Raw genomic sequence first — 68,718 nt, 5'->3', positions numbered from 1 at the left:
AAAATACAATAAATAAAAATATATAATTATATATACATATTTATGTTTATATAATATATAAAAATATAAATATACATATTTATAATATATACATGTATGTGCACACATATACAAACATATATATATACATATATATGGTCTATGAATCTAAACTTTTATATACAAATACCTAGAAAGTGTTTGGAAGAATACACAAGTTTATAGCAATAATTATTTTTAGAAAGGGACTAGTCAAAGGGAACTATTCCATTTTTCTAAATTACTTTATTTTTTATGAATAAAAATATTCATATATTGCTTCTGTGACTGAGATTAATAATAAAAAGAATAGTTATTAAACATACTCCCCCCCTTTCCCCCCAATACAAGCCAAATGTCCTGAAAGAAATTTGAATTTTCAAGGAAGTTTTCAGGTAAAGTAGAACTCATTCTATTGAAATCTGGTATAAAGCCATATTTAGATTAAGTTATTGTGATAAAATATTAAAAATGGGACACTTTTCTCAGTTTTGGCTGAGGCAATAAATATCCAGAATAAAATGACGTGTTGGACGTATTTTTATATTCCAAAGTGAGGCACTGAGCCAAATATACAAGAATTGCAAAGGAAATGATAAAAAAAAAAAAACGTTTATCAACCTATTGCCCATATTTCTCAAGATTATAAATGTTTTAAAACTGGAGTAAAAGAGTAGAAATTAGAGATCATTTCTTTAAAAAGAACTGGCAGTAAGCTGTGTGTCAGACCACTACCATCATTCTCCATTTCCACTCCCTAAATGAAAGTTTAAAGCAGACCACATTCCAGCCTATAATGTGTCTTCTGGCACTTGAGAGATACAGTGGATTTATGTTTGAATCACACTTGAAAATTTGAAAGAATGACATATGGCTGAAGCAGTCTAGTGCCAACAGAGTAGAGGGCCAAAGTTTGGGAAGTATTATATTTGTACTTCCTTCTACATATATAAAAAATTCATGTATATGACCAAATGGAGACAGAGCACATGTAAGAGTTTGCAGGCTTCCAGCCAGGACTTTTATGAAGAGAATTAATTGGAGGGACTACGGAACCCCAATAAAGAGTCTTTTAAGGACACTATCCTTAGACCCCAGAAAAGCACACAGCAAAGGAGTAACTGAAGACAGTCAGCTGGAAAGTGTATCATCAGTGTCAAAGAAATGCAGATGAGAGATTCCCTAGTGACAGGATGTCTCTAAAGGACCCACAAAGCATCCTATGCCTCCTTCCAAAGTTAGAAATCCTTTATGTTGCTTACAATAATTCATTCAAAGCCTTTATTGTTCCTTCCTTTTCTTCCCTCCCTGCTTTGACTTTGGCAGAGCAGAGGCAGCCTAGTCAGAGGAGGAGAGGAGACATGCAGCATGGGGGAATAGAGAAGACAACAGTAAGCCCTTTCACTCTGCAGCTTCCAAATCTACATTACCTCTCAGAAGAGGGGAAAAGTCTTAACTTTAAGTGAAGTTAGGAGCTTCAATTATAATGCTGGGATGGCCATATTAATTACTGGACTAAGATAGTTTGGGAGACTATTTAAGAGAGAGCAGATAAGCCTTTCTGAAGTTTCACCACTTCCCAAAATAGCTACACAGAATGAGTTTTAAGGGCATTGTAGGAAAAAGATCAAGCTGCTGTTTAATTGCACCCTACTAGTTCTGCTCTTCAAACATATCAGTTATAGCATAATTAAATATTAAACATCAGTGAGGCAACTGAATGCAATTCTGACAGCCTTTAGCATTAAAAATTTTGCTTATATATTGTACAGGTATAGTGGCTAATATATTCTGTGTTTGCTCTCTTCATTATCAGGTTCACGTATTTAATGCAGAAGTCACCTGGAGTCATCTGATACCCTGAGGTCTAAATAATTTTAGATAATATAGCCATGATCTACGTCACATTGCTAGTTAGAGGAGTTATTTGAAAGAGATTTGTTGGATTTCAAAACCCCCACCAGGCTTAGGAAATGTAGCTATGCAAGTAAACATTGTCCAAAAATTTGTCAGACTTGGAAAACCTGAGAGACAAGTAAAGTCCCATTACCAGTCATTATGATGTCTAAAACCTGGAACCTGTACACAAGGCCATCAACCATGGAATCAGTCATAACAACTAAATATCATCAAAGTAATAACAGTCATTGACTTGGAGAGTCGTTATAAAAGCATTCATAAACTAAAAAGTGTATTCAAGAATTTGACAGACTCACAGATATAGAGAACAAACTAGTGGTTACCAGTGGGGAGAGGGAATGGGAGAGGGGCAAGATAGGGGTACGGGGATTAAGTGGTACAAACTATTATGTATAAAATAAATAAGGGACTTCCCTGGTGGTGCAGTGGTTAAGAATCTGCCTGCCTGCCACGGGTTCCATCCCTGGTCTGGGAAGACCCCACATGCTGCAGAGCAACTAAGCCTGTGCTCCACAATTACTGAGCCTGCACTCTAGAGCCTGTGAGCCACAACTACTGAGCCCACATGCCACAACTACTGAAGCTGGCATGCTCCAGGGCCTGCATGCTGCAACTCCTGAGCCCACGTGCTGCAACTACTGAAGCCCACATGCCTAGAGCCCATGCTCTGCAACAAGAGAAGCTACCACAGTGAGAAGCCAGAGCACCACAAGGAAAAGTAGCCCCCACTTGCTGCAACTAGAGAAAGCCCGCGTGCAGCAACAAAGACCCAACACAGCCAAAAATAAAAATTTTTAAATAAATCAATTAATTAATTAAATAAGGTACAAGGATATATTGTACAACACAGGGAATATAGCCAATATTTTATAGTAACTATAAATGCAGTATAACATTTTAAAAATGGTAAATCACTACGTTGTACACCTGTAACTTTATATAATATTGTGCATCAATTATACTTCCATTTAAAAAAACCTTTTTAAAGAATTTGACAAATTGAGTGTAATTTGTGTTATGATTGTTTACAAACTAAACAAGTATGTTAACAATTTTTTTAAACCTATGACTTATGGGAATCCAAAGTTGTCTGAAAATGTTTAGAGACAGGCTAACTTTCTCATGGTCACCTTTGTCTCCAATTTCTCTTTCCATTTGCCCTAGCTCTGTCTCACATTTTATTCAGGTAGTGTGAAACAGCCCCTTCCTTGATTATTTATAATTACCTACTTACATAAAGTCGAAAGGAGCCTGAATAATGATTTTTTACCCATTACTTTTACAAAGAATCTGGGGGTCATGGCTGCGGAAGAGTGTGTAGTTAGTTTGCAGCAATTAGCAATGCCAAATTCAACATAAAGTATCTCCATTCCTAGGAAGCTCTTCAGCCATCTCTTTTTCAGGAAATTTCCATGGGTCTTTTAGCCAACTCCCTAGCTTTATACCATTGTCTTCCTCTGCTCATGTTTTCTCTTTCTCATTATCCATTGTAAACAAACTATTTACTTTATTATTCAGTACAATGGGGGCAGCTTCCTCCCATTATTCAGATTTCTGTTGGACTCCCATAGGTGAATTCTGTCATCTTTGTTTTAGAATTTGCCAAATTCGAGAATGCTCTGTCTCTCTGGGAAGTACTCTAATTTTTAAAAATTGAAGCGCAATGAAAATTTCAGAATGTCAAGAGATTAAGACCAGTGAAAGGAGACTATATATATTTTTGTTCTCTGTCCACTTCAATATCTATAGAATATACAGATATTCTTTGCAGTATTTTCAACATTCTGCCTAAAGAAGGAAGTCCTGGGCCATGGGAATGGCTTTGCTCCTTAGTGATTAGGGATACCCCAAAGGAAGAGAAGGCCTTCCTAGGGTAGAATTCTTGAACTGACAATGTACAACTTTTATAATTTCCTTTTGCCTTGTGAACACAGAGGAACAAGGAATTGCCTAATAACTTCCTGGAGCCATGCATATGAAAAAGAAAAATCAGAATTCCTACATTAAATGATTTGAATTAAATGATAATTAACTATCACTTATTTCTCCAGGGTGTAAGTTTGAAAATGTATCTAAAGACATTTAGTCTACCTTGCTTTAAGCATAATTTATTAATCTTCTCTCTTTTCAAAAGAACAAAAAATGTTCGTTGATTTACATGGCTATGCCAAGGGGTGCAAAACAGGGGATTGTCTGAGCATCTATTATAATAGGGTCAGAAAACTATGGCTATGGACAAGCTGCTTGTTTTTGTAAATGAACTTTTAATGGAATGCAGTCAGGTCCATTCATTTACATATTGCCTACTGCTACTTCTGTGCAACAACAGCAGAGTTGAGTAGTTGCGATAGAGATCCTATTGCCAGGCCCTCAAGATAAGAATAAACACTATCTGATTGATTGGCTCAAGATGGCGGAGTAGAAGGACGTGCGTTCACTCCCTCTTGTGAGACCACCGGAATCACAACTAACTCCTGAACAATCATCGACAGGAAGACACTGGAACTCACCAAAAAAGATACCTTGGGCTTCCCTGGTGGTGCAGTGGTTGGGAGTCCACCTGCCAATGCAGTGGACGCAGGTTCGTGCCCCGGTCCGGGAGGATCCCGCATGCCGCGGGGCAGCTGGGCCCGTGAGCCATGGACGCTGAGCCTGCGTGTATGGAGCCTGTGCTCCACAATGAGAGAGGCTACAACAGTGAGAGGCCCATGTATCACACACACACACACACACACAAAAAAGATACCTCACATCCAAAGACAAAGGAAAAGCCACAATGAGACAGTAGGAGGGGTGCAAACACAATAAAAGCAAATCTCATAACTGCTGGGTGGGTGACTCACAAACTGGAGAACAATTTTACCACAGAAGTCCACCCACTGGACTGAAGGTTCTGAGCTCCACGTAAGGCTTCCCAACCTGGGGGTCTGGCAATGGGAGGAGTAATTCCCAGAGAATCAGACTTTGAAGGCTAGCAGGATTTGGTTGCAGGACTTCGACAGGACTGGGGGAAACAGAGACTCCACTCTTGGAGGGCATACACAAAGTAGTGTGCACATCAGGACCCAGGGGAAGGAGCAGTGACACTATAGGAGACTGAACCAGACCTACCTGTTAGTGTGGGAGGATCTCCTGCAGAGCTGGGGGCAACCGAAGGGACAAGGACAGCAGAAGTTCTGGGAAGTACTCCTTTTCATGAGTCCTCCCAGAGTCCACCACTAGCCCCATCAAAAAGCCTGTAGGCACCAGCGCTAAGTCTCCACAGGCCGAACAACAAACAGGGAGGGAACTCAGCCCCACCCATCAGCAGACAAGCAGATTAAAGATTTACTGAGCTCTGCCCACCAGAGCAACACCCAGCTCTGCCCAGCACCAGTCCCTCCCATCAAAGCTTGCACAAGCCTCTTAGAAAGCCTCATCCACCAGAGGGCAGACAGCAGAAGCAAGAAGAACTACAAACCTGCAGCCTGTGGAACGAAAACCACATTCTCAGAAAGATAGACAAAATGAAAAGGCAGAAGACTATGGACCAGATGAAGGAATAAGATAAAACCACAGAAAAACAACTAAATGAACTGGAGATAGGCAACCTTCCAGAAAAAGAATTCAGAATAATGACAGTGAAGATGATCCAGGGCCTTGGAAAAAGAATGGAGGCAAAGATCGAGAAGATGCAAAAAATGTTTAACAAACACCTAGAAGAATTAAAGAACAAACAAACAGAGATGAACAACACAATAACTGAAGTTAACAATACACTAGAACGAATCAATAGCAGAATAACAGAGGCAGAAGAACGGATAAGTGACCTGGAAAACAGAATGGTGGAATTCACTGCTGTGGAACAGAATAAAGAAAAAAGAATGAAAAGAAAAGAAGACAGCCTAAGAGACCTCTGGGACAAAATTAAATGCAACAACATTCGCATTATAGGGGTCTCAGAAGGAGAAGAGAGAGAAAGGACCTGAGAAAATATTTGAAGAGATTATAGTTGAAAGCTTCCCTAACATGGGAAAGGAAACAGCCACCAAAGTCCAGGAAGCACAGAGAGTCCAGGCAGGATAAACCCAAAGAGAAACATGACAAGACACATAGTAATCAAGTTGACAAACATTAAAGACAAAGAAAAATTATTCAAAGCAACAAGGGAAAAATGACAAATAACATACACGGGAACTCCCATAAGGTGAACACCTGATTTCTCAGCAGAAACTCTACAAGCCAGATGGAAGTGGCACTATACATTAAAAGTAATGAAAGGGAAGAACCTACAGCTAAGATTACTCTACCTGGCAAGGATCTCATTCAGATTTGACAGAGAAATCAAAAGCTTTAGAGACAAGCAAACGCTGAGAGAATTCAGCACCACAAAACCAGCTCAACAACAAATGCTAAAGGAACTTCTCTAAGAGGGAAACACAAGAGAAGAAAAGGACCTACAATAACAAACCCAAAACAATTAAGAAAATGGTAATAGGAACATACATATTAATAATTACGTTAAATATGAATGGATTAAATGTTCCAACCAAAAGATACAGGCTCACTGAATGGATACAAAAACAAGACCCATATATATGCTGTCTACAAGAGACCCACATCAGACCTAGGGACACACACAGACTGAAAGTGAGGGGATAGAAGAAGATATTCCATGAAAATGAAAATCAAAAGAAAGCTGGAGTAGCAATACTTATATCAGATATAATAGACTTTAAAATAAAGAATGTTACAAGAGACAAAGAAGGACACTACATAATGATCAAGGCATCAATCCAAGAAGAAGATATAACAATTATAAATATATATGCACCCAACATAGGAGCACATCAATACATAAGGCAAATGCTAACAGCTATAAAAGAGGAAATTGACAGTAACACAATAATAGTGGGGGACTTTAACAGCTCACTTACACCAATGGACAGATCATCCCAACAGAAAATTAATAAGGAAACACAAACTTTAAATGACACAGTAGACCAGATAGATCAAATTGGTATTTATAGGACATTCCTTCCGAAATCAGCAGATTACACTTCCTTCTCAAGTGCACAAGGAAACTTCTCCAGGATAGACCACATCTTGGGTAACAAATCAAGCCTGGGTATATTTAAGAAAACTGAAGTCACATCAAGATCTTTTCTGACCACAACACTATGAGATTAGAAATCAATTACAGGGAAAATAAAACATAAAAAACACAAACACATGTAAGTTACATAATATGTTACTAAATAACCAAGAGCTCACTGAAGAATTCAAAGATGAAATCAAATAATATTTGGAGACATATGACAATGAAAACACGAAGTGCCAAAACCTATTGGACACAGCAAATGCAGTTCTAAGAGGGAAGTTTATGGCAATACAATCCTACCTCAAGAAACAAGAAACATCTCAAACACTCTAACCTTATACCTAAAGGAACTAGAGAAAGAAGAACAAACAAAACCCAAAGTTAGTAGAAGGAAAGAAATCATAAAGATCAGAGCAGAAATAAATGAAATAGAAACAAAGAAAACAATAGCAAAGATAAACAAAACTAAAAGCTCGTTCTTTGAGAAGATAAACAAAATTGATAAACCTTTAGCCAGACTCATCAAGAAAAAGAGGGAGAGGACTCAAATCAATAAAATTAGAAATGAAAAAGGAGAAGTTACAATGGACACTGCAGAAATACAAAGCATCATAAGAGACTACTACAAGCAACTCTATGCCAATAAAATGGACATCCTGGAAGAAATGGACAAATCCTTAGAAAGGTATAACCTTCCAAGACTGAACCAGGAGAAAAAAGAAAATATGACCTCACCAATCACAACCAATGAAACTGAAACTGTGATTAAAAATATTCCAGCAAACAAAAGTCCAGGACCAGACATCTTTACAGGTGAATTCTACCAAACATTTAGAGAAGAGGTAACACCCACCCTTCTCAAACTCTTCCACAAAATTGCAGAGGAAGGAACACTCCCAAAGTCATTCTACAGGGCCACCATCACTGTGATACCAATACCAGACAAAGATACTACAAAAAAAGAAAATTACAGACCACTATCACTGATGAATATAGATGCAAAAATCCTCAACAAAATACTAGCAAAGTGAATCCAACAGCACACTAAAAGGATCATACATAATGATCAAGTGAGATTTATCCCAGGGATGCAAAGATTCTTCAATATATGCAAATCAATCAATGTGATACACCATATTAACAAATTGAAGAATAAACACCATATGCTCCTCTCAATAGATGCAGAAAAAGCTTCTGACAAAATTCAACCCCATTTATGATCAAAACTCTCCAAACAGTGGGCATAGATGGAACCTACCTCAACATAATAAAGGCCATATATGACAAAGCCACAGCAAACATCATTCTCAATGGTGAAAAACTGAAACGATTTCCTCTAAGTTCAGGAACAAGACAAGGATGCCACTCTCGCCACTATTATTCAACACAGTTTTGGAAGTCGTAGCCGCAGCAATCAGAGAGAAAAAGAAATAAAAGAATACAAATTGGAAAAGAAGAAGTAAAACTGTCACTGTTTGCAGGTGACAGGATACTATACATAGAGAATTCTAAAGATGCCACCAGAAAACTACTGGAGCTAGTCAATGAATTTGGTAAAGTTGCATGATACAAAATGTATGCACAGAAAACTCTTTCATTCCTATACACTAACAATGAAAAATCAGAAAGAGAAATTAAGGAAACACTCCCATTTACCATTCCAACAAAAAGAATAAAATACCTAGGAATAAACCTACCTAAGGAGGTAAAAGACTTGTACTCAAAAAACTATAAGACACTGATGAAAGAAATCAAAGATGACACAAACAGATGGAGAGATATACCATGTTCTTGGATTGGAAGAATGAATATTGTGAAAATGACTATACTATCCAAAGCAATCTACAGATTCAGTGCAATCTCTATCAAATTACCAATGGCATTTTTTACAGAACTAGAACAAAAAATCTTAAAACTTGCATGGAGACACAAAAGACCCTGAATAGCCAATGCAATCTTGAGGGAAAAAAACAGAGCTGGAGGAACCAGGCTCCCTCACTTCAGACAGCTACAAAGCTACAGTAATCAAGACAATATGGTACTGGCACAAAAACAGAAATATAGATCAATGGAACAGGATAGAAAGCCCAGAGATAAACCCATGCACCTATGGTCAACTAATCTATGACAAAGGAGGCAAGGATATACAATGGAGAAAAGACAGCCTCTTCAATAAGTGGTGCTGGGAAAACTGGACAGCTACATGTAAAGGAATGAAATTAGAACACTCCCTAACACCATACACAAAAATAAACTCAAAATGGATTAAAGACCTAAATGTAAGACCAGGCACTATAAAACTCTTAGAGGTAAACATAGGAAGAACACTCTTCAACATAAATCATAGCAAGATCTTTTTTGACCCACCTCCTAGAGTAATTGAAATAAAAACAAAAATAAACAAATGGGACCTAATGAAACTTAAAAGCTTTCCCACAGCAAAGGAAACTATAAACAAGATGAAAAGACAACCCTCAGAATGGGAGAAAGTATTTGCAAACGAATCAACGGACAAAGGATTATTAATCTCCAAAATATATAAACAGCTCATGCAGCTCCATATTAAAAAAAAAAACCCAGTCAAAATCAGGCAGAAGACCTAAATAGACATTTCTCCAGAGACGACATACAGATGGCTAAGAGGCATATGAAATGCTGCTCCACATCACTAATTATTAGAGAAATGCAAATCAAAACTACAATGAGGTATCACCTCACACCAGTTAGAATGGGCATCATCAGAAAATCTACAAACAACAAATGCTGGAGAGGGTGTGGAGAAAAGGGAACCCTCTTGCACTGTTGGTGGGAATATAAGTTGTTACAGCCACTGTGAAGAACAGTATAGAGGTTCCTTCAAAAACTAAAAATAGAATTACCGCATGACCCAGCAGTCCCACTACTGGACCTATACCCAGAGAAAACCATAATTCAAGAAGTCACATGCACCCCAATGTTCATTGCAGCACTATTAACAATAGCCAGGTCGTGGAAGCAACCTAAATGCCCATCGACAGACGAATGGATAAAGAAGATGTGGTACATATATACAATGGAATATTACTCAGCCATAAAAAGGAATGAAATTGTGTCATTTGTAGAGATGTCGATGGACCTAGAGACTGTCATACAGAGTGAAGTAAGTCAGAAAGAGAAAAACAAATATTGTATATTAACGCATATATGTGGAATCTAGAAAAGTGGTACAGCTGAACCAGTTTGCAAGGCAGAAATAGAGACACAGATATAGAGAACAAACGTGGACTCCAAGAGGGGAAAGCGTGGTAGGGGAGGGGGTAGGATGAATTGGTAGATTGGGATTTACATATATACATTAATATGTATAAAATAGATAACTAATAAGAACCTGCTGTATAAAAATAAATAAATAAAATTTTAAAAAAAGAATATTTACTATCTGATCCATTAACAATAAGGTTGCCGACCTCTACTATACAATAATCTTCTTTGTTGTATAAATGACTTATGAGGATATTTTTCCCAAAGATAGTTCTTACCCTAAGCTGCCACCAGCTTTTAAAATAAAAATTTTGTTTTGTTTCACATAGATACAGAACATACAAACTTGTATCAAATAGCATTCTCAATTCTCTCTTGGTTGCCCTGCTATTTAAAACATGAGGTAAGGTCCAACAGAGCTGGGAAGTAATAAACAATGTATATAATTGTATAAATAAAAGAAGGTACTATATGGCTTATCCATTTTTCAGAGAAATGAGAAGAAAAATATTTAATCAGAGATACTCTCTGTGACAAATCTATGACATGTTAAACATGTCTCAATGTGAGATGACAAAAAATGTCATGCCAGTGAATACTCTTATTAAGATATTTCTCCCAAAGTTAATGCTAGTTTCATTGTCAGGGTTTAAATTGTTAGGACATGTTAAGAATGATCAGGTTTTTTGCAAGGAAATATAATCACATTCGGACCTAATTAGACTTAAAAGCTTTTGCACAGCCAAAGAAACCATCAACAAAATGAAAAGACCAATAAAGTGTCAATATCCAAAATATATATACAGCTCATACAACTCAACATCAAAAAAACCCCAAACAACCCAATTAAAAAATGGGCAGAAGAACTGAATAGACATTTTTCCAAAGAAGATGTACAGATGGCCAACAGGCACATGAAAAGATGCTCAACATCGCTCTTCATCAGGAAAATGCAAATTAAAACCACAGTGAGATATCACCTCATACCTGTCAGAATGGCTATCATCAAAAAGAACACAAATAACAAATGTTGGGGAGGATGTGGAAAAAGGGACCCTCATACACTGTTGGTGGTAATGTCAATCAGTGTAGCCACTGTGGAAAACAATATGGTGGTTTCTCAAAAATCTAAAAATAGAACTACCATATCACCCAGCAATTCCAATCCTGGGTATATATCTGAAGAAAATGAAAACACTAATTCAAAAAGATACATGCACCCCAATGTTCATAGCAGCATTACTGACAATTGCCAAGATATGGAAACAACCTAAGTGTCCCTCAACACATGAATGGATGAAGAAGATGTGGTGTATATATATACAATGGAATACTACTCAGCCATAAAAAAGAATGAAAATTTGCCATTTCCAACAGCATGGATGGACTTGGAGGATATTATGCCAAGTGAAATAAGTCAGACAGAGAAAGACAAATACTATATGATATCATTTATATGTGGAATCTAAAAAATAGAACAAACTAGTGAATATAACAAAAAGGAAACAGTCACAGATATAGAGAACAAACTAGAGGTTACCAGTAGGGAGAGGGGAGGGGGCAGGGGCAAGATAGAGTAGGGGATTAAGAGGTACAAACGAGGGGCTTCCCTGGTGGCACAGTGGTTGAGAGTCCGCCTGCCGATTCAGGGGACACAGGTTCATGCCCCGGTCCGGGAAGACCCCACATGCCACGGAGCGGCTGGGTCCGTGAGCCATGGCCACTGAGTCTGCGCATCCAGAGCCCGTGCTCCGCAACGGGAGAGGCCACACAGTGAGAGGCCCACATACCGCAAAAAAAAAAAAAAAAAAAAAAAGAGGTACAAACTATTGGGTATAAAATCAGCTACAAGGATATACTGTACAACAGAGGGAATATAGCCAATATTTTATAATCACTATAAATGAGTATAACGTTTTAAAAATTGTGAATCACTATGTTGTATAACTGTAACTTATATAATATTGTATAACTATATCTCAATTTTTAAAAAGTTAAAAAAAAAAAGAATCACATTCAGGCATTCAGGCAGCAGGGTTTCTCTCCCTTCAATGTGTATATGAATCACGTAGGGAACATCTCACAATGCAGATTCTGACTCAGTAGTCTGAGGTGGGACTTGCAATTGTGCATCCCTAACCTGCTCACCTCTGGACCACACTTTGAGTTGCCAAGCTCTATTACTTAGTCTTTTCTCTACTTTCCTGTGGTAACCAGTCTCTAAGATGGCTCCCAATCATCCCTACCTGCAGACTCCACCTTCTTGTGTGATCCTCTCTCACATTGTGCCAGGGTGGATCTGTACGAGAGTTTATGCATGGTATGTCACTTCCAAGATTAGTTTATAAAAAACTTCCATCGTAGGTGTATGTTTTCTCTCTTTCTCCCTCTCTCCCTCTTCCTCTCCCTCTCTCTCTCTCATTCCACCCGGGGAAAGCCAACTGCCATGCTATAAGGCAATAGAGTGGAAAGGACCATATACTGAGAAGCTGTGTTATCTGACCAGCAGCTACCGAGGACCCAAGGCCTACTAACAACTACCTGAGTGAATTTAGAACCAGATCCTTCAACTCTGGCTAAACACTGACATCCATGCAGCCCTGTCTGAGAGCTTGACTGCAAATTCATAAGAGACCCTGAGCCAGAACCACCCAGGTAAGCCACTTTCCGATTCCTGACCCTCAGAAACTATGTGATATAATACATGGTTGTGGTTTTTTCCAGCTGCTAAGTTTTGTGATAATTTGTTATACAGCAATAGGTAACTAATACCTTTAGTTAATGATTTTACAGTATCTTTTTAGAGAGTCTGCACTAATCAAGAAAGGGTAAAATGCAATTATTTATGGCTAATCAAAAAAGAAAAAACTAATACCTTATAACTACAGTGTCTTTTCACATTAATCACCATGCTTTAGTCTCACACTCATTAGAGGTAGAGATGGCAGGGTCATCAGTCCCCCTTTACAGATTTGTAATCTGGTAGATCCAGAGAAGCTTGATGTTTGTCCAATATCATATAGCAAGTCAGACAAACCTGAACTGGACCTCCACCTTTCATATTTCTCCTCCCAGGGTTCTTGTCATTAGAATCCCCTGCCTCTGCTTACCATTTCTATACAACTGTTGGTTGGTGGTCAAGTAAATAAGGAAGCTGGGAAACATTTAAGAGTTTAGCTCTAGGTTGTAATACCCAGTATAAGAATGGGAGTTGTAATGAGAGCTACAAGCTGTTACATCACTTGTGCCATTATTATTTTATCAGATACTTTATTGAACCAGATAAACTGTCATATTATGTATAGCCCAGGACCTAACTGGCAGATCTCCCACCAACTCTTTATGTATCAGTGACTTGATAAATACTGCGTTTAATTCTTTTTTCCACCTTTCTTGAGATATAATTTACATACCGCACCATATAAGTTTAAGGTGTACAGCATAATGATTTGACTTACATATATTGTGAAATGATTACCACAATAAGTTTAGTTAACATCTGTCGTCTCATATAGATACAAAAAAATAAAAGAAAAAGAAAAGCCTGTTTTTTCCTTGTGATAAAAACTCATGGATCTACTCTCTTAACTTTCAAGTATACCCTACAGCAGTGTTACCTATAGTCATCATGTTGTACATTACATCCCTAGTACTTGTTTATCTTACAAACTGGAAGGTTGCATTTTTTTACCACCTTCATCCAGTTCCCCCCTCCCTCCAATCCCCACCTCTGGTAAACACAAATCTGATCTGTTCTGTGAGTTTGGGGCTTTTTAAAGATTCCACCTACAAGCGACTTCACAGGGTGTTTAATTTTATTGCATGTTAATAAAAGCACTTAGGAGTGAGGTGGGGTTATGTCTCCACAGTTTCTTCAGTGTTTTGAAAAGATCACTTAGGGTTTACAAAATTTTGAGTTTGGAGATCATGTAGAAGAAATTAATAAGCAGTTGAAAAAGCTTATAAACAACCAAGATGTCCTGGCTTCCACATTCAGGAATACACCTGATCTACTGGAGGATGAGTTAGTATTTAGTTATCTGGGATCTATGTTGATTTGTGATTCACTAAAATATTTCTGCATGACATTAGTTTTAGTCGTGTCTTAGATGTTTGGGGGAAAATAAGCATGAAACTTATCATGATATTAAGGCATTTTATGATTTGGGAAAAATATTTAGGACAAAATTATTCTTCTTGAGCTAAGAAAGTACTAAAATAGTCATCTTGAAACAAATATTCTTTTTTTGTTTTGTTTTGTTTTGTTTTGTGGGTTTTCACTATTTATTTATGACAAATGCTCCACATCTGTGATCCTCTCCAGTCAGAAGTTCTTTGAGGCGATGCCATCGGTCTTGGCCAGTCGGAGAATGGAATCATCTGACTCACCCATCCTGTGAATGGCCCCGCCAATAGCATAGGTTTTAAACTCCCCGTTGAACGTGACTGTCACCGTGTCAGCCTTGGCCACGTTCATCTGGATGGCGCGTGGTCCTTGGCAGTGATGATGCAGTAGCTGGACGAGCATTTCCGCGGCATGCACAGGTCCATGAACTCGCTGGCGTCGTTCCGCATGTTGAGGATGCGTCTGGTGGCACCATGATGAGTGCTCGTGCAGAAAGGCAAAACAACTATTCTTAAAGCAATTTACACTACATTTTCCAATTCCCTTAGTGTTGAAATCACCAGAAACTAGAGAGCCTGGCTAGGGTGGTAACATCACCACCCACTAGCTATGTGATACTTGGTTAAAGTCGCTGAACTTCAGTCTTTTTACTAAAAAATGGGCTCAATTCGATGTTACAGTATTTTAAAGAGACTTAAATAACTTAATATCTGTAAATTACATAGTATAGTGCCTATGACATAATAACTTTCACCAAATGCTGAGAATCTGTTATTTACTAAGTAATAGTTTTGTAAATGGTAACAATCAGGCAATGGGACCTTGTTTCTCCTGCTTGCTATGAACTTCAGGAGAAGAAAGCTAGGAAAATTATGGTGAGTGAGAAGGAACAGAGGCTAGAAAAGTAAAAGATAAAATCAGTTCTATTTGTTAATTTTCATTCACATCATCTAGGAATAGATCATATCAAACTTTGGGAGGAAACTGTACATATTTATGAAGTACATATCAAGCATTTGAAATATTCCTTTAGTCCACTAAATATATTTTCCAAAACATTCATCTGGCATTTAGCCTGTACACTTCTGAGACCTAGTTACCTTATTTCTTCATTTAAATTGTAATATACACAACCCTCTTTTCCTAGGTGACACTTTGAAATATGAAATGCAATTCCCAGTTCTGCAGTAGGTTTGCATTCCTGTTAGAATTGCTAGGCCTTCCATTCATTTAGATCAGATGAAGTGTGTCATCTTCAGTAAAGCTTTACCCAAGTTCTTTGGGCAAAGGCAGCTTTTTCCCTTGAGCTTCTCCAGGAAACAATCTGCAACTATTCCTGTTGTTTTCTAAACATTTATTTACATACTTCTTTCCTCCACTAGATGGCAATCACATCAGAAATATGAAGTTTAAATTTTTATTTCATCTTTTGCTGAGAGGGGGTACATAAATATTAACTGAGTGAGTGATGAAGGGAAAGAATTTGATTCTTTACTGTGGAGTGGAATACATGGAAATATATAGTCTTCTGAGATCTGTGTTTATATATCAATTAGATATTGATATAAATACATGGTATTTAGAAAGAACAATGATCTTACCCTCACGCTAGACTCTTGTGTTTACTTACAGTGGTATGATAAAGACGGCTAAATAAAAGATAATGAAGAACTTTAAAAAATCAACTCTTCAAAAGAATGTTTAGCAGTTCTGAGATCAAAGGTCAGCTACTAGTACCTTGTATCTTATTATCCAAAAGCAGGTAGTAATTCCCCAGGTGCACACAACATGGCGCCTGTAGATCACCTGTGAAATAAACATACTCTGGCTGTCAAGAAATGTTTGGTTGTTGTTGCAGGGTTTGCCCCGCTGAGTGAAAGATTTAAAATTAAACATCAGTTTAGATGGGGGGAAAAAAAGGTGGCTAAGATTTTTGACAGTTTTTCCTTCTGCTCCCAAAGTGGCTTCCCAGCAGCAACTTTGGCAATTGCTCTTGGCAGTAGTTCCTGACACAGGCTCCCAGCACCTGCTCCCATCTGTAAGGGCTCTTCTCTGAAGTGAATTCCACTGGCAGGGAGTTCCATTATCAAAACTCTAGGGCAGTAGCAGCCTATCCTATCTTTGGGGGCACTAGCCTCCCTCGTCCTTCTTTTGGTACCTGGTCCCTGCTCTCTTAGCACCATTTCTAGGGCAGCTCACAGCAGGACCCACAGAGTCCTCTGGACATTTACAGAATGAAACTGCTCTTTTGAGGAACAAGTTCAAAAGTATGAAGACAAAAATCCTAAATTATAGACCATAGTGCTATATTCTCTGTAATTGTCTATGGTCCACTCAACACTTTCTGAGGTTTGGGATCCCCCTTTGGAGTTGTAACTGCTTGAGGACATTATGTTAACCCTTAGTGGCTGGTGGAACACAAGCTTAGTGAAGATTTTGCTGTTTTATCTTATCTTACCTTACCTCACAGCACACATTTCCCTCTTCTTCTGGTGTTTTTTGGAGGGTGTTTCCCTCACCTAGTTTCAGTGCATGTGGTTGAGGTGGAGATAGATAATACCCACTATCTCCTTTGTTCAAGGGATTATACTATGTTCTGTGTTGCACAGATTCTGTTGATCCAAACAACAAAATTCCAGGAATTTTATTTATACATGTATCTATGTATTAGGAAAGATAAATTATTTTTCTGATGGCCTTGTTAAAGATGAAAGGATTATGTAATCTTCAGCTACTATTGCCAACTATGGGGAGATGGCCTACATGTGAAATTGAGTGAATGCATGTGTGTGTGTGTGTGTGTGAGAGAGAGAGAGAGAGAGAGAGAGAGAAAGAGAGAGAAAATCCTGAAAATAATATTTGAATGCCTGAACTTAACCTGTCTGACCAGCTCTACTCATGGGTTTCTCTATTATGTGAGTCAATAAATTACTCTATTCTTATTATTTGCATAAGGTAGTTTGAATTAAGTTTCTAAAACTGGTAACTAAAATGGCTCAACTAATTGATCAGGAAACTAAGGTATCGATGAAAGCTGCAAATTCCACTTGTTCATCTTTTCCTAGACAGCAGCCATATAACCAAGTAACCAGAATGCCTAGGACAATTTTACTTCAAATGTTTCCTCCTATTTTCCCTATCAATATATTTTTGCATTTCATACTTTATCATTTTTCCATTTCATACTTTATCATTATGCCCATAGGGCATAAGGACACCAGTGAAAACCAAGTTTCCCCAAAGTTATCTTGGACCTTCCAGTATTCTTTTATAAATCTTATATTACAAAAGGAGTTAATAATAGCTGCTCCTCCCCAAAGAATTGTTCTGAAAATTAGTTCACATTTGTAAAAATAAAAAGGTATATATATCAAATAATAGTGAATCAGTTTACATAGCATATAAAATAGAAAGGGTGTACAAATGTGTGATATCAATACTATTTTTTTCTATGAAAAACTTCGCAGTGATTGTGAGATGCTTGTGGATGACCAGGTCTCCCCTAGTACAGCATAAGCCTTGGAAAGAGCGTCTGTGTCCAGAGAGCATTTAGCAAATTTTCCAATGCATGTGAAATGCTCTTTGTTGGCTGCTTGATCTGGATATGGTCCTCAGGAAAGTTCTAGCTGAGAACATTTTAAGAAAATCAGGTGGTCCCTACATGGAAGGAAAAATGAAAGATATTCATCCAGATAATTCAACCCCCTCAAAGAGTATAAGAACATTTCCAGAGAAATGAGGTATATTGTAGGAACAGTAATTAATTGCTTGGTATTTTTGTTTCATATTACATGTGCAAATGTACTATTACTTATGTGATATGGTTGGAATTACATAATAAAGCCCCTATTTTCTTATTGTCTAGGATGTAAGGGTTCAGAAAAGGCCCAGTGGAAAATAAGGGTTCAGAAAAGGTCCATTTATTATTCATGTATGAGTTGGGGTGCCAAGAAACAAGCTTTGGTCTTTCCTGAGTACTCTTTCTAGATCTAGTCATCACTCTTAGAAGAAAGACTGTGAGAAGGACAAGAACTTAGAGACCATCCATTTCAGCCTCTAATTTTTCTATTTATTTTTCAAAATAAATCAAGCCTCAGAGATCTTCAATGATGCACTGATGTTCGTTTGATGCCATAATCCATTGCCCTATTTTCTATCACTCTGTTCCAAATGCTGTTACACTGAGGGTACTAGGCCTGATTTGAGCATACATAGACAAGGTTTTGGTTTTAATAATCACATACTTAACTTATTGTATATTTAAAAACTATAGCTGACAATAAAAGTTGTGATTTCAGAAGTATTAGTACTTAGAACAAGGATAAGTTAAAAAAATCATAGAGAGAGTTGGTTTAAGGTAGGATTAAAGAAAAATAACACATTACATGTCACAGACATGTGGTTATGACCCCAGATTATGAATGTAACAATTCATGACATGTAATGTGATAAAATATATATGTATGTATATTATGTTATAGGAAAAATTCTTACAAAGATGTAAACATGAAATAATCTTGTTATATTTTGAACAATTGACTGTATTAAAGATAATAAAACTGCATGGAAATGTAAAACAGAAAATGTGTATCAATTTAAGTTATTTATTTTAAAAAGTTTCTAATATTGAAGCTCAATTTTTCAAGAATTTCATTTTCTTAAAAATTCTTTAAGTAAAATAAAATTTTAAAAAAACTTCTTAGTTCTCATTTTTCTACCATGTCTTGGCAAAAATAAATAAGTTATGTGGATAATTGAGAGAAATTAAACTTATTAATTAGTGATGTTTTTCCAACTATTAATTTGTTCATTTAATAAGTAATTATTGAGGGATCCCTACATATTGGGCACTATTCTAGGCATTGGGGACACAGCAGTGAGTAAAAAGTAAAAATATTTGCTTTTATCAAGTTTACATTAAAGTAGATGAAGAAGGCAATAAAGAATGGCTATATAATATGTTAAAAAGTGATAAGTACTATCATGAAATGCAAAGCAGGGTAAAGTGATAGAGATTGACCAGAGGGGACTTCTGTGTGAAGGAAATCGTCTCTGAAGAGATATATGAACAGAGACAAGGATGAAGTAAGAGAGTGAGCCTTATGAATATCTTTGAAAAGAATTCTGAGCAGAAGGAAAGGCAAATGCTCAGAAGGGCCACCTCATTTACTGAGGTAGGAGTAGTATTCAGAACCAGACACATCATCAGAAAATACCTGAGAGAACCATAGGCTTATACCTCTGACAGACCTGTATGTTCTGGGCTCTACTCAACCAGTAGATAAAGGCTAACACAAAGTTCTAAGCATCCTGGCATAGTGATGAAGAAGTAATCAAGCTCAGAGCCAAGCTGCAAAGAATGAGAGAGTAGTATTTATTTTCATCATACTGGCTCCAGTAAAGAAATCTCTGTCAGGTCACTGACTGACAACTGAAATAATGAACAGACTCTAGTGTCCATACATGACAAGAAATATAGTCTTTGCACAAGTAGTTTGGAAGTGTCACCAAACAATTGGATGGCTGCAGCCTTCAATGATTAACAACAGAAAATCCTAGGGAAAAGAGAGAATTTGATTTCCGGCATTATCACATGCAAATATTCAAAATGCCTAATTTTGAACAACAACAACAAAAAACCTCACAAGTCATACAAAGAAACAGTGAAGTATGGCCCATTCAAAGGAAAACAATAAGTTGACAGACCTGGCCCTGAGGAAGCCCAAACATTAGACTTACTAGACAAAGACTTAAATCAACTGTGGTAAGCATACTCAAAATGCTGAAGGAAACCATGGACAAAGAACTAAAGGAAATCTTAAAAGTGATATATGAGCAAAATAAGAATATCAATAAAGAGAAAGAAATTTTACAAAAGGAGCCAAATAGAGACTGGAGATAAAAAGTACAATAGCTAAAATAAAATAAAAATATTTCAGAGGTATCCAACAGCAGGTTTGAGCAGGTACAAAGGCTCTGTGAACTTGAAAATAAGACAACTGAAATTATCCAGTCTTAGGACCAGGAAGAAAAAAAAATGAAGAAAAGGGAACAGGATATGAGGGACTTGCAGGACACCATTAAGCAAATCAACATATGCTTTATGGAAGCACTAGAAGCAAGAGAGAAAGAAAAGGGGAAAAGTATATATTTGAAGAAATAATGGCTTAAAATCTCCCAAATTTGAGGAAACATATGAATCTACACATACAAAAACTCTCAGCAAACTCCAAGCAGGATAACTGCAGAGATCAACACTATGACATATTAAAATCAAATGAAAGACAAAGACAAACAGAAATGTTGAAATCAGCAAGTGACTGGTCATGTATAAGGGATTCTCAATGAGATTAACAGTGAATTTCTCATCAGAAGCCATGGAGGCTAACAGGCAGTGAGATGACATATTTAAAATTCTTAAAAAAAAAAAAAAAGCTGTCAAGCAAGAATTCTATATCAGGCAAAACTATCCTTCAAAAATGGCAGAGAAATTAAGACATCCTCAGATTTTAAAAACTGAGAGTTCATACAAACACATGGAGGCTAAACAATACACTACTCAATAACGAAGTGATCACTGAAGAAATCAAAGAGGAAATTAAAAAATACCTAGAAACAAATGACAATGGAGACACGACGACCCAAAACCTATGGGACGCAGCAAAAGCAGTCCTAAGGGGGAAGTTTATAGCAATACAATCCCACCTTAAGAAACAAGAAACATCTCGAGTAAACAACCTGACCCTGCACCTAAAGCAATTAGAGAAAGAAGAACAAAAAACCCCCAAAGTTAGCAGAAGGAAAGAAATCATAAAGATCAGATCAGAAATAAATGAAAAAGAAATGAAGGAAACGATAGCAAAGATCAACCAAACTAAAAGCTGGTTCTTTGAGAAGATAAACAAAATTGACAAACCATTAGCCAGACTCATCAAGAAAAAAAGGGAGAAGACTCAAATCAATAGAATTAGAAATGAAAAAGGAGAAGTAACAACTGACACTGCAGAAATACAAAAGATCATGAGAGATTACTACAAGCAACTCTATGCCAATAAAATGGACAACCTGGAAAAAATGGACAAATTCTTAGAAATGGACAACCTGCCAAGACTGACTCAGGAAGAAATAGAAAATATGAATAGACCAATCACAAGCACTGAAATTGAAACTGTGATTAAAAATCTTCCATCAAACAAAAGCCCAGGACCAGATGGCTTCACAGGCGAATTCTATCAAACATTTAGAGAAGAGCTAACACCCATCCTTCTCAAATTCTTCCAAACAATATCAGAGGAAGGAACACTCCCAAACTCATTCTACGAGGCCACCATCACCTTGATACCAAAACCAGGCAAGGATGTCACAAAGAAAGAAAACTACAGGCCAATATCACTGATGAACATAGATGCAAAAATCCTCAACAAAATACTAGCAAACAGAATCCAACAGCACATTAAAAGGATCATACACCATGATCAAGTGGGGTTTATCCCAGGAATGCAAGGATTCTTCAATATATGCAAATCAATCAATGTGATACACCATATTAACAAGCTGAAGGAGAAAAACCATATGATCATCTCAATAGATGCAGAGAAAGCTTTCGACAAAATTCAACACCCATTTATGATAAAAACCCTGCAGAAAGTAGGCATAGAGGGAACTTTCCTCAACATAATAAAGGCCATATATGACAAACCCACAGCCAACATTGTCCTCAATGGTGAAAAACTGAAACCATTTCCACTAAGATCAGGAACAAGACAAGGCTGCCCACTCTCACCACTATTATTCAACATAGTTTTGGAAGTTTTAGCCACAGCAATCAGAGAAGAAAAGGAAATAAAAGGAATCCAAATTGGAAAAGAAGAAGTAAAGCTGTCACTGTTTGCAGATGACATGATACTATACATAGAGAATCCTAAAGATGCTACCGAAAAACTACTAGAGCTAATCAATGAATTTGGTAAAGTAGCAGGATACAAAATTAATGTACAGAAATCTCTGGCATTCCTGTACACTAATGATGAAAAAGCTGAAAATGAAATCAAGAAAACACTCTCATTTACCATTGCAACAAAAAGAATAAAATATCTAGGAATAAACCTACCTAAGGAGACAAAAGACCTGTATGCAGAAAATTATAAGACACTGATGAAAGAAATTAAAGATGATACAAATAGATGGAGAGATATACCATGCTCCTGGATTGGAAGAATCAATATTGTGAAAATGACTCTACTACCCAAAGCAATCTACAGATTCAATGCAATCCCTATCAAACTACCACTGGCATTTTTCACAGAACTAGAACAAAAAATTTCAAAATTTGTTTGGAAAAACAAAAGACCCCGAATAGCCAAAGCAATCTTGAGAACGAAAAACAGAGCTGGAGGAATCAGGCTCCCTGACTTCAGACTATACTACAAAGCTACAGTAATTAAGACAGTGTGGTACTGGCACAAAAACAGAAAGATAGATCAGTGGATCAGGATAGAAAGCCCAGAGATAAACCCACGCACATATGGCCAACTTATCTTTGATAAAGGAGGCAGGAATGTACAGTAGAGAAAGGACAGCCTCTTCAATAAGTGGTGCTGGGAAAACTGGACAGGGACATGTAAAAGTTTGAGATTAGATCATTCCCTAACACCATACACAAAAATAAGCTCAAAATGGATTAAAGACTTAAATGTAAGGCCAGAAACTATCAAACTCTTAGAGGAAAACATAGGTAGAACACTCTATGACATAAATCACAGCAAGATCCTTTTGGACCCACCTCCTAGAGAAATGGAAATAAAAACAAAGATAAACAAATGGGACCTAATGAAACTTCAAAGCTTTTGCACAGCAAAGGAAACCATAAACAAGACCAAAAGACAACCCTCAGAATGGGAGAAAATATTTGCAAATGAAGCAACTGACAAAGGATTAATCTCCAAAATTTATAAACAGCTCATGCAGCTCAATAGCAAAAAAACAAACAACCCAATCCATAAATGGGCAGAAGACCTAAATAGACATTTCTCCAAAGAAGATATACAGACTGCCAACAAACACATGAAAGAATGCTCAACATCATTAATCATTAGAGAAATGCAAATCAAAACTACAATGAGATATCATCTCACACCAGTCAGAATGGCCATCATCAAGAAATCTAGAAACAATAAATGCTGGAGAGGGTGTGGAGAAAAGGGAACACTCTTGCACTGCTGGTGGGAATGTGAATTGGTACAGCCACTATGGAGAACAGTATGGAGGTTCCTTAAAAAACTAAAAATAGAACTACCATATGAGCCAGAAATCCCACTACTAGGCATATACCCTGAGAAAACCATAATTCAAAAAGAGACATGTACCAAAATGTTCATTGCAGCTCTATTCACAATAGCCCGGACCTGGAAACAACCTAAGTGTCCATCATCGGATGAATGGATAAAGAAGATGTGGCACATATATACAATGGAATATTACTCAGCCATAAAAAGAAACAAAACTGAGCTATTTGTAATGAGGTGGATAGACCTAGAGTCTGTCATACAGAGTGAAGTAAGTTAGAAAGAGAAAGACAAATACCGTATGCTAACACATATATACGGAATTAAAAAAAAAAATGTCATGAAGAACCTAGGGGTAAAACGGGAATAAAGACACAGACCTACTTGAGAATGGACTTGAGGATATGGGGAGGGGGAAGGGTAAGCTGTGACAAAGCGAAAGAGAGGCATGGACATATATACACTACCAAACGTAAGGTAGATAGATAGTGGGAAGCAGCCGCAGAGCACAGGGAGATCAGCTCGGTGCTTTGTGACCACCTGGAGGGGTGGGATGGGGAAGGTGGGAGGGAGGGAGATGCATGAGGGAAGGGATGTGGGAACAGATGTATATGTATGACTGATTCACTTTGTTATAAAGCAGAAACTAATAAAAAAATAAAAAAATAAAAAATAAATAAAATAAAAAAATAAAATTGAAATAAGAATTAAAAAAAAACAAAACTGAGAGTTCTTTGCTTGTAGACCAGACTTACAAGAAATGCTAAAGGAAGTTTTCAGTATGAAATGAAAGAACACTAGACAATAACTGAAAGCCATATGAGGAAATAAAGAACATTGGCAAAGGTGACTACATAGATAAATTTAAAATCCAGTACTACTATATATTTTTTGGTTTGTAACGCCTTTTAAATTTTTCTACATGACTTAAAAGACAAATGCATAAATTAGTAATTGTGAACCTATGTTAATGGCAACAAGGTGTAAAGATATAATTTGTGACAAAATTTAAACAGGGTGGGAGAAGGAGCTGTCTCAGTCCCTGGTTCTCTCCTGAAAACCAGTCAGCCTAGAGTTTATCCTGTATTTTGTTTTTTTTTGTTGTTGTTGTTTTTTGACGTATGCGGGCCTCTCACTGTTGTGGCCTCTCCCGTTGCAGAGCACAGGCTCCGGACGCACAGGCTCAGTGGCCATGGCTCACGGGCCCAGCCGCTCCACGGCATGTGGGATCTTCCCGGACCGGGGCATGAACCCGCGTCCCCTGCATCGGCAGGTGGACTCTCAACCACTGCGCCACCAGGGAAGCCCTATCCTGTATTTTGAATCTCCTCTCCATTGCCTTTCATCACAACTTTCACTGTTCTTCCTCTAGGTTTGAACCTCTCCATGCTCTGTCGCAAATGAAGTCAGTTTCTTAGGGAAAATGTTAGGAGTTGTCTATTTTATGACCTGCTTCTCCACTCAGGGACATTTCTGAGCCAAGGATCTGGAGCTTGGGGGTGGGGACAATGTCAAGCTGCTCTCTCAATGACACTCTCACTATAGGAGCTAAGTGCTTGGTGTTGGTGGGGGAAGTAGCCTGTCATTTTGGCTTGCCTCTCCTGGTATGTAACCATGACTTCACTAGTTGAAAGGAGAATCAGATCCCCAGTATTCTCAGGATTCTGTGTCAATGAGAGAGCCCCCATCCTACAAGTCAAGGCTGGGTAAAACTATACTCAACAGGGACTTATCCTCAGCAACAAGTTGTTGTTTTTGAAAGACAAGTTATTATTTAAATAAAGTATAATATTATATTGTGGAGTTCATATATGAGAAGGTAAAAAAAATGAAAACAGAATACAAAGTGGGGGAGTTTAATGAAATTTTTCTAAAATAAGTGTTTTTTTTTAAAGTATCGTGATATCAAGTCTTAGCAGACTGCGATAAGATAATAATGGATACTGGAAATCATAGAGCAATTATTTTTTTAACATTTTTATTGGAGTATAATTGCCTTACAATCGTGTGTTAGTTTCTGCTTTATAAAAAAGTGAATCAGCTATACATATACCTATATCCCCATATCTCCTTCCTCTTGCGTCTCCCTCCACCCTCTCTATCCCACCCTTCTAGGTAGTCACAAAGCAGTGAGCTGATCTCCCTGTTCCATGTGACTAATTCCCACTAACCATCCATTCTACACTTGGTAGTGTATATATGTCCATGCCACTCTCACTCACCTCGTCAAAGCTCACCCTTTCCCCTCCCTGTATGCTAAAGTCCACTCTCCACATCTGCGTCTTTATTCCTATCCTGCCCCTAGATTCTTCAGAAACTATTTCTTTTTTTTAGATTCCATATAAATGTGTTAAGCATATGGTATTTGTTTTTCTCTTTCTGACTTACTTCACTCTGTATGGCAGACTCTAGGTCCATCCACCTCACTACAAATAACTCAATTTCGTTTCTTTTTATGGCTGAGTGATATTCCATTGTATATATGTGCCACATCTTCTTTAACCATTCATCTGTCGATGGACACTTAGGTTGTTTCCATGTCCTGGCTATTGTAAATAGAACTGCAGTGAACATTGTGGTACATGACTCATTTTGAATTATGGTTTTCTCAGGGTATATGCCCAGTAGTGGGATTGCTGGGTCGTATGGTAGTTCTATTTTTAGTTTTTTAAGGAACCTCCATACTGTTCTCCATAGTGGCTGTATCAGTTTACATTACAACCAACAGTGCAAGAGTGTTCCCTTTTCTCCACACCCTCTCTAGCATTTACTGTTTGCAGATTTTTTGATGCTGGCCATTCTGACTGGTGTGCGGTGATACCTCATTGTAGTTTTGAATTGCATTTCTCTAATAATTAGTGATGTGGAACAGCGTTTCATGTGCCTCTTAGCCATCTGTATGTCTTCTTTGGAGAAATGTCTATTTAGGTCTTCTGCCCATTTTTTGATTTTTTTTTTTTTAATATGGAGCTGCATGAGCTGTTTACATATTTTGGAGATTAATCCTTTGTCCATTGACTTGTTTGCAAATATTTTCTCCTCTTCTAAGGGTTGTCTTTTTGCCTTGTTTATAGTTTCCTTTGCTGTGCAAAAGCTTTTAAGTTTCATTAGGTCCCATTTGTTTATTTTTGTTTTTATTTCCATTACTCTAGGATGTGGGTCAAAAAAGATCTTGCTGTGATTTATGTCAGAGTGTTCTTCCTATGTTTACCTCTAAGAGTTTTATAGTGCCTGGTCTTACATTTAGGTCTTTAAGCCATTTTGAGTTTATTTTTGTGTGTGGTGTTGGGGAGTGTTCTAATTTCATTCTTTTACATGTAGCTGTCCAGTTTTCCCAGCACCACTTATTGAAGAGGCTGTCTTTTCTCCATTGTATATCCTTGCCTCCTTTGTCATAGATTAGTTGACCATAGGTGCATGGGTTTATCTCTGGGCTTTCTATCCTGTTCCATTGATCTATATTTCTGTTTTGTGCCAGTACCATATTGTCTTGATTACTGTAGCTTTGTAGCTGTCTGAAGTGAGGGAGCCTGGTTCCTCCAGCTCCGTTTTTCTTTCACAAGATTGCTTTGCTATTTGGGGTCTTTTGTGTCTGTATAAATATTTTAACATTTTTTGCTCTACCTCTGTAAAAAAAAATGTCATTGGTAATTTGATAGGGATTGCACTGAATCTGTAGATTGCTTTGGGTAGTATAGTCATTTTCACAATATTGATTCTTCCAATCCAAGAACATGGTATATCTCTCCATCTGTTTGTGTCATCTTTGATTTCTTTCATCAGTGTCTTATAGATTTCTGAGTACAGGGTTTTACCTCCTTAGGTAGGTTTACTCCTAGGTATTTTATTCTTTTTATTTCAGTGGTAAATGGGAGTGTTTCTTTAATTTCTCTTTCAGATTTTTCATTGCTAGTGTATAGGAATGAAAGAGATTTCTGTGCATTCATTTTGTATCCTGCAACTTTACCAAATTCATAGATTAGCTCTACTAGTTTTTCGGTGGCATCTTTAGGATTCTTATGTATAGTATCATGTCATCTGCAAACAGTGACAGTTTTATTTCTTCTTTTCCAATTTTATTACTTTTATTTCTTTTTCTTCTCTGATTGCCACGGCTAGGACTTACAAACCTATGTTGAATAATAGTGGTGAGAGTGGACATCCTTGTCTTATTCTTGATCTTAGAGAAAATGCTTTCAGGTTTTCATAATTGGGAATGATGTTGGTTGTGGGTTTGTCGTATATGACCTTTATTATGTTGAGGTAGGTTCCCTCTATGCCCACTTTCTGGAGAGTTTTTACCATAAATGGGTGTTGAATATTGTCAAAAGCTTTTTCTGCATCTATTGAGATGAGCATATGGTTTTTATTCTTCAGTTTGTTAATACGGTGTATCACATTGATTGATTTGCATATATTGAAGAATCCTTGCATCCCTGGGATAAATCCCACTTGATCGTGGTGTATGATCCTTTTAATGTGTTGTTGGATTCTGTTTGCTAGTATTTTGTTGAGGAGTTTTGCATCTATGTTCATCAGTGATATTGGTCTGTAATTTTCTTTTTTTCCTGGTATCTTTGTCTGGTTTTGGTATCAGGGTGATGGTCGCCTTGTAGAATGAGTTTGGGAGTGTTCCTTCCTCTGCCGTTTTCTGGAAGAGTTTGAGAAGGATGGGTGTTAGCTGTTCTCTAAATATTTCATAGGATTCACCTGTGAAGCCATCTGCTCCTGGACTTTTGTTTGTTGGAAGATTTTTAATCACAGTTTCAATTTCATTACTTGTAATTGGTCTGTTCCTATTTTCTATTTCTTCCTGGTTCAGTCTTGGGAGTTTATACCTTTCTAAGAATTTGTCCATTTCTTCCAGGTTGTCCATTTTATTGGCATAGAGTTGCTTGTAGTAGTCTCTTGGGATGCTTTGTATTTCTGCGGTGTCCACTGTAACTTCTCCTTTTTCATTTCTAATTTTATTGATTTGAGTCCTCTCCCTCTTTTTCTTGATGAGTCTGGCTAAAGGTTTATCAATTTTGTTTATATTCTCAAAGAACCAGCTTTTAGTGTTATTGATCTTTGCTATTGTTTTCTTTGTTTCTATTTCATTTATTTCTGCCCTGATCTTTATGATTTCTTTCCTTCTACTAACTTTGGGTTTTATTTGTTCTTCTTTCTCTAGTTCGTTTAGGTGTAATATTAGATTGTTTATTTGAGATGTTTCTTGTTTCCTTAGGGAGGATTATATTGCTATAAACTTCCCTCTTAAAAGTGCATTTTCTGTGTCCCATAGGTTTTGGATCATCGTGTTTCCATTGTCATATGTCTCTAGATATTTTCTGATTTCCTCTTTGATTTCTTCAGTGATCTCTTGATTATTTAGTACCATATTCTTTAGTCTCCATGTGTTTGTGTTTTTAACATTTTTTCCCTGTAATCGATTTTTAAACTCATAGTGTTGTGGTCAGAAAAGATGTTTGATATGATTTCAATTTTCATAAATGTACCAAGGCTTGATTTGTGACCCAAGATGTGATATCTCCTGGAGAATGGTCCTTGTGCACTTGAGAAGAAAGTGTAATCTGCTGTTTTTGGATGGAATGTCCTATAAATATCAATTCAATCTATATGGTCTATTGTGTCATTTAAAGCTTTGTTTCTTTATTAATTGTATGTCTGGATGATCTGTCCATTGGTGTAAGTGAGGTGTTAAAGTCCCCCACTATTATTGTGTTACTGTCGATTTCCTCTTTTATAGCTGTTAGCATTTGCCTTATGTATTGAGGTGCTCCTATGTTGGGTGCATATATATTTATAATTGTTATATCTTCTTCTTGGATTGATGCCTTGATCATTATGTAGTGTCCTTCCTTGTCTCTTGTAACATTCTTCATTTTAAAGTCTATTTTATCTGATATGAGTATTGCTACTCCAGCTTTCTTTTGATTTCCATTTGCATCCGCTCACTTTTAGTCTATATGTGTCCCTACGTCTGACGTGGGTCTCTTGTAGACAGTATATATATGGGTCTTGTTTTTGTATCCATTCAGCGAGCCTGTGTCTTTTGGTTGGAGCATTTAATCAATTCACATTTAAGGTAATTATCAATATATATGTTCCTATTACCATTTTCTTAATTGTTTTGGGTTTGTTTTTGTGGGTCCTTTTCTTCTCTTGTGTTTCCCACTTAGAGAAGTTCCTTTAGCATTTCTTGTAGAGCTGGTTTGGTGGTGCTGAATTCTTTTAGCTTTTGCTTGTCTGTAAAGCTTTTGATTTCTCTGTCGAATCTGAACGAGATCCTTGCTGGGTAGAGTAATCTTGGTTGTAGGTTCTTCCCTTTCATCATTTTAAATATATGGTGACACTCCCTTCTGGCTTGTAGAGTTTCTGCTGAGAAATCAGCTGTTAAACTTATGGGACTTCCCTTGTATGTTATTTGTCATTTTTCCTTTGTTGCTTTTAATAATTTTTCTTTGTCTTTAATTTTTTGTCAGTTTGATTACTATGTTTCTCAGCATGTTTCTCCTTAGGGTTTTCCTGCCTGGGACTCTCTGTGCTTCCTGGGCTTGGGTGGCTATTTCCCTTCCCATGTTAGGGAAGTTTTCGACTATAATCTCTTCAAATATTTTCTCAGGTCCTTTCTCTCTCTCTTCTCCTTCTGGGATTTCTGTAATGCGAATGTTGGTGCATTTAATGTTGTCCCAGAGGTCTCTTAGGCTGTCTTCATTTCTTTTCATTCTTTTTTCTTTATTCTGTTCAGTGGCAGTGAATTCCACCATTCTGTCTTCCAGGTCACTTATCCATTCTTCTGCCTCACTTATTCTGCTATTGATTCCTTCTAGTGTATTTTTCATTTCAGTTATTGTATTGTTCATCTCTGTTTGTTTGTTCTTTAATTCTTCTAGGTTAAACATTTTGTTAAACATTTCTTGCATCTTCTTGATCTTTGCCTCCATTCTTTTTCCGAGGTCCTGGATCATCTTCACTATCATTATTCTGAATTCTTTTTCTGGAATGTTGCCTATCTCCACTCCATTTAGTTGTTTTTCTGGGTTTTTATCTTGTTCCTTCATGTGGTGCATAGTCCTCTGCCTTTTCATTTTGTCTTACTGTGAATGTGATTTTCGTTCCACAGGCTGCAGGATTGTAGTTCTTCTTGATTCTGCTGTCTGCCCTCTGGTGGATGAGTCTATCTAAGAGGCTTGTGCAAGCTTCCTATGGGAGGGACTGGTGGTGGGTAGAGTTGTGTGTTGCTCTGGTGGGCAGAGCTCAGTAAAACTTTAATCTGCTTGTCTGCTGATGGGTGGGGCTGGGTTCCATCCCTGTTGGTTGTTTGGCCTGAGGTGACCCAGCACTGGTGCCTACAGGCTCTTTGGTGGGACTAATGGCAGACTCTGGCAGGGCTCATGCAAAGGAGTATTTCCCAGAACTTCTGCCGCCAGTGTCCTTGTCCCTACAGTGAGCCACAGCTGCCCCCCACCTCTGCAGGAGACCCTCCAACACTAGCAGGTAGGTGTGGTTCAGTCTCCTATGGGGTCACTGCTCCTTCCCCTTAGGTCCTGATGTGCACACTACTTTGTGTGTGCCCTCCAAGTGTGGAGTCTCTGTTTCCCCCAGTCCTGTCGAAGTCCTGCAACCAAATCCCACTAGGCTTCAAAGTCTGATTCTCTGGGAATTTGTCCTCCCATTGCCATACCCCCAGGTTAGGAAGCCTGACGTGGGGCTCAGAACCTTCACTCCAGTGGGTGGACTTCTGTGATATAATTGTTCTCCAGTTTGTGAGTCACCCACCCAGTGGTTATGGGATTTGATTTTATTGTGATTGTGCCCTTCCTACCGTCTCACTGTGGCTTCTTCTTTGTCTTTGGATGTGGGGTATCTTTTTTGGTGAGTTCCAGTGTCTTCCTGCTGATGACTGTTCTGCAGTTAGTTGTGATTTTGGTGCTCTCACAGGAGGGAGTGAGTGCACAACCTTCTACTCCGCCATCTTGAACCAATCTCCTGGGTGCTATTCTGAAATATTCCCTCTAGCTCTTTAGAGCCAAGACCTGGCCCCACCCAACAGCCTGTAGGCATCAGTGCTATGATGCTTCAGGCCCAGCTACTAAATGGGTGGGGACGCAGCCCTACCTATCAGCAGACAAGCTGCCTACAGAACTCCTGAGTCCACAGCTGCCTCTAGACAGAGCCCAACCCACCAGAGGACCCAGGACACAGATCCACCCACCAGTGGGCAAGCACCAGCCCCAGAATTTCCTGGGCCTCAGCCCTACCCTCCAGAAGCCTGCTGTAGCCTCTGGACCAGCCTCACCCACCAGGGGGCAGACATCAGAGGCAAGAAAAACCACAAAACCACAATCCCACAGCCTGTGGGTTCAACCTGCCTTGAGACCAGCTGGACCCTAGCCCTTCCCACCAGTAGGCCAACACAAGCTTCAGGACACCGCAGACACCATACCTAACTATGTCAGGAACTGCCCCCTCCCCACCACCACCAGCAACCTGACACCAACTCTGGGATCCCTGGGCCCTGCAACAGACTCCAGGACACAGCTCTGCTTGCCAGTAGTCTGGCACTAACCTCAAGATGTGGAGTAGATGGAAATAAAGAGCAAAGATCAGAGGAGAAATAAATGAAAAAGAGACTAAAAGTACAATAGAAAAGATCAGTGAAACTAAAAGCTGGTTTTTTGAAAAGATAAACAAAACTGAAAAACCTTTAGCTAGACTCATGAAGAAAAAAAGGGAGAGGGCTCAAATCAATAAAATCATAAATGAAAAAGGAGAAGTTACAACTGACACCACAGAAATACAAAGAATCATACGGGACTACTATGAGCAACTATATGCCAATAAAATGGACAAGCTGTAAGAAATGGACAAATTCTTAGAAAGGTACAATCTCCCAAAACTGAGCCAGGAAGAAATAGGAAACATGAACAGAGCAATTACCAGTACTGAAATTGAATCAGTAATTTAAAAACTGCCAATACACAAAAGTCCAGGACCAGATGGCTTCATAGGTGAATTCTACCAAACATTTAGAGGCGTTAACAGCTATCCTTCTGAAACTATTACAAAAAATTGCAGAGGAAGGAACACTTCTGAACTCATTCTATTAGGTCATCATCACCCTGATACCAAAAAGAGAAAATTACAGACCAATATCACTGATGAACATAGATGCAAAAATCCTCAAGAAAATACTAACAGACTGACTCCAACAACACATTAAAAGGATCATACACCATGATCAACTGGGATTTACCCAGGAATACAAGGATTGTTCAATATCCACAAATCAATCAATGTGATACATCACGTTCACAAAATGAAGAATAGATGCAGCATAATCTTTTGACAAAATTCAACATCCATTTATCATTAAAATCTTTCCAGAAAGTCAACACAGAAGGAACATACCTCAACAAAATGAAGGCCATATATGACAAACCCACAGCTAACATCATACTCAATGGTGATAGTTGAAAGCATTTCCTCTATGATCAGGAACAAGACAAAGATGCCCACTCTCACCACTTTTATTCAGCATTGTATTGGAAGTCCTAGCCACAGCAGTAAGAAAAGGAAATGAAAGGCATACAAATTGGAAAGGAAGAAGAAAAGCTGTCACTGTTTGCAGATGACATGATGACATTACATAGAAAATCCTAAAGATGCTACCAGAAAACCACTAGAGCTCATCAATGAATTCAGTAAAATTTCAGGATACAAAATTAATATACAGACATATGTTGCATTTCTATACACTAACAATGAAAGATCAGAAAGAGAAGTTAAGGAAACAATCCCATTCACCACTGCAACAAAATGAATAAAATACCTAGGAATAAACCTACCTAAGGAGGTAAAAACCTGTACTCCAAAAACTATAAGACACTGATGAAAGAAACTGAAGATGACACAAACAGATGGAAAGATATACCATGTTCTTAGATTGGAAAAATTAATATTGTGAAAATGGTCACACTACTCAATGCAATCCCTATCAAAATACTAAGGGCATTTTTCACAAAACTAGAACAAATAATTTTAAAATTTGTATGGAAACAAAAGACTCCAAATTACCAAAGCAATCTTGAGAAAGAAGAACAGAGCTGGCAGAATCATTTTCCCTGATTTCACTTCAGACTGCTGTATACTACAGAGCTACAGTAGTCAAAACAGTATGGTACAGCACAAAAGCAGACACATAGATCAATGCAACAGGACAGAAAGCCCAGAAATAAACCCACACACTTATGGTCAATTAATCTACAACAAAGGAGGTAAGAATATACAATGGAGAAAAGATAGTCTCTTCAATATGTGGTGGTGGGAAAACTAGACAGCTACACGTTAAAGAATGAAATTGAACATTCTCTTACACTATCTGTAAAAATAAACTCAAAATGGGTTAAAGACCTAAATGTAAGACTGGGAATCATAAAAATCCTAGAAGAGACATAGTCACAGTGCTCTTTGACATAAATCATAGCAGTATTTTTTTTTGGATCTGTCCCCTAAAGCAAAGGAAATAAAAGCAAAAATAAACAAATGGGACCTAATCAAACTTAAAAGCTTTTACACAGCAAAAGAAACCATCAATAAAACAAAAAGACAACCTACTAAATGGGAGAAAATATTTGCAAATGATTTGACCTATAAGGGGTTACTATCCAACATTTGTAAATGGTTCATACAACCCAACATAAGAAAAAATAAATCCAATTTAAAAATGGGCAGAAGACCTGAGCAGACATTTTTCCAAAGTGGGCATGCAGATGGCCAACAGGCCCATGAAAAGATGCTCAACATTGCTAATCATCAGTGAAATGCAAATCAAGAGCACAATGAGATGTCACCTCAAACCTGTCAGAATGGTTACCATCAAAAAGAACACAAATAACAAATGTTAGCAAGCATGTGGAGAAAAGGGAACCCTAATACCCTATTGCTGGGAATGTCAATCAGTGCAGCCACTGTGGAAAACAGCATGAAGGTCTCTCAGAAAACTAAAAATAGAACTACCATATGACCCAGCAATTCTACTCCTGGGTACAGATCCAAAGAAAATGAAAACACTAGTTCAAAAAGATACCTGCACCCCAATGTTGATAGCAGCATTATTTACAATTGACAAGATATGGAAGCAACCTACGTGTCCATCAACAGATGAATGAATAAAGAAGCTGTGGGATGTATACACAATAGAATACTACTCAGCCATAAAAACTAATGAAAATTTGCCATCTGCAACGTCATGAACGGACCCGGAGGGCATTATCCTAAGTGCAATAAGTCAGATAGAGAAAGACATCTACTATGTGATATCACTTATATGTGGAATCTAAAAAATACAAAAAACTAGTGAAAACAACAAAAAAGAAACAGTCACAGATATAGAGCACAAACTAGTGGTTACCAGTGGGGAGAGGGAAGAGAGGAGGGGCAATATAAGGGTAGGGGATTAAGAGGTACAAACTATTATGTATAAAATAAGCTATGAGGATATATCATACAACACAAGGAATATAGCCAATATTTTATAATAACTATACGTGGAGTATAATCTCTAAAAGTTGTGAATCACTATAGTGTACACGTTTAACTTATATAATATCATATATCAACTATACTTCAATAAAAAGAAAGAGAAAAACAAGATCTTTGTCATCTTACACAAAACTCCTCCTCCTCCATTGCCTTATAAATTCAGTCACTTGCTCATGCTAGAAAACAAGAAATTATCTTCACTAATTCAGAAGTAATACATTCAGAGACTTCTATCCATAATATGTCCCCTTCTTTATATCTTTCTCACTTCCCTTGGTTAGACCATCACCATTTCTCATTAGCTATTTGCCAAAGTACAAAAACTGGAGTCCTCCCTGCTCGTGGTCTTACATTATTCTAGTCCATCCTTCATACTCCAGCCAGCATGTCTTTCCTAGAATAGAAATACAATCATGCTTCCTTCTTGCTCAAATCTTTCATTGGCCTCTCATTGTCCTTAGGAAGAAGTTTAATCTTCTTATCAGAGTTTACAAAACTTTTTATGATTCAATCCTAGCTTACTTCCATTTTAATCTCTAATCAACTTTCAATTATATGCTCCAACTATATAAAGAACTTCTCAGTTCTTTGAACACACCATGTGCCTCCTAAGTTTTGTGCATATCTTTGTCCAGATTATTGTTGGTCACCTCTTCTCACTTTCACCTGGATAAACTCGTATCTATGCTTTTGATATTAAGTTAAATATCACTGCCTTCAGGAAGTTAAATGTTTCTCCTTTGTGTCACTATTCATAGAATTTATCACATTATTATTATTATTAGTAGTAGTAGTAGTAGTATTTTGGCCACACTGCCCAGCTTGCAAGATCTTAGTTCCCCGACCAGGGATTGAACCCGGACCACTGCAGTGAAAGTGCCAAGTCCTAAACACTGGACCACCAGGGAATTCCCAACAAATGCTTCTTTTTGTACGATCTCTACTCTTATAAATTTGCAGAGGTGTGTTTTATGGCCCAGAATGTGATCTATCTCAGTGAACACATTCTTTCTCTGTGAGTGAGAAAAATGTATATTCTGCTGTTGTTCTACAAAGTATTCTATAAATGTCAGTTAGATCCAGTTGATTGATGATGCTGATCAGTTCAACCATGTTCCTTCTGATTTTCTGCCTACAGGACCTGAAATTTTTTTATTTTATGATTTTTTTTTTTTTTGCGCTACGCGGGCCTCTCACTGCTGTGGCCTCTCCTGCAGCGGAGCACAGGCTCCAGATGCGCAGGCTCAGCGGCCATGGCTCACGGGCCCAGCTGCTCCGTGGCATGTGGGATCCTCCCAGACCGGGTCACGAACCCGTGTCCCCTGCATGGGCAGGCGGACTCTCAAGCACTGAGCCACCAGGGAAGCCCGGACCTGAAATTATTAATAAAGGGATATATCTTCTCTTCTGTAGTTAGATGTCTCTAACTATACTAATAAATTCATCTACTTCTTCACATATTTTGATGCTCTATTATTAGGCACATACACATTAAAATTTTCTTGGAAAATTGACTCCTATATCATTATGTAATGCTCCACTTGATCACTTACAATTTTCCTTACTCTGAAGTCTGCGTTGTCTGAAATTAATATAGATACTCCAGCTTCCTTTTGATTAGTGTTATCATGGTATGTCTTCTCTCCATAGCTTTAATTTTAATCTATCTGTGTCTTTATATATAAAGTAGGTTTCTTGGATATAACGGACAGAGGTATGATTATATGCCAGTTCATGGCTGGATATTCAGGGATTTGGAAGGAACATAATTGGAAAATTGTTGACAAGGCATTTGGGGGAAGAGGTATGTGTACAGACCTCTCTGAATGGTCAAAAAATGCAAAGATATTTGTGTCCTATGTGAATGCTCACCAAAGGATGAACTCAGCAGAGGAATATATTAATAATCAAGTAGATAGCTGACCCATTCTGTGGATACCAGTCAGCCTTTCTCCTCAGCCACCACTGTCATCTCTCAATGCACTGATGAACAACGTGGCCATGGTGGCAGGGATGGAGGTTTTACATGGGCTCAGCAACATGGACTTTAATTTGCCAAGGCTGACCTGCTATGGCCACCTCTGAGTGCCCAATCTGCCAGCAGCAGAGACCAACACTGATATGGCACAGTTCCTCTAGGTGATCAGCCAGCTACCTGGTAGCAGGGTTATTATATCAGACCACTTCCATCTGGATATGGATTTGTGTTCCCTGCAGACAATGCTTCTGCCCAAACTACCATCCATGGACTTACAGAATGCTTCATCCACCATCACAGAATTTTTACATAGCATTGTTTCTGGTCAAGGAACTCACTTCACAGCAAAAGAAGTACAGCTATGGGCCCATGCTCACTGGTCTTACCATATATGCTGGAACCTTGATCCTGGACTTCCTAGCCTCCAGAACTGTGCGAAAATAAATTTCTGTTGTTTAAGCCACCCAATTTGTGGTTTTTCATTATGGCAGCCTGAGCTGACAATCACTAATTTTCATGTGTGGTATGAAATAAAAATCAGGTTAAGTTTTTTCTATATGCTATTCAATTGATCTAGCACAATTACTGAAAAAACTCTCTTTTCCCACTGGGTTGGAGTGGCATCTTTGTTATAAATCGGGTCACTGAATATGTGTAAATCTTCTTTTGGACTCTTTATTTCCATTGGTATTATGTTTATTTCTGCATCAACGTGTCTTAATTGCTGTGAATTTACAGTAAGTCTTGAAATCTGTTAAAGTCCTCAAGTTTTACTTGTTTTTTCAGATATTTTTGGATTCTAGGCCCTTTTCATTTCCATATTGAATTTAGAATCAGCCTACCAATTTCTACCAAGAAAAAAAAGCTCCTGGGATTTTTTTAAAAATTGGGATTAGATTGCATTTTTAGGTTATTTGGGGGAAACTCTTTATTGCAACAAACTCTCTGAGGTATATTTAAATCAAACATCCTCTCTAAAATCTAGCTGTATATTGATATTCACTGTTAATCTCTCCCCTTCAAAATGTTCTGTAGCACTTATGGGCACTATGTTATAGCTCTTACATGATATAGAATTTTGCTTTCAGAACTATCCCCTTAGTTACAAAAAAATTCCATTTGCATTTTTATTAAGAATGAACATTATCTTCAGGGACAGTGTGGCAGAGTTTGATGGCCAACTAAACAAAACAACTTCAGACAAGAAGAAGTTCCATTTAGAAAGGAGTGTTTTGCATCACTCTTTTGATGGTTACAAGAAGAAAAGGCAAAATTAAACAAAGAAAGTTTATGGCTTAGGCTTTTTCTTCCTTGGTGATAAGCAGATATACTGTATCTCTTGAAGCCTGTATCCAAAACTGACTTTAGAATTGCTGTGGTCAACAAAATCACTCAAGTCACAGCTATGCTCCTGCATGCATTCAGGGGGCTATAAAGTTGGGCAAAATATAGAAAGATGGAACAAGTAAGAGATCTGACTATTTGGTAAATGTTTTAAAAGGAAAAATAAATCTGGATTTCTTTCCAATGAGCACCAAATCTCAGGCATCTTTTAAAAAACTACTAAAAGCACCACAAGATCAAAGATAAGAGGAAGTTGTGTCATAGAGCAAAAGCATGGGCTGAGACACTGCTTAACCAACTCTAACTTTGGCATCATCTCTCCTTCAAGCCCCTCACCACCCCAAACCAGAGTGCAAGCAAGGAACAAGAGAAATAATCCGCTCTGAGGCTGGACTTGGCCAATTTTTCACTAAGAAGACTACCAATATGGTTCACAGTGAGTCAGTCCTCACCCAGACTGTAGTAAACACCAGCATGTACCAGTGCTGCTGGTGGTATAAAGTACTGGTTGTTATGGGCTAAATTGTGTTCCCCCCAAACTCATATGTTGAAGTCCTCAATACCTCAGAACATGACTGTATTTGGAGATAGGGTCCTGAAAGAGGTAATTAAGTTAAAATGACATCATATGCCTGGACCCTAATCTGACCTACCTGACTGGTGCCCAAAAAAGAAGAGGTTAGGACACAGACATACACAGAGGAAAGACCATGTGGAGACACAGGGAGAAGATACCCATGTATGTACAAGCCAAGGAGAGAGGTCTCAGAAGAAACAAACCCTGCTGACACCTTGATCTCAGATTTCTAGGACCCAGAATTGTGAGGCAAAAAATGTATTGTTTAAGCCGTCCAGTCTGTGGTACTTCAATGTCGCAGCCCTAGCAAACTAATGTACTGGTACTGGTATAAAGAGAACCAATGTTATATTAAATCTAAGGAAAAGTAGATTTTAAATTAAAAATGGCCCCCAAATTCAGAAGAAAACATTAAGCAAAATAACTCTAGGATCAGCAACATTCCAGTGGAGTAAGATCATTAGGAAAGTTACCTAAGTGGCCTTGAGACCACATTTATGGCTGGAGTAGATGGTCATGTACTAAAGGGCAGGTAATAATTTTTTCCCTAAGAAAGATGAGGGAACAGAAAGCAAATCAATATTCATCCCTCTACTCTTAGCTCATAGAATTAGTCCCTGTTGCCCTTTATTGTTTTAAAGTGTGTTGAACAAAAAGGTATATGCTGGTGTATAGCATATGATTCAAATTGCAATTCTAATTCATAAAGCTCAATCATTTAACATGTGAAAGCACATCCCTTGACTGGCATTCAATAGATTTGGATTCTGAATCTTAAATCTCCACCCACAAGCTGGTTGTCCCTGTTTATTCATTTTAGTTGTTCAAGATTCCTTTAGTAGGGAGCAACATAGAGTCTCTACTGCCCTCTCTTTCTAGGAGCTTCAGGGTCAGCATTTTTAGCTCCCCACCTCCAGTTACAGCTTACTGACTGTTTAATTCAACACATTAATTGCACTACTTTGCTAGTGCTTTGATATAGTAGAAGCAGTCATGTGTGTGCACACACACAAACACACCTCTAGATTGCAAAGTTCCAGGGAAATTCAAATACATTCACAAGTATGTAGAGATTTGTACTAAAGGCACCTTGAGTCAAAGACAACACCAGGTTTGTCTCTTTGTCACTTTTCAGGAGTCAACTTCTTCCTTGTCATTTCTGGTTGAGCTACACAAAACAAAGGAACGTCCTGTGGGGCTTCCCTCATAGCGCACTGGTTAAGAATCCACCTGCCAATGCAGGGGACATGGGTTCAAGCTCTGGTCCGGGAAGATCCCACAGGCCACGGGGCACCTAAGCCCGTGCACCACAACTACTGAGCCTGCTCTCTAGAGCCTGCGAGCCACAACTACTGAAGCCCGAGCACCTAGAGCCTGTGCTCTGCAACAAGAGAAGCCACTGCAATGAGAAGCCCGCACACCGCAACAAAGGGTAGCCCCTGCTCACAACTAGAGAAAGCCTGTGTGCAGCAATGAAGACCCAATGCAGCCAAAAATAAATAAACTAAATAAAAAACAAAAATGAAAAGTTCTTGTTTACCCGAGCTACCCTGTTGTTCAAGAATTCAAAGCACTTCCCTTTAAAACTGAATTGAGCTGAAGTAAATAATTCCTCACCTTAATGTGATTGGAATTCACTTAAATCATACGTCAACAAAGTCTAAGTTCAGTTTTCATTTAGGTTTAATAGTTTTTTCTCAGGTTTCACTGCTTAATCTTTGATTGTTATTTATCCTTTCACTTTTTATTGTACAAATAAATTTGTCATATTGAGTTGAGGTTTTCCTTTTAGTAATTTTTTATACACCTGGCATGCCTTTCCTCAAAGGTTTTTCATTTCAGAGGGTTGAAATTAAATGTACTGGACTACCTAGCCAGTCAACTGCTATTTAAGACTTGCAACCAAATAAATATATGAATACATATCATTCATTTATTAGTTCATTCAGCAAACACTTAGTGAGTGCCTACTCTTCACCAAGTATTGTGCTGATATCTTGGGATTCAACAGTTTACTATAGACATGTGTCAGCCTTCATGGAGTTTTAAGTATTACTAAGAATATGGAAAGTAAGTAAAATGTTGCAGTAAGTGTGGAATCTATAGAAACAAAAGTTAAATTCATAAAAACAAATATAATGTTCATTGCAAAACTAGTTTTAGTATCAAAAACAAACATGGTAACAAATTTAACAAATTAAATGACCATCAATAAGGAAAGAGTTAAATAAATTTTGATATATCCAAGCTGTGACATACTCCGCATCTAATAAAAACAGTGGGATTAATATATGTCCTGACTAGAAAAGATGTTCTTGGCATGTGCATATGTTAAGCAACTACAAGTTGAGATCAAATATAATCATATAATAATGGTTGTACTATCTCCGTCAAGCTATGTATCATGAAAAATCTAGGGGTAGTAAAAAGAAAAATATATAGATCATTGGGAATCATTCATGATTTGACTGAACTGAGTAGAAGCAGTTCAATAACTGGTCTGGTAACTAGAAAACTGTAACTGGAGAAGACAGCTATCTTATGACATTATTCCTCCAGGACTGAAGATGTCAATAAGATTAACAAGCATTCCTATGTATTCATACTCTCAAATCTTTGAGGTGAGCAAGAACCCCTGTTAGTATATTCTAACTGAGATAAAATTTACATATAGTGAAATGCATAATTATACAGTTCAATGAGTTTTAACAAATATATGCACCCAAGGAACCAACATCCCAGTCAAGGTATAGAACATTTCCTGCACTCTGGACATTTCCTTCATGCCCTCTTCTAGTCAAGTTCCCCAACTTACTGCAATAGCAACCAATGTATTCTTCTACCACCAGAGGTTTTACTTGTTCACAAGTATTATATAAATTGAACCATTCAGTTTGTCCTCTTTTGTGTCTGCTTGTTTCCCTCAACATAACATTTTTGTCATTCTTCCATGTTGTGTGTATGAGTAGTTCCATCTTTTTACTGCTGAAGAATATTCCATTACAACAAGTATTCGACAATTAGTTTATTCATTCTCCATATCCTTACCAAATTTGGTTTGGTCAAGGTTTTTGTTTTTTTGTTTATGTTTTTGTTTTAATAAAAGCCATTCTAGTGAGTGTGCAGTGGCATCTCATTGTGGTTCTAATTTTCATATCCCTGATGACTACTGGGAACCTTTTCAAGTATTTATTGGTTTTTCAAATATCACATTTTATGGAGTGTCTTCTAAGACTTCTGTTCATTTTTAAACTGAGCTGCTGTCTTGTTATTTTTATGTTGTAAGAGATGTTTATATAGTTTGGATATAAGACCTTCATCAAATATATGTACTATGAATGCTTTCTGCCAGGATTTTTCATTGGCTTAGGAGTATCTTTTGATGAGGAATATTTTCTTAATTGAAGAAGTCCAATTGTATCTATTTATCTTTTATCTTTACTGCTTTTTGACCACTGCAAAGTTGTGAAAACATTCTCTTATTTTTCCTAGAAGTTCTACACTTTTGGTTTTTACATTTAGGTCTATGACACTTCCAAAATAAAATTTTATATATGGTATGAGATAGAGGTCAAGATGAATTTTTTAAATAATTTTAATGAATTTATCCAGTTTCTCTAGCATAATGTGCTGAAAGGATTTCCTTTCTGCATTGAATTGCATTGGCATCTCTGTCAAAAGTCAACTAACTCTATATATCTGGATTCTGAACTCTGTTCCATTGATTTCATTTCCTATTCTTATGCCAAAATCACACTATCTTGATTACTGAAACTTCACAGTAACTCTTGGTTTTAGATATTGTGAGTCCTCAAAATTTCTTAGTCTTTTGCAAGATCGATTTGACTAGCCTAGTTCTTATGCATTTCCATATACATTTTAAAACAGCTTGTCAACTTCCACAAAAAAAGCTGATCGATGAGATTTCAATTGTGTTCAGATTGATTGCTAAATCTTGAAGGATTGACACCTTAATAAATTTGAGTCTTCCTTTCTATGGACATGGTATATCTTTCCATTTATTTAGGACCACTTTCATTTATCTCCATAATGTTTTGTAATTTTCAGTGTAGTAGAGTTGAATTTTGTTGCCATTGTTCTTAAATTCGTTCCTAAGTATTTTAGGTTTTCAGACAGTACAAGACTGTGATCCTTGAAAGGAGAATCACACAAGCCTAGCTCGATATTTGCTCCAGTTTTCTGTCTAAGGATACTTTTCAGACCAGAGTTTAGAGAGATAGAAGCTTCTCTAAATGGTACTTTGAAATGGTACTTTAAACATTTTATTTTTTATTTCCTCCATTACTGCTCTACATAAAATGTTTCTTTTTTCTCTGGCTTCTTTTAAGATTTTCTCTTTACCTATGATTTTCAGTAGTTTGTCTATGATGACCATAGGTGTGATTTTCTATGTATTTATACTTGCTGGGATTTGCTGAGTTTCTTGGATTTTTAAATTGGTATTTGTCAACATATTTGAGAACTTTGTGGCCATTATTTATCCAATATTTTTGGCCTTATTCTCTACATCTTCTTTTTATGAAATTAAAATTGCACCTCTATAAATTGTTTGATATTGTCCCGCAGGTCACTAGGGCTCTAGTGACCTGTCCTTTTTTCTCTTTGCTCTTTAGATAATTTCTACTGACCTATCTTAAGGTTCACTGATCCTTACTTCTATAGCACATAATCTTCTTTTAAGTCCATCCAGTGAACTTTTTCTTTTAGATATTACATTTTTTTATTTCTAGAATTTTTATTTAGTTCTTTTTTATTGTTTGAATTTCTCTATTAGAATTCCATATTTAATGCATTTTGTCTATATTTTCCTTTAAATTATTGAAGACATTAATATACTTGTTTGAAATTTCTGTATGCTAATTCCAACGTTATTTTACTAGTATTTTGCATGTTTAGTAATTTTATATTTTATTACAGATACTGTGAGGTAGGTAGGGGATTTAGATTAATTTCTTCCATCAAGATCTGGAAAGTGGTAAAATTATTGGCTGATCATCTGGCGTCTATCAAGCTTGGTTTTGGGTATGCAGCCCTTTGTCTTACAGCACAACTATTTGGGGGTCATGTCATGGACTGAATTGTGCCCTCCCCAAAATTTATATGTTGAAGCCCAACCTCTAATGTGTCTATATTTGGGGATAGAGACTTTAAGGATGTAAATAAGGTTAAAAATGAGGTCATAAAGGTGAGGCCCTAATCTAATAGGACTAGTGTCCTTATAAGGAGTGGAAGAGACACTAGGGTTGTGTGCATATAGAAGAGTGGTTTTGTGAAGACACAACAAGAAGTCAGCCATCTCTAAGTTGGAAAGAGTGGTTTCACCAGAAACCAATCCTGCAGGCACACTGAGCTTGGACTTCCAGCCTCCAGAACTGTGAGAAAGCAAATTTGTGTTGGTTAAGCCATCCAGCTGTGGTATTTTGTTATGGTAGCCCAAGCAGATTAATACAGGTCTTACCTGAATGCTCAATAAACTCAGTGAGGTCTCTCTGCTCTGACTGATTGAAATATTCAATATTTACCAGCATTGTATGACTACTGGCATTTACTTTCATCTCTCTGCCCATCATCAGCCACTTTCTGCTAGATTCTATGAAGTCTTATGTGCATACATAGCTCAGCTCACGACAAAAGGCCAGAAAGCAAAAATACAAAGACTTTTGGGACTTTTTTCTTGAGAGTTCCCTTTTTGGAGATACCACTCTATTTCAGCTGGACTGAATTCCAACCTTCACCACCTCTGCTCAGTGGCACCATCACCTTCCAGTTTAGCTTCTACCTCCCTGAACTCTGGTCTGGAAAGTACCCATAGGTAGAAAGCTGAAGGAATGTGGCGCTTACCTTTTGTGTTACACTTTTCTTAAGGATCACAGTCCTGCATGGTCTAAAAAGAGTTGCCACATATATTTTGCCCAGTTTTAGAGTTGTTTATAATGAAAGGGTTAAGTATAGTACCAACTATTCCAACACATCTAGCAACAGTGACTTCATAGGAATTTACCATTTAAAGGTCATATCATATAAAACATAAGAGATGGTATAAATGTTCTTACTATACGTGGCAGCTCATCATCACAACTGGGAGGTTGAGCAATATGTCTGAATTACTTGGCAGTTCTCATAGGTGCACACACAAAAAAACACCCAAATTTTACAAACATTAATTCACACAGTACTGCACATAGAAAAAAACATTGTGTAATATAATACCACACAAAATGTTTTCAATTTTAAGCAACTACCACAGTCCTTATATTGTAAAAAATAACAAAGTAACAGTCACAACTAGATTTAATTTTCAACCATAATTCAGCCATAATAATCCAGCATTATTAAGATTTTGTTTGAGAATTTAAATCATTTTTTTCTTAATTCATGTGGATACTAGCAAATATTTAATTTATGAAGGAGAGAGGCACAGTGAAGGTGGTGTAAATCTTGGTGTCAACAGATATGAGTTCAAATCCTACCTCTTTCTTCCTTAACTCTGTGACCTTGGGAAAGTTACTTGACCTTACTGAGTCATACTTTCTGCATTTCTGAAATGGGCTAATAAATCTAAAAGGACTGCTTTAAGGCCAAGTAAGTATCGCCGGTAAAGAAGTTGACAGGTACTCAATAAATAAGACTTAAATCTTATAAAGAAAACAAAGAACTGTAATCTTTGATTATTTTATAAAAATTTTTAAAGTTAAAAAATAAAGCTAACTACTATCTGTTCATAGTGGAGCCCAAAGAAACATTTAGTTAACTAAGAAAAGTGAAAGTTAATGATTCATGTCAAAGAAGTGATTCATACTTTCCTCTCAAAAATGAAGTTTAACAATGGTGAGCTAAGGAATATACCGAAATGCATACAGAAGTTTCAACAGGTTCATATTATTCTGATAAAGATATGTGTTTACTTTCTCAGGGTAGTGGTTGTGGAGAAATCCATCAGAAGCCTAATGCCACTAATATCTGGCTTGTGACATACCACAGTGTCATGATTAGTTTGTTCTTTTGGAAATACCAGATCCAGTACCTTAGAGTGCTTCTAGGTTGGTGGCTTTAATATTGAGTTCTAAGGAATCCTAGAGCTCTGCAGATGTACTTTAAAAGTTAAGTATTAGGGTCCTACATATGATTTCAGTGAAGGAAGGAAGGAAGTGGGGGGAGGAAGGGAGGGAGGGAGGAAGGGAGGAAAAAGAAGGAACGTTGGGAGAATTATTGCTTTTGCTGAACTCTGTGATATTACCTGATTTTAATAATAGCAACATCAACATTGTTATAGCTATTCAGAACTTAAATACATTCTCAAAAAATTCTATGAGGAAAGTATTATCCTCATTTTACACATGAAGATATTAAGACTCAGGCAGTTCTAGTTGAAGAACTGGTGTAGGGCTAGGATTAAAATAAGCACATCTGATTTCAATACCTGTTCCCTTTCCAACATGCTACCCTGCCCCTTGTCATAGTGGCTTTCATGGGAGGTAGACTGCATAATATAAATTAGCAAGGAAGAAGTTTACACTCTTGCAGTCATCATTTGTGAAGAATGAAGCAGGATTGGCAAGAGGGGAGAAGTTGGGTTGGAGTGAAGTCACAATAATGCCTCAGACAACCTTGCAACATCAGGTGATGTTGGAATGGCCCATTAGAATTGTCTGAGTTGTAGTAAGGGGGCTGAGCCTTCATACTCATGTGTCAATAAGTCATTGAGTGTGGTCTACCCCCAGAAGGGGACTTGAACTTGGGAAAGGCAACTCTCCTCAGAGAAACCATCTCCAAAGAGGGCTGAAGGCTTCTAGTAATGTTGTTTATTCAACAACATTACTAGAAGCTTGGGAAAGAAGTCCTTCAGTCTGAAGGGTCACTGGGTGGCACAGCACAGAAGTACTGCATGATATCCCCTCAAGATACAGCAGTACTTGTTTCCAAATGCAGAGTCATCAAAAAGAAATCTGAGTTGGGGGAAAAAAAAGGATATATTCAGAACAATAAGTATGTGAGATCTAAAAGAATTTAGTTTAATTTCTTTGCAGAGAGAAAGGAAACTTCAGAGGACATAACCACAGGGAAGGAAACAGCTAATGCATAATTAATTTAAAAAGGAGAAACATTCCTAGTAGAGAAAGCTTACTTTTAAAAAATCACACTTGGGCACTTTTTTAAGTCCTATGAATAAATAAAATAATTAACACTTGTGTACTGGTGTACTCATCACCTAGCCTTGTTAATATGAAATATTTTGTTCTTTATACTAAGTATTTAAACTAAATATTCAAACAAAATAGACAGTTGAATCAACTTGTATGTCCCTCCAAAATTCTACGTTGCTCTTTGCTTTAGCCTAATTTCTCTAAACATCGGAGCCCTCAGCAAAGCCTCTGTGCTGATGGTTTATTGGAAATTGCAATCCTACAGCAGCTAGAACAAAGGAAAAAGTGCTGTGGGCCTGGCATGGAGGAAAAGAACATGCAGAATATTTTCATATTGTCCCTAATTATTTTTAAAAATCTGCTGAATCTGTAGTTACATTCCATTTTCATTTCTATTGTTGTTTATTTGTGCCTTTTTTCTTTAAAAATTTTTCTTGGTCCATAGAGTAGAAAATCTGTCAATTTTATTAGTCCTAATCAAAGAACTCACTTTTGGCTTTGTTTACATTCTCTAGCATATCTTTGTACTCTCATTAATTTATGCTGATTATTTTTATTCCTTTTTCAATTTTTTAGTTTACTTTGTTGTTCATTTTTTAACTTCTTGAGTTAAATATTATTAATTTTAAGAGTTATTTTCTACCATGAAATTTAAGGCTATAAATGTTCTTCTATGTACTGCTATAGCTGTGCTCCACACTTCTCCAAATGTATTATTTTAATTATGATCCATGGCATTTAAAAATCTTTCACTTAATTTTTTCTACTCCTATTTTATTATTATTATTTTATTCAATGGGATGGTAAATTAGAAGTTAACTTTTTTTGCTACAACATTCCAGTGTGAGGCAGTTTCCCTCCATTTGTGTGGCGTCCCTTCGGTCTTGTGGGTCTATCATCCCAGAGATCTTCACTGTCCTCTGCATGTAGCCAGGAGAAGGAAAAAAGAGTGTGAAAAAGCCACACTCAGTTCTCAAAACCCTTGGCCTGGAAGGAACATACACATCACTTATGATCTCATGACACTGGCAAGTGCTAGTGGTACAGCCACACCAAGAGGCAGAAGACACGAGCAAGGAGATATAGTCCTAGCCTGAAAGCTGCTTCCCCAAGATAACTCTGTGGAAGGGGAAGCATGGATTTTGGTGAACAGCTAAATGTCTCTGTCCTCACTTATTCAGTAATAGTAAATTTTTATTGGTACCTTATATAATTTTCATTGCTACGCTAGATCCACATTTCTTCATCCTCAGCTTTAGAGTAGCTCTTAAATTTACAATGTTTAAGAGAATGACAATTATGTAAACTTCCTTCATCTTTTCCCCCTCACCTTGAACCTCCCAACTGCCACCAAAACTAGCATTACTTTTACATCTTATAGGATTTTAAAATTTATATTATATTCTATAGATACACTGTATTTACATCTTCTGGGCTTGTCTAGGCTGATTCTAAAACTTACAAAGCAGTAACTTAAGAAGCAAGTACATGATTAAATACTTAATGTGCATAGTACTAATCCTGTGCACCTTGAGGAAAAAGTTGTAGGTCTTTGGTCAACTGATTCTTTCTTTTTACATGTCATCAAAATCAGACCACCCTTAAATTTGCTTCATACTGAGATCGCATTTTCCTTGTGTAGTTTTGAGTATACCTTGTATTTTCTTTGAATTCCTTTTTTCTTGTTGACAAATTTAGGACTTCACCTTACTACTAAGATCATTCAGCTTCTTATTCACAAGATGTGGGTAATGGGGTCCATTTTCTTCTCTTTATTTTTCTTGGTACTATGTGACTTCCTTAGAACTCTGGGATGGCTTCCTTAGATTGCTATATAACTAACTTTCTAGATTTTCTTTTGCTTTTTATTCTAATTTAAGTCTATTTCTACTTAGATCTCATTTCTTCTTTTTTTTGATTTCCTTTATTCATTTTAATTCAATAATACTTAAGCATTGTGGGGTTTGTTTCAAAAAGAGTGAATTGTTTGTTTGTTTCAAAAGAGTGAATTGTAGAAATTTTTCTGACATCTGAAGAAGGCTTTTACTTTGACAATTTATTGACAGTTTGGTTAAGTTGAAAATTCTATGTTCATTTTCTTTTCTTTCCCTCTTTGAAGACATTTCCCTTTTTTTTTCCCCCTAACATTCATAAGGCTGATGTGAAGTCCAAATCTCATTACTTTTGGGGTGATTTGTTTTAGGGTCTGGGTGGTTTTAGGATGGTCCCTTTTTTATCTATAGTGTTCTGAAATTCTGTGAGGCTCTAAAATTTAGATAAGTGTATTTTAAGTGTTGATTACTTTTTAAAGATTACACTCATTGTAGTTTTCATCTTTAAGAACCCTTTATTTGAAGCTTCTCCTTTTTGTATCAGTTTTTAAAAATACGGTTGCAATGTCTATTCACATCATTTAGAGAGTGCGAGGTATAATTATTTACAAGTTCTCTTCTGTTTCTCAATATACCTCTACTTTCTACAGTGTCACTTAATCTATCTGTGCATATTGGACTTTCTATTTTGTGCTGTATTTTTTTTCCAAATGACTCATGGCCCTTATTTTTCTGTTTTGTTAATAAACGAAGGACTGGGTTTATTAATTTTGTTTCCTCTACAAATCAATCTGTCTGCTTTGACAGCCAGCCTCCTGCCCAATTGGGAGCACTGGCTTTGAATGTTTTGTAGGTGGGGTTTATTTCTGTGCCAGTCAGGATACAATCAGGAGGTAAAAACAGCCCCACTTATTTTAAGAAAGATTATTTAATACAAAGAATTATTAACCAGATATTATAGAACTAAAAATGCAAATAGAGAATACTGACTTATCACAAAGGTAATAACTTCAGTAAGCAGTTATGACACCTAAGGGTTGGGGGAAGAAAAAGATGAAGTTGGAATTATTACAACTTAGATGCCTGCAGGGCAGATCCTGTGGCACTGAGGCTTATATGTCTGAGGAAGGAGCACTGCTTGGTTAGTACAGGTGCCTCAAGAGCTCAGAAGAAATTGCTGGGCGCTGGGATTCAGAGGAGGAGGCACTCCTCAGCTTGTTCTGGTGCTTTAGAAGCTCAGAGGAAGGCCGTGTGGAGCCAAAATCCAAAATGTCTGAGGGGATTTAGCACAGCTGGTGTTGAAGTCTGAGGGGACACAATAAAGTTGATTTCTCTGAATGTTAGAAAAACTGCAAAGTAAAACTGACAGCTACTACTGGAAAAAACTGCTGCAGTCCAGGTGAAGCGCTGCTGGGATGATGCCACCAGAAATCCTTCTACAGTCTCCACTTAATGCCCACTATTGGCAGAGCCTAACAGGAAATAAACCAACAAAGGAGAAACGTGGTTTGCAGTACCAGTTCCAGTACCACAAAACAGGGTGGAGATGGGTGGATTTGAAGCCAAGAGATAATAGCTCAATAACCTGGACAATTTAGAGCAGCTGTTTCTTGGCAAATCTCATTCACTTTCATGCCAAAATAAAATATTTCATACCAAAATAGTCTAGGTCTCACGTTAGAGACCCTAGCCCCCTTTAAACTGTACATCTGTTATGTCCACTCTATTTACTGCCACAACTGCCCTCTCTCTATATCTACAAGGATGGGAGTGGTGGACTACATTCAGGACATTGCAGTTCAGGATATAGTTTTTGAAATAATAACCTCAATTTTCACTGTCCCACAACACAATCCTAATCCTCACACCTGCTGATTCTTTGTGGTCCCTCTAGGATACAGATTGCTTTTCATTTCTGCTCATATAAGGAACACCTACTTCATTTGCTTTAGGCCTTCAGACTCTCTAGTCTAATCTACGGATGTCCTACACTTCCTGTTAATTCTACTGTAGATGTGTTTCCCTCGGTGCATTTTCATGTTCACTGCAGGGGGATTCAGGAGGGAGGATCAATAAATGTGTGTGCTCCATCTGTCATGGAGAACTGGAATCCAAACCAATGTCTTTTCAAGGACACAGACACTTAACTGTTCTACAAAAATATTTGCTTGTGGTTGGCTATTTTATTATTTGTCATTTAAACTAGATCTATTAGGAAAATTCTGAAGTGCCATTTAAATTCTAAAACTCAATATCATTTGATACTATATTATGGTAGTAAGGCAAGTGGGATCATAAAAGACACCCAATCTACTTTATCATTTTGGGGTATTGCTCTTATCTTTACAAATCAAAAGTAGCATGAGTAAGTAGCTCTATGTTCATCAACTATGATTTTTATATTTTTATGACCTTCAGGTCATATCAAAATGCTATGCCCTTCTATGCCTTTACTATGCCCTTCTATGCCTTTACTAGATCCCATTGTAATTTGGGCAAATGAGTCCAAATTAGAAAATGAAACTACCAAGTGACTCACATTAAATAGCTCACATTCCATTCAATTCCTTACAGGAATGTAGAATGGAGCCAAATTTGAACGTATGAATGCTTAACAGGAAGCAGTATAAAATGCATTCCTTTACCTGATTATGGCAGAAAGTCATTTGGAACTTTTTTCTGAATACCAGTCAGATTTATTTGATTTTATTGAAACTATTAGTTAATCTTCCAGTTATTTGGACCCTTTCAAAGAGCTGTCAGCGACATAATTGATCTATAAGAATAATACGGAAATGAAGTTAACTTCAATAGATAAATTTTGACGTAGGTTAAGAAATTCAGCCCACATCACTATAGTGTCAGAAATTTTAACTTATTTGTCCATGGTAACATAAAAGTTCTATAAATAATTACTACTTTCCTTCTGCCATAATCAACCTAATTTTAAACATTAATTACAGCTTTATCCCTCAACAAAAATATAATATCTTTAAGCAACTTGAGCAACCCAATTTGCCATGTAAGAAAAGTGTCTGGCTCCAACTTTTCCCAAGTAAGACAAAGGCAAAAACTAGTATTAAGAGACAAAGACTATGATAAGTAATAATTAATATAACAGAATTAGAAACCAATGATGATTTTTACTAAAGAAATAAGTATATATATATATATTTATTTTATTTTTTATTTTTTTATTTTTTTCGGTACGCGGGCCTCTCACTGTTGTGGCTTCTCCCGTTGTGGAGCACAGGCTCCGGACGCGCAGGCTCAGTGGTCATGGCTCACGGGCCCAGCCGCTCTGCGGCATGTGGGATCTTCCCAGACCGGGCACGAACCCGTGTCCCCTGCGTCGGCAGGAGGACTCTCAACCACTGCGCCACCAGGGAAGCCCCAGAAATAAGTATATTTTTGTGAGTTCTGCTAAAGTTATTAAAATTCCTGAATCCATACAGTAAATTGCCTGATTTTGAACCCCAACTTTGCCATTACTAGCTGTGTGTCCTTAGGCAAATTACTTAACATCTTCCTACCTCAGTATCCTCATCTTTAAAATGGGTATAATATAATAATAATACCTGAGTCCTAGGGCTATTGTGATGATTGCATGAATTAATCAGATAAGCACTTAAAACAATACCTGGAATATGGTGAGGAGCACACAGTAAATATTAGCTGACTATCATGATGGCAATGATGATGATGATGCTATTACATTTTCAACCCATTAAATATTACAGTTCTAAATCAAGATTTAGATACTGTTTTGGGGTCTAACTGATATTCAAGTGTTGAAAATAAAGTTGATGATCATGATACAGTGCTCATGAATTCTGAGATGGACTATGGGTATTATGTAGGCAGCCACTGACCATTCATTACATTGATCACAATCCAGGCTGGGAAATACAAGGTTTTTTAAAATTGCTCCAAAATGCCTCATCTTATTTGTCCATTTGGCTGCCACTTCAATTTGGGCAGAATGAGAAAAACTACTGCAAAGAATACATTGTGGAAAAGGAAAGTGAAATTTAAGATAAGGTGAGTTTGTTGGACTATTTAGGTTCAAACCTCAATATTTCAATTTCATATAAATAAGTTAAGGCTGTGAATTATACTGATCCCACTCTGAGCATTAGTATTCTTTCAAGTTATCTTTCTAAAAGTGGCCATAAATTGAAATCCAATCTTTTTCTGGGAATGATGAAAAATTAGTGCTTTACTTTAAAACTTACAGATTCTAAACTACTTGTGTATAGGTACTGGGTATTACTCAATTAAATAAGTATTAAGTACTTTATTTACATGGTTTTCCAGACATAGAGAGATAATCTAAATGATTTAGATCCAGAGAAGAGCAAAATCAATAAGGACTGCTAAGGCCAGAAAGAAAAGAAATGAAGCTTGGGTTGTGCTTTAGAGGATGGGTAGATAGTTGTAGAGACCTGGAGATGGAATTTGATATCTTGGGACCAGAATGAGTAAAATATCTGAGTGAATATAAGGAACAGTGAGAAGCCTAGGGAGAGTTTGAGATGGTGTAGAGGTGAGGTGATGAGCAGACACTGAGATTCTGGATCTAATATTATAAGCAAGTCAGAGGTGCTCAAAACAAGGGACTAAGATGGTAAAATAGAACATTTAAGATAATTCATTTGGTTAACTAAGCAAAAAACTGAGGACAAGATGTCCAAGAATGAGAATCCTATCAAAAGTGTGATAATTTAAAGGCTTTGGTTGGGCTAGAAAGGGAGGGATAGATGGTTTGCAGGAGGAAATAGAGAAATATATTAGGTAACTAAACATAGAAAGGAATTGCTGAGATTTGAGCATGGTTGTTATTGACAGAAGTGGGACAGTTTAGAGAGACAGAAGATTTGTTGGTCCAGATAGTAAGCTCCTTTTTGAATTAGATAAATTTTAAGTGACATGTGCCCGTTGAAATATGAATGTCCTGAAGACAAAAGATTTTTTTTCTTATGCCTCTCAGCATGTAGCTTAGAGCTACAAGCATAAGAAGTAACGATACTTAGATAATATTTATTTTAAAAAACTAATTTGAAGATTTTTATTTGAATTGTGACATTCTGTCATTATGTGCATAATTTGCATCATTAAAATGGATTTCTTTTGTGTAAAAATTGAGTAGCCTGTAAACTAATATGCCACTAAGGAATCATTTAATTCTTTATTTTATCAGATTGAGCTTCTTCCATACCCTTCATATGAAATAATTTCCAGAGACATCACAATTTACACCTACATTCAAGGTTCTAAGATTGCATTCTAACCATTTCTCTTCTGTCCATGAAAGAGTAAAGAGTTTAGCACTGGACTTAGCCGCCTCACATAAATAGCTCTAAATTTACTAAACAATTCACTAAACAATTTATGACATGTCTTAACTGTCTAGACAAAGAATTGTTGCATTGACATGCAGTGACAGTTTTTGGATTCTAGATTGTTTTCCTACAATACTCATCGTGACATGGTTTTTAATAATTATGTCTCAACAAAAATCAGATGAGATAGAAATTGGACTGTGAAGAGGTTCCAATGATATCAGACTGTCAGACACAATATAGTATTAGAACTCTATTTAAAGTTTCCTTCAGAAGAAGCATCCTATCATCTTGCCAGCATGGTGATGTTATATATTGCTAGTAGTCTAAGCCTGTAGTACATGAATCCTTTGATTTTCTTATGGTCAACTAGCTTGATAATGCCAAATAACATAAATTATTGTCATGTGGAAATCATAAGCTATTCAATAGAATCTAAAACCTGTTACTGTATGTGGGAAAACTTTCCAACAATTCCGTGTCAAGACAATTAACACAAGTAATAAATCAGTTAAGTTGGCATAAATCTCACAGTGATGCAAGGAATAAAATGCCATATGAAAAAAAAAAACTTGACAAATCTTTTCCATTACTGACGTTAAGGAATTGATGACTTACCCTAATACATCTGGAATTAAAGGTTTAAGCACAAAATCATTAAACCACTGCTTTAAAAATTGTCTGATTAGAACAATTTAATCTGACCGTATTTAAGTGCTTAAGAAAATACAAATTAGAGTATGATTTAGATCCACTGACATTCAGACCAAATGATCTATGGCCAATACTAAGCTCCAGAGCATGGACGTTCTCCCTGATGACAATTTTTAATGAGGTATATCCCTGATTCTTTTAAGAGGATGGTTCTTCCATTTGTAAATTTAGCAGAACATTTTAGTTGAGGTATTTTTTCCTGTTTGTAGTAATTCTTGGATCAATTATTTTCATTTGCATATTATTCGAGAGAAATAGCACTTACTTTCATTAGTTACATTTACCTCACTTCAGTTTCAAATGCTGTTTCTTTGAGCCATCTGAAAGTTTCTGTTCACCTTATCCACCTTATTAATTGAGATGTCTAAGTTTCCAGTCATGATGCGCTTCTCAGGTTATGGCTACTGCACTTGTCCATTTACCATCAAAACCAGACAGGTATGAAGAAGAATTCTGTGGATAATTTTGTGGATTATGTAGCCACAAAACATACACTTCCCTATTCCCACTATGTAAAAGCAGCCCTACTTCAGAGTCAATATTTCAATGTGAATTACTCTGCCAGCATGGGGTCTCCTTTAACTGCCAACATTCTAGGTCAGAAGCATGAAGTGTGAAGAGGCATGAGATCTGCATTTTACTCTGAAATAATTCAGGAAAAAAATTCTCTTTTTCTCTTTTCTGTAAAGTTTGTGGTTGTTCCACACACACACATACAGTTGACTCTTGAATAACATGGGTTTGAACTGCATTGCTCCACTTATACATGGATTTTTCTCAATAAATATAATGGCAAATTTTTTGTTTTGCATAATTTGAAAAAACTCACAGACGAACCACATAGCCTAGAAACATTAAAAAATTAAGAAAAAGTTATGTATGTCATGAGTGCATAAAATATATGTAGATACTAGTTCATCATTTATTACCATAAAATATATATAGATCTATTACAAAAGTTAAAATGTATCAAAACTTATGCACACAAACACTTACAGACCGTACACAGGTCTTTCACAATAGAGACATGTAAAAACCCATAAAGATGCAGTATTAAATCATAACTTAATAAAATTAACTGTAGTATATACTGTACTACTGTAATAATTTCATAGCCACCTCCTGTTGTTATTGCTATGAACTCAAGTGTTATAAGTATCTGCTTAAAACACCATGTGATGCTAATCATCAAAGTGAGCAGTTAGTCTCTCCAATAAAGTATGTGGCAGTAAAAAGTGATCTCTCACAGTTCTTGCATATTTTTCATTGTGTTTAGTGCAACACTGTAAACCCTGAATAACACCTTGGGACCCATATGAATTGCCACTAATGATGCTGGAAGTACTCCTAAAAAGCAGAAAGTCATGACATTACAAAAGTTGAATTACTTGATGTGTACTGTAGATTGAGGTCTGTAGCTGCAGTTGCCAGCTATTTCAAGATAAATGAATCCAGCCTAAGAACCAATGCAGAAAAAAGAAAAGGAAATTTGAGAATCCATCACTGCAGGTATACCAAGAGGCAGGAAAACCTTGCATTTTTTTGTGAAATACCTTCTTATCTCATATTGAAAATGCAGCTTTTATGTGAGAGCAGGATTGCTAAAAGAAAGGTATACCTATAGACTATAATATGATTCAACAAAAAGTGAAGTCATTATACGACAACTCAAAACAAAAGGAAGGTGAAAGATCTAAAGCTAGAGATTTTAATACCAGCAAAGGTTGGTTTTATAATATTAGAAAGAAGTCTGGCTTAACCAATATAAAGATAACAGGAGAAGAATTCCCAGATGTCATTAAGAAAGCCATTGAGGAAAAAGGATATCTACCTGAATAGGTGTTTAATGAAGACAAATCTGCCCTATTTTGGAAAAAAACAAATGTCACAAAGGACATTTATTAGTAAGGAGAAGAAGTGAGTACCAGGATTTAAGGCAGGAAGGGATAGATTAAGACTGTGTTTTGTGCAAATGCAGTTGGGTTTATGATCAGGATTGCTCTTATCTATAAAGCTGCTAACTCCCAAGCCTTGAAGGTAAAAGATAAACACCAGCTGCCAGTCTTTTAGTTCTATAACAAGAAGGCCTGGACAATGAGAACCCTTTTTCTGAATTGGTTCCACCAATCCTTTGTTCTTGAAGTCAAGAAGTACGTTGCCAGTAAGGGACTGCCTTTTAAAGTTCTTTGGATTTGGGGCAATGCCCCTGGCCACCCAGAACACTGTGAGTTCAACACTGAAGGCTCTGAAGTGGTCTTCTTGTCCCCAAACACAATGTCTCTAATTCAGCCTCTAGAACGCGGGGTCATAAAGAGCTTTAAGGCTCATTACACATGGTACTCTATGGAAAGGATTGTCACTGCTATGGAAGAGAACTCTGATAGAGAGAACGCTGTGAAAGTCTGGAAGGATTACACCATTGAAGATGTCATATTTGTTATAGAAAAAGCTGTGAAAGCCATCAAGCCCAAAACAATAAATTCCTGCTGGAGAAAATTGTGTCCAGATATTGTGCATGACTTCACAGGATTTACAACAGAGCCAACCAAGGAAATTATGAAAGAGATTGTGGATTTGGCAAAAAAAAAAAAAAAAGCCTGGGGGGAAGGGTTTCAGGATATGGATCTTAAAGAAATTCAAAAGCTAAAGGAGATCACACCAGAGGAATTAACAGAAGGCGACTTGACGGACATGAGTTCTTCCAAACCACTGCCAGACAAGGAGGAAGAAGATATAGAAGAAGCAGTGTCAGAAAACAAGTTGACATAATCTGGCAGAAGGGTTCTGGTAATTCAAGACTGCTTTTGACTTCTTTTACAACATGGACCTTCTTTGATATGGGCACTGAAACTAAAGGAAATGGTTGAAGAATAATTGGTACTGTATAGAAACATTTTTAGAGAAATGAAAAAGCAGTAACGTTAGACAGAAATTATGATTTATTTCCATAAAGTTACACTGAGTGTGTCTGCATCTCCTGCCTCCTTTTCCGCCTCTGCCACCCCTGAGACAGCAAGACCAACCCCTCCTCTTTCCTCTCCTCAGCCTACTCAACGTGAAGACAATGAGGATAAAGACCTTTATTATGATCCACTTCCACTCAATAAATAGTAAATAGTCATCACGCCATACAGTTAATAAATATATTTTTTGTATATGTGTGTCTTCATGTGAAAATCTAATAATTGTACAGCAAGGCTGCATGACATGTTTTTGTGTCCGCATCATCATTGCCTAAGTATTCATCATGTAGAACATCATGTGCAAGACTTGTATTGAAGTGGATAGCCTATCCTTACATGGGCATAAGGTGAGTGATATTTAATACAAAATTAACAATGTGTTAGTTTTCTTACTGCTTTATAAATTTGCTTTTAAAAATGAATTACCATACAGTATGCCTCTCCCTCTCATGATTGGAGAAACTGTATATCATCACAGATAAGTGGATTTTTTTAATGTAACAATGTTTCCAGTACTGAACTATGAATTATGAATATGGCTGTAATAATGTATGCCATAAAAAATTTGATAGTGATTTAGTCATTAGTGTATAGGCTATACCATCATGAAACAACAGTATGGATTACACTAGCTTACCATAAAGCAATCGTACTGCTACTTCTTCATTATCAATGCATGAATCATTATACCTATAAATATGGATTCCTTTTTCATATTATCTTTTCACTTTTTATGTCTAGTACTACTAATACAATATAACATCTACAGTGCTTTGTATCATTTAAGACAATATTGATATAGGTACTGACAGATGATTCATCCTGTAAACAGATGATGTAAATAAACTTATAGTATCAATAAACACGGTTTAATACTGTAAATATATTTTCTCTTATGATTTTCTTAATAACATTTTTTCTCTAGCTTACTTTATTGAATGAATACAGTATATAATACATATAACATACAAAATATGTGTTAACCGACAGTTTATGTTATCTCTAGACTTTCAGTCAACAGTAGGCTGTTAGCAGTTATGTTTTGGGAGAGTCAAAAGTTATGCTTGAATTTTCAATGGTGTGGGGGGTCGTTGCCCCTAAACCCTGAATTTTTCAAGGGTCAATTGTATATATTATAAAAGCAAATGTGGATGTCTTGTGGCCTCCTCTATTTTTTGAGAGTTTGTATAAGACTGTTATTATTTCTTCTTTAATATTTGTAGAAGATTATTGTTATATGATAGAATTCACCAGCAAAACTAGGAGTCTGGAGGCTACTTCTGAGTAAGGTTACTGGTTTTGAATTCAATTTCTTTTTTTTTTCTCCACTGGATTCAATTTATTTAATAGATACAGAACTATTCAGATTGTATATTTCATATTGTGTCAAGTTTGGTAGTTGAGTTTCTCAAGAAATTTGTCCAGTTCATCTAAGTTTTCAAATATATTGGTAGAAAGTTGTTTATACTCTTTTCTTATTATTTTTTTTAATGTTCTGCATTACAGACAATTAAGGCATATAGCCTCTTTCGTGGATGTCCCTGAGAGTGTTAAAAGAAAATTCTCGCAGTGGACAACATTCTGACTGTTCATTTTATCTGACAGGAGAGATGACCAGAATTACACTTTTATAATAATTCATGAGCAAGGACTGATGGTTTGGCTGGGAGATGAGACTTGAGAGGAGCATGACTAGATAAATGATGAAAAGGAGACCTGAGGAAATGCTATGTGGAAGAAACTTTCCAAGTGTGTACAGACTGTGAAGATATTTCTGAATGCTCACCAAACAGTAATCTGAACAAAGCTGCATCTTAATAATCAGGTGGACAAGATAATCTTTTCTGTGGATATTAATCAGTCTCATTTCCCAGCTACCCCTGTACTTGACAAGTGGCTGATGAATAAATTGGCCATACAAGCATGCTCAGAAGTTATGTATGGGCTCATTAAATTATTTCCTACTCACTAAGGTTGATTTGGCTATAGCCACTGCTGAGTCCCTAATCTCCCAATAGCAGAAAGCAACAATGAACTCTTGATATGGCATCATTCACCAGGGGGACCAGTAGCAGATTAATTACATTAGACCATTTCCATCACTAAAAGGACAACACTTTGCTCTCAGTGGAGTAGATATTTACTCTGAAAAGGATTTGCCTTCTCTGACCATATTACTTCTGCCAAAACCACCAACCATAATCCTAAAGAATATCTTCTTTACTGTCATGTTATTCCACACAGAATTGTTTCTAACCATGGAACTCATATTTCAGCAATTGAAATATGGTAATCAGCTCATGCTTAGGAAATTTATCGTGTTCCTTGTCACTCTAAACAGATGACCTGTGTCAACAGTGAGATATCTTAAAAACTGAACTGTGGTGCCAGCTTGGAGGAAACACTTGAGGGGCTGTAGTAATGTCCTCCATAATAGAGTATATTTTCTGAATCGATGACCATTTTTGTCCTTTTTCTCCCATGGCCAGGATTTAAGAGGCTTAGAGTTAAGACTAGACATGGGAGTGGTTTCCTGTCCTCACAGCTCTAGACTCTGCTTGTTTAGAGGTCTTAATTCACAAAGACGTAATGTATCTTCTACCAAGAAAGGTAATATGGATTCCATTAAACTAGGAGATGATATTGCCACCTGGTGGATTTAGAATACTCATGTTAATGAACCAACGGGTCAAGAAGGGGTTATTTACTGGCTAGGGTAATTGACCCTGACTGCAGAAATGATGATAGGTTGCTATCACACAACAAGGGCAGGAGAAACTGTGTCTGGAATGCAGAAATTCTCTGGATCTACTCTTAATACTTCCAAATTTTGTGGTACAAACTAAGGGAAAATTAAAACACCCATTACAGGCATGAATGCTAATGGAACAACCCTTCAGGGATGAAAGCTTGGGTCACCTCTCACAAGACAATAAACTATAACTAACCAAAATTACAATAATGAGGACTTGAGATGTTATGAATATTTCTTATGTCAGAATGAATATCATTGCATATATATTAACAGATTTTTCTTTATTCTCTCTCCTATTCCTTTGCTAACATAAAATATGTTGTATTTATGATATATTACCTATACCATCCCTAATATACAATGCTTTAAATGGTCATATCTTTTAAACAGATTAAGAAGATTAAGCAGATTAAGAAAGTATATATAATAATTTACATTGCTCCACATATTTAATACTTCTGTTGCTTTTTGTATCTTTCAAGATTCTGTCTGGTTTCCCTCAGTCTTAAAAAATTCCCTTAGCAATCTTTGTAGTGTATATCTACTGATGTCAAAGTCTCTCAGTTTTTGTTTATCTGAAAATGTCTTTTTTTTTTCATTTTTGAAGAATATTTTCACTGGATATAGTTTCAGGGTTCACACTTTTTTTCTTGTACATTTTAAAGAAGTCCCATTTTTTTCTGATGTCTACTATTTCTGGTTAGAAGTTATCTGTCACTTATATCAATCTTCTCCTGTATTTAATGTATTGCTTTCCTGTGTATGCTTTCAAGATTTTCTCTTTGTTTTTTCTCTTCAATAGTTTGACTATGATGTGCATGATTTTCTTTATATTTATCCTGCTTGAGATGAGCTGAGTTCATTATATATGTAAGTTCATTATTTGTTTAATATTTTTGTTTCATTTTCTATTCTTTTCTTCTTTAAGACTCCAGTTACATTTATGTTAGACAGCATTTTAACTTCCCATAGGTCTCTGAGGCCTGGTTTATTTTTGGCACAATATTTTTTCTTCTATTTTCCAGTTTGGATAATTCCTATTGCTCTATTTTCAAATTCATTGGGCATTTATTTTTTGTTTCCAATATCTTTTTAAGCTCATTCCATAAAGTTTTCATTTTTGTATTGTAACTTTAGATCCAGAACGTTGGTCCTTTAGTGGAGTTTTCTCTGCTGAAATTCTCTATCTGTTCAATAATTATAGGCATATTTTTCCTTATTTCCTTGAACATACTTATGATAAATGTTTTAACGTTTTTGTCTACTAATTCCAACAGGATCAGTTTCTTTTGACTACATTTTCTTTTGACTGTGGTTCATATTTTTGTGTTTATACATATTATTTGTAGTTTTTTATTATATATTGGATGTTGTAGAGGATACATTTTGGACTCATTCTTTTTATTTTTGAAAATTGCAGAGTTTTGTTTTGGCAAGCAGTTAACTTGGCTGTCTTAAGCTCCAAACTCTGTGCCCTACATCCACATCAACTAAAAATCACTGCTCAGCTGTTGTCTATTTATTTTAGTCTGCGCTGCATGAGCCTCTACTGTGTCTATGCACTTCAGGGATCACCTAAGAATTCTCACTGAGTTTATATACCTAATTTTGGGCTGCACAATCTGTAGATCTCTTCTTCCCCAAAATACCCCTCTCTCTTTCCAGCCACTTTAGTAGCCCTGATGTCCATCCTCTGACGTGTCAAGCTAATAAATGGCCTGAGTTCTTAACTACCTTGTGCCCTAAGTCAAAAGTCATGTATTTTAGAATCTCACCCAGAATAATTACCTTCTTTCAAGGGTCATACTCGATTTTAATCACACTCCAGTGGCATCAATACATACCTTTTAAATTTTGTCTATAGCTTATAATTGTTATCTGTGTTAGGATTAGCCCCATACAAGCTCCTCCACCATTACAAAACTCTTTGGTTTTATTTTTAAATTCTTTTTCTAATTTCCTCACATGAAGGCATTGCTCATTAATTTTCAGTCTCTTTTCTTCTAACTCATACATGTAAAGCTATGGTTATCATTCTAAGTGATGTTTTAGTAAAAACCTACAAGTGTTGATATGTAATATCGTTATATTAAATTAAAATGTTTTTATTATTCTGTGGATTTTTAAATTGAATCTATGAATTAGAAGAGATTTTCTAATTTTTAAATATAAGGTGATGTTTTAGTTACCATTTTGTTACTGATTTCTATTTTAACTTCAGAGAACATATTCTATATGATTTAAGTCTTTTAAATGTATGTGGACTTTTCTGTGTAAGTTTTGTGCTTTAAAAGAAAGTGTAATGTGCAATTGTTAGATGAGTTTTCTAATGTGTATTCACTTAAGGAAATTTGTTAAGTGTGTTGTTTAAATATTCCTTAAGCTTACTTACTGACTTTTTGTTTGTTTTCCTTTTTTTTTTTTCCTCCCATATACTGAGAGAATTGTGTCAAAACCTCCCATAATGATTGTGGATTTCAGTATTTCTCTTCGAGTCTCCTTGTAGAATTCTCAATCCTGGTTTTACATATTTTGAGGCTATGTCATTGACTGCATATAGATTTAATATAACTTTATCTCTCTGGTAAATTGAATCTTTTAGTATTATAAAGGATTTTTTAACTCTAATAATTATTTTCTCTTAAAGTCTTTTTTTATGAAGTATTAAGATAGCTATGTAGCTTTTTTGTTATAATTAGTCATTTTCCATACTTTTAAGATACCTGTATTTTTATGAGTTGTATGTATCTAAGGTAAGTAGCATATATATTTTTCGGTTTTTTAATCCAGCCTGACATGTTTGTCTCATAACTCAAATATTTCATTCATTTACACTAAGTGTACTAACTGATATATTTGGGTATGAATTTACCATTATATTTTTTGCTTTCTTTATATTCCATCTATTCCTTTCTTTTTGCTTTTATTTCCTTCTTTTGGATTTTATTATTATTATTATTATTATCATTATTATTATTATTATTTTGCTTCCTAGTTTGTAAATTATGTATTCTATTTTCTTTCTTTCAATAATTTTGCTCCACAAATAAAAATATTTACAGGTAACTTATTAATGTCTGTTTTTATCAATTACTTTACCTTCATTCTGGATAATACAATGATCTTAGAATCCTTTAACTTCATTTGTCCCACTCGTTCCCTTATATGCTAACATTAGTTCTCTCTGTATCATGGTATTTAAGCACCATGATACATTACAGTTATAATTTTATACTACCAATATTACTTGTATTTTCTTACATCTGTACCACAGTGTTTGTTCTTCATTCTTTGCTCATTTCTGACTTAATCTGGAATTATTTTCCTTCTGCTTGAAGCACATCTTTTTTATATTTTATAATTTCCTATAGTGTGGATCTTCTGTTGGCTACCTCAGTTATTATACTGTAGATGACATTACATTATCTTCTGACTTTCAGTCTACCTATTGAGAAATCAGCTTTTAACGTTACATTTAATCTTTTGAAGACAATACATTTTATTTTTCTGGCTGATTATGAGATTTTTCTCTTCATTTTTTGCTTTCAGCAACTTCACTACTATATTTCTAGGTGTGGATTTCTTTTTATATGCTTTGCTTTGGATGTTTTCGCCTCTGAATTTGCATACTGACATTTCCATCAATTCTAAGAAATTATCAGGCATTTCCTTAAACATTGCCTCTTCCCCATACCCTTTCTTCTGCACTTCTTAATTTAATGGTATACATTTTTTGCCCTCCCTCTCCTATTTTCCATATTTTTCCTCTCATGTGCATTTTCCATGGTTTCTTCTGACCCATTGTTGTTCTTCATCTTCTTCTATGTACTTCTGAAAGTCACCTTAAATCTATTTTGGAAGGATGTGGGATGAAAATACATAATTCTCCACGTTTCCATGTTTCACAATGTCTTCCAAATTATTATTATTTTCCTCTGGATTTCTGTGAATGTTAACTGAAAAGTAAAGCAGATGCAGAGGACAAGAAAAAAAAAAGCAATAGCTTAAAATATGGCAGTGTCAGCTTACTCATACACATAAGTATGTGAAGAAAAGCAAAACAGATCAGAAATAGCATAAAGGAAGCAGTGATGAGTGAGGTATGAAAATGTTATCTTACTTAAAATATGAGTAGGGATGAAAAGTAAAAATAGAAAGATCAAAAAGTACTAAAAAGGAAGAAATAACTGGAAACGCAATTTTATCTTAGTGTACAGTGATACAAATTTTACACAAGTGTTTAACAGTAATCAACTCAGAGGAAAATATTAAAATGTTTCCTTTTAAAGTTTTACTCATGATTACAATATCTGGGATGGTTTATGTAGCGCATTCCCTCAATTCCTGACAAGCACGAATTATCTGAATCATTGACAATTTGCTGCTGCCCTCTAACAACAGGGGTTAGTGAGTTATACCACACTGAGTACTGTACGTAATGAAACATATCTATTCAAACACATAATAATAACATAAGAAGATATGTTCTTTCAAATCATCAGATTGGATACTTCACCTTAATGATCAGTAACATGCTTGAGGTATGTTTTCCTGAGTATTGAGAAGAGGTTTCTTCCCCACCTTGTCTTTAGTATTTCCCCCTCATATTGAAGGAAAATAGTATAGTGGTTAAATGTTATACTTCCTAAACTTACTGAAATGGGTAGATGTTTAAAATCTATTGTTTACTATCCATGTTATTTCACCTCTTTAAGCCATAGCTTCTTCACTGGTAAAATGAAAATAAAATTTTCTCACCACACACACACACAAAAAGATAATATGTAAGTTGATGGAGGTAATAGCTAACACTATAAATTTAAAATTTCTAGTAGCCACATTAAAAAGTAAAAAGAAACTGATAAAATTGAGTGATATATTTTATTTAGCCCAATATATCCAAAATATTACCATATGATCAATATAAAAGTTATGAATAAATTATTTCACATTTTTTCCTCTAAATCTTTGAAATCTAATGTGAATTTGGCACTTAGAGTACATCATCAGACACATTTCAAGTGCTCACTAGATACGTGAAGAGGGAGGGTCTACTGTATACATAACAACACAGTTGTCTAAAAGATTACCTCAAGAAATCAAGGATTAAGCATATTATGAGAATTATAATGGCAATCACTAGATGACCTAAAAAATGGAAACTAGACAAGTCATTTTTTAGTCATTGAGCCAATGAATTGTATCAAACTGATGTTCTTACTGCAGCAGAAGAAAATTTTTCCTCTGCCCTTCAAGGTTCTTTTGGCTGGTCTAATAATTAAATTGACATAAGAGAGATTAACAAAAGAAAAACAAATTTAATTCTGTACCTACGGTAGCCTCACATAGACATGAGAAGCTCAAAGACAGTCAGGCAATTGAAGCTTATTTGCCATCCTGAGCTAAGAAGAAAAGGGTAGGGGTCTGGGGCTTCAAAGGGAAACAACAGAGTTCACAGGAAGGTGGGAAGAGCAGATGTTTAGCCAACAAATTTTTGTCATGCCATGTAGAGACACTGAGAACAGAGAGGACCTTGAAGAAACAGGCCCTGCAGAGCTCCCCCCATCTTCCTATACCTAGCCCATTCTCTTTGTAATTATCCTCTGGTGACAGCCCTACTCCCGGAGCAGGCCCACTGTCTAAATTCTTTTAGGCAGTTGAATGGGAGGTGCAAAGCTCTTCTTGAGTCTGTTGGGCCCTGGCTGTTTTCAGCTCAAAATAATCCACATGACAAAGTGGCACATCCTATGGTAGCCTGCCTCGAACTCCATCATACTAAATAGTTACCCAGTATAAAATGTGTGTAAGAAATTCTGTTTTCATTTATTTGGATTACGCTTTATTTTTCTGAATAGATTCTTTGGCTATTTTAGGATAGTATTTATTTTTGAGGGACCAAATACTCAAGAACTAACGGATCCCATGACGTCATTAACTACCTTCATTACACTTAAAATGGGTGCATTTCATTACATGTTAATAATATCTTATTTGGAAAAAGTGCTTTGTTTAAAATATAAAGAAAATATAGAAGAACTGACACCTTTAAATACGAATACAGTTTTAAGATCCTTTGCATTTACTCTTCCTTATTTTTGGAACATGTTTCTCCCACTTCCTTCTGGCTTTTACTCAAATGTATCCTTTATAGAAAGCTTTCCTTCCCTACCTAATCTAAAATGGCAATTCTGTCAAGCCCTATTCCCCATGGCTTCTTTATTTCTTTATTACTTGCTATTTCCCTCTGACATACCACACACTTTGTTATTTATCTTGTGTGTTTTCTCTTGCTCCTCCAGAATGTAATTTCTATAAGGGCAGGGATTTTATTTTTTGACTTGTTTAGTCTACTGTGGTACCTCAAGAGCCTAGAATTGTGTCCTGTGTCTGATACTGAATATATACTTGTTAAACTTGTAAATGGATTTGTATATTTATTTCATTATTCTATTTTTTCTTTTTTTTTTCTTTCTTTTTTTTTTTTTTTTTTTTTTTGCGGTACGCGGGCCTCTCCCGTTGCGGAGCACAGGCTCCGGACGCGCAGGCTCAGCAGCCATGGCTCACGGGCCCAGCCGCTCCACGGCATGTGGGATCTTCCCGAACCGGGGCACAAACCCGTGTCCCCTGCATCGGCAGGCGGACTCTCAACCACTGCGCCACCAGGGAAGCCCCATTCATTATTCTATTTTAACAATCCATTTCTTCATTCAACAAACCTTAATTATGTCCTTTGAAGCATTATACTAGGCTCTGGAGAATGGGGGCTTGAATGCAAATACAAGAATAATTTAAACTAGGGGTTGGCAATTGTAGGGGAGCAAAATTTGCCACCCTAAAATGTCTTTTTGGCGTGCGGATTAATTTACACTGAAACAATCAAGAAACAGAAGACTCAGGAAGTCTTTCCTTTTACCTCTCTCTCAGCTGCCTAAAGAATCTGGATAAAGGGAATAGAGCTATCGCCAGAGATACCTGCAAAGAACACAGGCTATAGGGGTGGTGGGGGGCAACTCTAAGCGAGGCCTAAAGATCAGAGCCCACTCTGTGTTCCATTGTCTCTGCATGGCCCAGCAAACAGTTGTTTACCAAACATTTGCCTTTTCATCTTCATGTCAGTTGCCTTCCTCCCATTTGAAGTCCCAAACCTCTACTCGCCAAATCCTCTTCTGTCTTTAGCTAAAGATGGTATATAATGTGAAGGTTTCTGCCATTTTGATAAGTTACTCAGTTTTCCTGGGTTTCTCCTATGCATACATCTCATTAAACTTTTGTTTGATTTTCTCCTGTTAATCTTGTCTCAAGTCTATTTAATTCATAGGCCAGCCTAGAAGAACCTAGAAGGGTAGAGGAAGATTTCTTCCTCCCTGACAGAATCTATAGCTCACTGGCCAAATACAGGTGAGAAATAAAATATTGCCTGCCATATCAGTAAACACAGAATGTCACAGTCATAAGCAATTGCAGCCACCCATGATGGTGAGCCCCGAGGGAACTCAGGAAGGAAACAAAGGATACCTGCCATCTACCAGTCATCAGACTGCAGCCACCCCCAAGGGTGCAGCTTGAGGAAACTCAGGATGTGAAAACACAGGATACTGGCCCCAGATATCTGGGGTGCATATCAAAGGAATGATTTCAGTGAGCCTGGGACTCTTGCATCTTCCCATACATAGAAAAGTGCTAAATTCCTTAACTTGAAATATCCGGCTTTCTTTAATTAACAATAATCTTTTGACGTTCAGACTACCTGCCCTTTGTTGCAAAACTCCTATATATCCTGGCTTCCCCCCTCATCTCCTGGGAGAAGTTTTCTCAGGGTTACTTGAGATGCTG

General features: G+C 36.6%; 1 pseudogene across 1 annotated transcript; it reads right to left on the bottom strand.

Annotated features, from left to right (window-relative positions):
- Positions 1–14,582: 14,582 nt before the first annotated feature.
- Positions 14,583–14,833, bottom strand: LOC309805053 (small ribosomal subunit protein eS21-like; annotated as a pseudogene). The gene has a single exon. The product of its transcript is annotated as a small ribosomal subunit protein eS21-like (transcript).
- Positions 14,834–68,718: the final 53,885 nt, after the last annotated feature.

Source organism: Mesoplodon mirus (assembly GCF_964341445.2).
Source record: "Mesoplodon mirus genome assembly, chromosome: 5".
In the NCBI taxonomy this organism is placed as follows: domain Eukaryota; kingdom Metazoa; phylum Chordata; class Mammalia; order Artiodactyla; family Ziphiidae; genus Mesoplodon; species Mesoplodon mirus.
The sequence above is the reverse complement of the archived record's forward strand: the minus strand, read 5'-3'. Positions and strand labels throughout refer to the sequence as shown.